Source organism: Salmo salar, chromosome ssa20 (assembly GCF_905237065.1).
Source record: "Salmo salar chromosome ssa20, Ssal_v3.1, whole genome shotgun sequence".
Taxonomy (NCBI): domain Eukaryota; kingdom Metazoa; phylum Chordata; class Actinopteri; order Salmoniformes; family Salmonidae; genus Salmo; species Salmo salar.
In genome coordinates, this window is record NC_059461.1 from 26,410,576 (window position 1) to 26,482,664 (window position 72,089).

A 72,089-nucleotide genomic window follows, 5' to 3' on the forward strand; every position below is an offset into this window, starting at 1 on the left:
GCAAGTGCTTTGATTGGTGTCAGTTCAGGTGAAAATAGTATGTGTGCCTGCATTGACATGAAGGAACAGATTAGAATATGTAGGCCTATGTGATGGGTGGAGCAGTTTTACAGGGTGGAGGGGGAACTGGGTTACTTGCTTCTGTTGAGGCCTAGTGTTATCCCAGCATTCACCACTGTTTCCAGTGACCGCAGGGCTGGAGACCGGCCCAGTCCCTCTAGACACTGCTTAGCAATGGGAAGGTCCATTGTTTCATTTGGCTGTATATTTGTGTATTTTTCACCATTGCCCAGAAAAAAGAGAGGGGATGGGGATGGGGTCAGTGAAAAAAGTATGGATTGTACCGGGGCCAGCTAATCCAAAGAGTGGGAGGTAAAGGAGAAGGGCAAGGGGGAGGAGGAGGAAAAGGTTGAGGAGTAGGAAGGGTCGGCCTTGTTCCAACCCCTCTCTCTCTCACAGAAATCAGGAGATGTTGAGCTTTCTGCACTCTAAACCCTGCCTCCAACGTGTCTCCTTCCTTCTGATCACGCCTCTACAAGCCCTGTTGGTACTGACAAATCCCACAATTACAAACTGCTTTTAGTTGAAAGAGGCTGATTCTGATTGTCTTATGTAAGATGGAGGAAGCAAGTCCTCTTCCCGTCCCGTGAGGAAGTGAGGATTTCACAAGACTTTCTCCAGGTCAAAGCATAAAGGTGAAATATTGCAGCAGTTGTAAGGAGCAACAGAGTAGTTATGACCAAGTTCACTTCTGACTAACACTTAACTGGAACTGACAGTACATGAACCCACCTGATTCTTTTTGTCCCTCAGAGTCAACATGTATCATTGCAACGCTCCCATGCGTATAGGAGATGAACTGGAAATCTGAATTGCTCTAATTCATTAACAGTTTATGCACTCCAACCGAAGAGATAGATGCCTGAATAATTGTCTTCTGGGTTTTCATCATTGAAGTGTATTCCTCAAAATAAGACACCTGTTCTGGAGCCTAGGGTTCCCTCACTGCACTGCTCTCAGTGGTCTCCATCATCTGGACTGGAAGGAGACTGGGTCCATGGCTTTCTGCGCTGCTCTAGCTTCATGTTCAATGCATTTAATGGGCTACTTCCTGTGCTGTCCAGGAAAGACATGGAGGGGTAGCAGGAGGCAGGGACATAAAGTCAGCATTGTGAAGGCTGGACCTCTTACCTTTTAAACCTGATACTTCACAAGAGTCCCTGCTGTTTCTCCCTGAGATTTTCATCTGTCACTCATCCAAACATGGTCTCGATATCTTTTTGTGTTATAGATTTCAAAGACAGAATACTCAGTAAATCCGCAGTACAAATAAAGAGGTATTAATTAAATATTATGCTTTGTCTCAAAAACAAATAAGGCTAAGATACATTGATGTGACGAGACCTTAACGAGTCATAGCCTGTGTTTACTGTAGGCTCAGCTATATATTTTTATCACTGTAACAATGGATCCTACAGTACTTCTTCCTTTAACCACCACTTCCTTCAACCACCTTCCCTCCTACCATCCTTCCCCTCCTACCATCCTTTCCCCCTACCATCCTTCCCCTCCTACCATCCTTTCCCTCCTACCATCCTTTCCCTCCACCCATCCTTTCCCTCTTACCATCCTTCCCCCCTATATCATCCGTTCCTTCCTACCATCCCATCTGTTCCCCCCTACCATCCTTTCCTCATACCATCCTTTCCCTCCTACCATCCTTTCCCTCCACCCATCCTTTCCCTCTTACTATCCTTCCCCCCATCATCCGTTCCTTCCTACCATCCCATCTGTTCCCCCCTACCATCCTTTCCCCATACCATCCTTTCCCTCCTACCATCCTTTCCCTCCACCCATCCTTTCCCTCCTCTCCCTGTTCTCTATCTCCTGCCTAGGTGAGTGTTGTGTGAGCTGCAGCAGCAGTGGAATTACACAGGAAAGACGAAGAAAGTGGACAATTATCTTCAATATCTGTCAGGCAGATGACAGCAGCAACCCCCCTCTCTCTATGAGCCAAGAGATGCAGGAGTGTACAAAGAACGGGGGGGGCTTCTCTTTTGATTGTTCAGAGGCACTGTAGAATTGTCTCTTTCTCTCTCCCCCTCCTTCTCCTTCCTCCCTCTCCCTCCCTTTCTCCCTCCCTCTCTCCCTCCTTCTCTCCCTCCCTCTCTCTCTTATTCGAAGCCTTTTTCTGCTCATTACCTACCACATTTGCATGCAGGCTGCCAAAAAAACAGGCAGTGATGGGGAGGGAAATAAAATAAACGGATTAGAATAATGGTAATCACTGCTCTGTGTGTGTGTGTGTGTTTGTGTGTGTGTGTGTGTGTGTGTGTGTGTGTGTGTGTGTGTGTGTGTGTGTGTGTGTGTGTGTGTGTGTGTGTGTGTGTGTGTGTGTGTGTGTGTGTGTGTGTGTGTGTGTGTGTGTGTGTGTGTGTGTGTGTGTGTGAGTGAGCATGTGTGAGTCTATCTGAGACAATGTGTAAAAGAGCGATAGAGGGAGAAAGCGGGAGAGATACAGGTTTAATTAAAAGCTGTTGTCAACCTTTCTTCTCAAGACAAAATAATATGCATTATTTTCTCAAATTCTGAGAATGTGTTATTAAAACCCAATTTTACTTCCTCAACCTCTATCTACATTAGCACAGCGTGACACAGATGAGGATCATATTTAACACTGAATAATGCCTATTGACTCATTTGAATAGTTGTAGTTGAGCAATTTCTGTATGAATATGATGCAAATCTAAACTACATCTCCATGTTAATAGCATGTGGAGTTGCAACTTCTCTTGCACGTATGGTTGCAGCTTAGCCTTGGTCTGTTTCTCCATTAACTAGCCTGCCATTTTGTAATTAAATAGCATTGTTGAATGCAGTAATAATTAGGTACCCAAGTTAGTTACAGTTATCCAGACATGAATATAAAGTGGAAGTGAGGTGTTACATGTATGCAACTTTTAGTCTGTCCTCAGGGACTTTTAGTTTGCAAAAGTACAGTAGAAATGTCCCTGGGCTATGAATGTTTCAATAACTGACATACGCTCATTAAGCATGCAGGCCACAACTGATAGAGCAGGAGCCTTATCAGTATTATGGGTCCTGAGGTAGGGAGGAACTGGTTGTATCTCTGCCCAGGATGGGGCCTGCAGGAGGGGATCCTTGAGAACATTGAAGGTCGCTGGAATCCCCTGAGCAATAAAATGGATTACGTCCTCTCTGCTCTCAGCATGATGATAACCACACCAGCTATAGGGGACCTCCTACAGGACTACCACAGGTGATGAAAGCTATGGAAAATCATCAATACTTGACAGCATCTAATGTATTTCAGGGGAATCAAAGAGGAAAAGGTGAAGTGAGAGTGCTGACTCCGCCCAAAAATCTGTCTGTGCAAGAATACAATGTGAAGCAGAATAAGTGGGGATTTATAGTATGAAGGTCAATGAGGAGCACGTGGCATCCTGGAAACTTTGAGAAAAACTATTTTATATCGGAGTTGTACCTGTTGTTCACATGCGTATCTGCCATCTCATTGGCTAGAATGTTCCCGCCTGCTCTCGCCTCCATTCCGCCTGCCTTTCGCCGTTGCGGAAATGTTATCCTATTGTTAGAGCAGACAGCCCACTATCTTTTCAATAAAATAAATCATATTTTGGGTGAATGAAAAGATGTAAAAATAATCCAGGAACAGGGACAGTTTCAGAAGGATGAAGTGGAAATAAGAGAGCAAGCAGAACGAGCAATACAAAAATATGAATTCTAACCTTCGAGGGCCTGCAGTTTGGGAGAGAAGGCAGAGGAGGGATCTGTGATGATAGCCCACACTTGATCACGCCATTACCTCGAATTAGAGATAATTAGCTTCGGTAAACTGGGCACAAAACCCGCCAATGATGTTGGGCCCAGAAGGCATGCTGTGGTACCTTTTACAGCCCGGTGGCTGATTTGGGCGCTCAACTGCTGCTCACAGCACAGCAAGGAAGTGATAAAGAGACAGGCCCCGGCTGGCTGGTAAGAAACTGCGAGTAATTATCAAAGAGAGCCTATAATCAAACATACAAATCGCAAACACGGACTATAAAACCCCCTTGGCTAACATCCAGGAGTCGCTTTATCCAATTAGGTAAATGGCTGTAATGTGAGAGTTGAATGTGGGGGAGGGGAGAGGGTGGGGGTGTGTGGGGGTATGGGGGATGATGAGGCTAGTGAAAGTAATAAACATATGAAAAAGCAGAACAAATAAATCAAAGGGGTATTTCCAAATTGTTTTTGCCTATTATCCTGTTGTTACTCATATACTGTAAAAGGGGTGTAACAAACTGTTTTCCACAGTCAACAAAGGTGTTATTAGATTTGTGTAAATGTGAGTATTTGAACATAGTGTTTCCCAACTACGCCTACATACACCTAATTGGGATAAAGTAGTGATGACCAGACCCTTTCACTGGGAGGAGCCTTAGCCATGTGGCCTGTAGCCTATCTTTGTTGATTACTGTATTTATATAGGCTAGGCATCCATTTAGGCATCCAGATGAAGTCCACTCCCATCATCTACATCAGTCTGGATTTCATACCATGTTGTATAAAAACAGAAGCCTAGTGATCTAAGTGGCTACAGCTAGACAGTTCCCAATTAGCTATGCCTAAGCTAGCTATATAGCTTGTTAGCTTATGTTTAGACAAACATTAGACAAATTATTAACATGGCATGCAACGTTCACGAAAACGACACGGACAGTAGCTGTTACGGACGACTGTGTGATCTCGCTCTCCATACTCGATGTGAGCAAGACCTTTAAACAGGTCAACATTCACAAGGCTGCGGAGCCAGACGGATTACCAGGACGCGTACTCAGAGCATGCGCTGACCAGCTGGCAAGTATCTTCCCTGACATTTTCAACCTCTCCCTGATCCAGTCTGTAATACCTACGTTTCAAGCAGACCACCATAGTCCCTGTGCCCAAGAAGGACTAAGGTAACCTGTCTAAAAATTGCCCCATAGCACTCACATCTGTAGCCATGAAATGCTTTGAAAGGCTGGTTATGGCTCACATCACCACCATCATCCCAGACACCCTGAACCCACTCCAATTCGAATACCGCCCCAACAGATACACAGATGACGCAATCTCACTGCCCTCTCCCACCTGGACAAGAGGAACACCTACGTTAGAATGCTCTTCATTAACTGTAGCTCAGCATTCAACACCATAGTGCCCTCCAAGCTCATCACTAAGAGTAGGACCCTGGGACTAAACACCTCCCTCTGCAACTGGATCCTGGACTTCCTGATGGACCGCGCCAAGTTGGTGAGGGTAGGCAACAACACATTCACCACGCTAACCCTCAACACGGGGGCCCCTCAGTGGTGCGTGCTTATTCCCCTCCTGTACTCCCTGTTCACCCATGACTGCATGGCCACACACGACTACAACAACCTCATTAAGTTTTCTGACGACACAACGGTGGTTGGCCTGATCACCGATGACAATGAGACAGCCTATAGGGAGGAGGTCAGTGACCTGGCGGTGTGGTGCCAGGACAATAACATCTCCCTCAACGTCAGCAAGACAAAGGAGCTGATCAAGGGCTACAGGAAGTGGAGCTAGTTGACAGATTTAAGTTCACTAAGGAATTATCATGGTCCACACACACCAACACAGACGTTAAGAAGGCACGACAACGCCTCTTCCCCCTCAGGAGGCCGAAAAGATTTGTCATGGGCCCTCAGATCCTCAGAAAAGTTTGCACCATTGAGAGCATTTTGACTGGCTGTATCAAGCTTAGTATGGCAACAGTTTGGCATCTGACCACAAGGTGCTACAGAGGGTGGTGTGTACGGCCCAGTAAATCCTTGGGGCTGAGCTCCCTGCCTCATCCAGGACCTCTATACCAGGCGGTGTCAGAGGAAGGCCTTAAATATTGTCAGACCCCAGGCACCCAAGTCATAGACTGTTCCCTTTGCTACCGCATGACAAGTAGTACCGAAGCACCAAGTCTGGAACCAACAGGACCCTGAACAGCTTCTACCCCAAGCCATAAGACTGCTAAATAGTTAGTTAAATAGTTAACCAATAGCTACCCAGACAATCTGCATTAAACCTTTTTGCACTAACTCTTTTGGCTTATCACGTACGCTGCAGCTATGGTTTATTAACTATCCTGTTTCCTACTCACTTTATCCCTACCTAAATGTATTTACAGTGCCTTGCAGCCTGGATTCAATAACAAAAATATTTTCACCCATTTACACACAGTATAGCATAATGACAAAGTGAAAACATGCTTTAAAATGTTTGCAAATACAGAAATATCTCATTTACATACAGAACCAGTGAAATGTTTAGACACACCTACTCATTCAAGGGTTTTTCTTTATTTTTACTATTTTCTACACTGTAGAATAATAGTGAAGACATCAAAACTATGAAATAACACATGGAATTATGTAGTAACCAAAAAAGTGTAAAACAAATAAAAATATATATTTTAGATTTGAGATTCTTCAAAGTAGCCACCCTTTGCCTTGATGACAGCTTTACACACCTGTGGCATTCTCTCAACCAGCTTCATGAGGAATGCTTTTTCAACAGTCTTGAAGGAGTTCCCACATTTGCTGAGGACTTGTTGGCTGCTTTTCCTTCACTATGCAGTCCAACTCATCCCAAACCATCACAATTGAGTTGAAGTTGGGTGATTGTGGAAGCCAGGTCATCTGAAACAGCACTCCAACACTCTCCTTGGTCAAATAGCCCTTACACAGCCTGGAGGTGTGTTTTTGGGTCATTGTCCTGTTGAAAAACAAATGATAGTCCCACTAAGAGCAAACCAGATGGGATGGCGTATCGCTGCAGAATGCTGTGGTAGAAATGCTGGTTAAGTGTGCCCTTGAATTCTAAATAAATCCCTACAGTGTCACCAGCAAAGCACCCCCACACCATCAAACCTCTTCCTCCACGCTTCACGGTGGGAAGCACACATGGTGAGATCATACGTTCAACTACTCTGCGTCTCACAAAGACAAGGTGGTTGGAACCAAAAATCTCTAATTTGGACTCATCAGACCAAAGGACAGATTTCCACCTGTCTAATGTCCATTGCTCGTGTTTCTTGGCCCAAGAAAGTCTCTTCTTATTATTGGTGTCCTTCAGTAGTGGTTTATTTGCAGCAATTCAACCATGAAGGCCTGATTCACGCAGTCTCCTCTGAACAGTTGGTGTTGAGATGTGTCTGTTACTTGAACTCCATTAAGCATTTATTTGGGCTGCTATCTGAGGTCTAATGAACTTATCCTCTGCAGCAGAGGTAACTCTGGGTCTTCCTTTCCTGTGGTGGTCCTCATGAGAGCCAGTTTCACCATAGCGCTTGATGGTTCTTGCAATTTTCCACATTGACTGACTTTCATGTCTTAAATTAATGATGGACTGTTGTTTCTCTTTGCTTATTTGAGCTGTTCTTGCCATAATATGGACTTGGTCTTTTACCAAATAGGGCTATCTTCTGCATTCCACCCCTAGCTTGTCACAACACAACTGAATGGCTCAAACGCATTAAGAAGGAAAGAAATTCCACAAATATACTTTTAACAAGGCACACCTGTTAATTGAAATGCAATCCAGGTGACCACCTCTTGAAGTTGGTTGAGAGAATGCCAAGAGTGTGCAAAGCTGTCATCAAGGCAAAGGATGCCTACCTTGAAGAATCTCAAATATATTTTGATTTGTTTAACACTTTTTTGGTTACTACATGATTCCATATGTGTTATTTCATTGGTTTGATGTCTTCACTATTATTCCACAATGTACAAAATAGTAAAACTATAGAAAACCCCTGGAATGAGTAGGTGTGTCCAAACTTCTGACTGGTACTGCAAGTATTCACACCTCTTTGCTATGAAACTCCAAATTGAGCTCAGGTGCATCCAATTTCCTTTGATAATCTTTGACAATGTCACAACAACTTGATTGTAGTCCACCTGTGGCCAATTAAATAGTTTGGACATGATTTAGAAAGAAACACACCTGTCTATATAAGGTCCCACAGTTGACAGTGCATGTCAGACCAGAAACTGTCCGTTAATCTCTAAAATAGAATTGTGATGAGGCATATATCTGGGGAAGGGAATAAAACAATTTCTAGAGTTTTCAAGTTTTCAAGACCACAGTGGTCTCCATCACTGGGAAATGTTTTAAAAAATTGAACTACCCAGAACTGGCTGTCCGACCAAACTGAGCAACCGGGCAAGAAGGAACTTGGTCAGGGAGGTGACCAAGAGCCCAATGACCACTCTGACAGAACTACCGAGTTCCTTGGCTGAGATGGGAGAACCTGCCAGAAGGACAACAGTCTACAGCACTTCACAAATCTGGGCTTTATTATGGGAGACTGGCCAGACGGAAGCCTCTCCTGAGAAAAAGGCACATTGCAGCACGCCTAGAGTTTGGAAAAGGGCATGTGAATGACTGAGAGCATCAGGCAAAAGATACCATGGTCTGATGAGACAAACTCTTTGGCCTGAATGCAAAGCACTATGTCTGGAAAAAAACACCACTACCGTGAAGCATTGTGGTGGCATCATCATGCTATGGGGATGCTTTTCAGCGGCAGGGAATAGGAGACTGGTAAGGATAGAGGAAACCATGAACGGAGCCAAATACAGACAAATCCTTGATGAGAACCTGATTCAGAGTGCAAACTACCTTAGACTGGGGCAAAGATTTACATTCCACAGGACAATGACCCCAAGCATACAGCCAAACCAATGCCTAAATGGCTTCAGAACAAGAATGTGAAAGTCCTTGGATGGCCCAGCCAAAGCCCAGACTTGAATCCCGTTGAAGATCTGTGGAAAGACTTGAAGACTGCTTTTCACCATCCCTCCCCATCTAATTCAACAGAGCTTGAGAAAATCTGCATGGAAGAACAGGAGAAAATCCTCAAATCCAGATGTGCAAAGCTGACACAGACATACACAAGATGACTCAAATCTGTAATCGCCGCCAAAGATGCTTCAACAAAGTATTGATTCAGGAGTGTGAATACTTACGTAAATTAAATAAACTCATTAAAAGAAAAGTCCTCTCACTGTCAACTGTATTTATTTTCAGCAAACTTAACACGTGTAAATATTTGTATGAACATAACAAGATTCAACAACTGAGACATAAACGGAACAAGTTCCACAGACATGTGACTAACAGAAATTGAATAATGTGTCCCTGAACAAAGGGGGGTCAAAATTAACATTCAGTATCTGGTGTGGCCACCAGCTGCAATAAGCACTGCAGTGCATCTCCTCCTCATGAACTGCACCAGATTTGCCAGTTCTTGCTATGAGATGTTACCCCACTCTTCCACCAAGGCACCTGTAAGGTCCCGGACATTTCTGGGGGGGAATAGCCCTAGCCCTCACCCTCCTATCCAACAGGTCCCAGACGTGCTCAATGGGATTGAGATCCGGGCTCTTCGCTGTCCATGGCAGAACACTGACATTCCTGTCTTGCAGGAAATCACACACAGAACGAGCAGTATGGCTGGTGGCATTGTCATGCTGGAGGGTCATGTCAGGATGAACCTGCAGGAAGGTTACCACATGAGGGAGGAGGATGTCTTCTCTGTAACGCACAGCGTTGAGATTGCCTGCAATGACAACAAGCTCAGTCCGATGACGCTGTGACACACCTCCCCAGACCATGACAGACCCTCCACCTCCAAATTGATCCCGCTCCAGAGTACAGGCCTCGGTGTAACGCTCATTCCTTTGATGATAAACGCAAATCCGACCATTACTCCTGGTGAGACAAAACCGCGACTCATAAGTGAAGAGCACTTTTTGCCAGTCCTGTCTGGTCCATCGACGGTGGGTTTGTGCTCATAGGCGACGTTGTTGCCAGTTATGTCTGGTGAGGACCTGCCTTACAACAGGCCTACAGGCCCTCAGTCCAGCCTCTCTCAGCCTATTATGGACAGCCTCAGCACTGATGGAGGGATTGTGCGTTCCAGGTGTAACTCAGGCAGTTGTTGTTGCTATCCTGTACCTGTCCCGCAGGTGTGATGTTCGGATGTACCGATCCTGTGCAGGTGTTGCTACACGTGATCTGCCATTGCGAGGACGATCAGCTGTCCGTCCTGTCTCCCTGTAGCACTGTGTTAGGCGTCTCACAGTACGGACATTGCAATGTATTGCCCTGGCCACATCTGCAGTCCTCATGCCTCCATGCAGCATGCCTAAGGCATGTTCACGCAGATGTGCAGGGACCCTGGGCATCTTTCTTTTGGTGTTTTTCAGAGTCAGTAGAAAGGCCTCTTTAGTGTCCTAAGTTTTCATAACTGTGACCTTAATTGCCTACCGTCTGTAAGGTGTTAGTGTCTTAAAACCTCTTACATCTAGACGTTCCGCTAGCGGAACACCTGCTCCAATATCCAATGATAGGCGTGGCGCGAATTACAAATATCCTCAAAAATACAAAAACTTCAATTTTTCAAACATATGACTATTTCACAGCATTTTAAAGACAAGATTCTCCTTTATCTAACCACACTGTCCGATTTCAAAAAGGCTTTACAGCGAAAGCAAAACATTAGATTATAATAGCAGAGTACCCAGCCAGAAATAATCAGACACCCATTTTTCAAGCTAGCATATAATGTCACAAAAACCCAGAAGACAGCTAAATGCAGCACTAACCTTTGATGATCTTCATCAGATGACACACCTAGGACATTATGTTATACAATACATGCATGTTTTGTTCAATCAAGTTCATATTTATATCAAAAAACAGCTTTTTACATTAGCATGTGACGTTCAGAACTAGCATACCCCCCGCAAACTTCCGGGGAATTTACTAACAATTTACTAAATTACTCACGATAAACGTTCACAAAAAGCATAACAATTATTTTAAGTATTATAGATACAGAACTCCTCTATGCACTCGATATGTCCGATTTTAAAATAGCTTTTTGGTGAAAGCACATTTTGCAATATTCTAAGTACATAGCCCAGCCATCACGGGCTAGCTATTTAGACACCCGGCAAGTTTAGCCTTAACCAAAATCAGATTTACTATAACAAAAATGTTATTACCTTTGTTGTCTTCGTCAGAATGCACTCCCAGGACTGCTACTTCAATAACAAATGTTGGTTTGGTCCCAAATAATCCATCGTTATATCCGAATAGCGGCGTTTTGTTCGTGCGTTCCAGAAACTATCTGAAATGGTAAATCAGGGTCGTGCGCATGGCGCAATTCGTGACAAAAAAATTCTAAATATTCCATTACCGTACTTCGAAGCATGTCAACCGCTGTTTAAAATCAATTTTTATGCAATTTATCTCGTAAAAAAAGTGATAATATTCCGACCGGGAATCTCCTTTTCGGCAAACAGAGGAAAAAACACAAAGACGGGGGCGGCCAGTGCATGCGCCTAAGCCCACAGTCCCTTGATCGGCCACTTGAGAAAGGCGATAATGTGTTTCAGCCTGGGGCTGGAATGACGACATTCAGGTTTTTCCCGGGCTCTGAGAGCCTATGGAAGACGTAGGAAGTGTCACGTTAGAGCAGAGATCCTTTGTAATAGATAAAGATGGCAAAGAAGTTCAAGAAATGGTCAGACAGGCCACTTCCTGTAAAGGAATCTCTCAGGTTTTGACCTGCCATTTGAGTTCTGTTATACTCACAGACACCATTCAAACAGTTTTAGAAACTTTGGAGTGTTTTCTATCCAAAGCCAATAATTATATGCATATTCTAGTTACTGGGCAGGAGTAGTAACCAGATTAAATCGGGTACGTTTTTTATCCAGCCGTGAAAATACTGCCCCCTAGCCATAACAGGTTAACGACCGTTCCACAGGTGCATGTTCATTAATTGTTCATGGTTTATTGAACAAGCATGGGAAACAGTGTTTAAAACCTTCACAATGAAGATCTGTGAACTTATTTGGATTTTTACAAATTATCTTTGAAACAGGGTCCTGAAAAAGGGACGTTTCTTTTTTTGCTGAGTTTATTTCTGTATTTCATTTTCAATAAATTTGCAAACATTTCTAAAAACATGTTTTCACTATGTCATTGTGTGGGTATTTTGTGTAGATGGATTATATATACACTGCTCAAAAAAATAAAGGGAACACTTAAACAACACAATGTAACTCCAAGTCAATCACACTTCTGTGAAATCAAACTGTCCACTTAGGAAGCAACACTGATTGACAATAAATTTCACATGCTGTTGTGCAAATGGAATAGACAACAGGTGGAAATTATAGGCAATTAGCAAGACACCCCCAATAAAGGAGTGGTTCTGCAGGTGGTGACCACAGACCACTTCTCAGTTCCTATGCTTCCTGGCTGATGTTTTGGTCACTTTTGAATGCTGGCGGTGCTTTCACTCTAGTGGTAGCATGAGACGGAGTCTACAACCCACACAAGAGGCTCAGGTAGTGCAGCTCATCCAGGATGGCACATCAATGCGAGCTGTGGCAAGAAGGTTTGCTGTGTCTGTCAGCGTAGTGTCCAGAGCATGGAGGCGCTACCAGGAGACAGGCCAGTACATCAGGAGACGTGGAGGAGGCTGTAGGAGGGCAACAACCCAGCAGCAGGACCGCTACCTCCGCCTTTGTGCAAGGAGGAGCAAGAGAAGCACTGCCAGAGCACTGCAAAATGACCTCCAGCAGGCCACAAATGTGCATGTGTCTGCTCAAACGGTCAGAAACAGACTCCATGAGGGTGGTATGAGGGCCCGACGTCCACAGGTGGGGGTTGTGCTTACAGCCCATCACCGTGCAGGTCGTTTGGCATTTGCCAGAGAACACCAAGATTGGCAAATTCGCCACTGGCGCCCTGTGCTCTTCACAGATGAAAGCAGGTTCACACTGAGCACATGTGACAGACGTGACAGAGTCTGGAGACGCCATGGAGAACGTTCTGCTGCCTGCAACATCCTCCAGCATGACCGGTTTGGCGGTGGGTCAGTCATGGTGTGGGGTGGCATTTCTTTGGGGGGCCGCACAGCCCTCCGTGTGCTCGCCGGAGGTAGCCTGACTGCCATTAGGTACCGAGATGAGATCCTCAGACCCCTTGTGAGACCATATGCTGGTGCGGTTGGCCCTGGGTTCCTCCTAATGCAAGACAATGCTAGACCTCATGTGGCTGGAGTGTGTCAGCAGTTCCTGCAAGAGGAAGGCATTGATGCTATGGACTGGCCCACCCGTTCCCCAGACCTGAATCCAATTGAGCACATCTGGGACATCATGTCTCGCTCCATCCACCAACGCCACGTTGCACCACAGACTGTCCAGGAGTTGGCGGATGCTTTAGTCCAGGTCTGGGAGGAGATCCCACAGAAGACCATCCGTCACCTCATCAGGAGCATGCCCAGGCGTTGTAGGGAGGTCATACAGGCACGTGGAGGCCACACACACTACTGAGCCTCATTTTGACTTGTTTTAAGGACATTACATCAAAGTTTGATCAGCCTGTAGTGTGGTTTTCCACTTTAATTTTGAGTGTGACTCCAAATCCAGACCTCCATGGGTTGATAAATTGGATTTCCATTGATTATTTTTGTGTGATTTTGTTGTCAGCACATTCAACTATGTAAAGAAAAAAGTATTTAATAAGATTATTTCTTTCTTTCAGATCTAGGATGTGTTGTTTAAGTGTTCCCTTTATTTTTTTGAGCAGTATATATTTTTGTATCCATTTTGAATTCAGGCTGTAACACAATGAAATGTGGAATTAGTCAAGGGGTATGAATACTTTCTGAAGGTACCTCAATTACCTTGTACCCTTGCACATCGATTCAGTACTGGAACCCTGTGTATATAGCCAAGTTATCGTTACTCATTGTTTATATTTTCCTATTATTTGTTTCTCTTTTTTTTCTGTGGATTGTTGGGAAGGGCCCGTAAGTAAGCATTTCACTGTTAGTCTACACATGTTGTTTACGAAGCATGAGACGAACAAGATTAAATGCAATTTCATTTATTACATTTTTTTTCAGAAACCGTGGATAGATGGCAGCATTCGCGCTAAACTGAAAGCGCGAACTACCACATTTAACCATGACAAGGTGACTGGGAATATGGTGGAATACAAACAGTGTAGTTATTCCTTCCATAAGGCAATCAAACAGGCAAACATCAGAACATAGACAAAGTGAAGTCACAATTCCACGGCTCAGACACGAGACGTATGTGGCAGGATCTACAGACAATCACGGATTACAAAGGGAAAACCAGCCACGTGCGGACACCGACGTCTTGCTCCCAGACAAGCTAAACATCTTCTTCGCCCCCTTTGAGGATAACACAGTGCCATCGATGCGGCCCGCTCCCAAGGACTGTGGGCTCTCGTTCTCCGTGGCCGACGTGAGTAAGACATTTCAGCGTGTTAACCCTCGCAAGGCTGCCGGCCCAGACGGCATCCCTAGCTGCGTCCTCAGAGCATGAGCAGACCAAGTGGCTGGAGTGTTTACAGACATATTCAATCTCTCCCTATCCCAGTCTGCTGTCCCCACTTGCTTCAAGATGTCCACCATTGTTCCTGTACCCAAGCAAAGGTAACTGAACTAAATGACTATCGCCCCGTAGCACTCACTTCTGTCATCATGGAGAGCTTTGAGAGGCTAGTTAAGGATCATATCATCCCTACCTTACCTGACACCCTAGACCCACTTCAATTTCCTCACCATCCCAATAGATCCACAGACGATGCAATCTGCATTGCAGTGCACACTGCCTATCCCATCTGGACAAGAGTAATACCTATGTAAAACTGCTGTGCATTGACTAAAGCTCAGTCTTCAACACCATAGTACCCTCCAAGCTCATCATCAAGCTCAGGGCCCTGGGTCTGAACCCCGACCTGTGCAACTGGGTCCTGGACTTCCTGACGGGTCGCCCCAGGTGGTGAAGGTAGGAAACAACACCTCCACTTCACTGATCCTCAACACAGGGGCCCCACAAGGGTGCGTGCTCAGCCCCCTCATGTACTCCTTGTTCACCCATGACTGCGTGGCCACACACGCCTCCAACTCAATCATCATGTTTGCAGATGACAGTAGTCAGTAGTAGGCCTGATTACCAACAATTACGAGGCTTTATCACTGCCTGGTATGGCAACTGCACCACCCTCAACCGCTCTTCCTGTGTTGGTGAACCATTTCAACCTTGCAAGGGTTAACACGCTTAAATGTCTTACTCACGTCGGCCACGGAGAATGAGAGCCCACAGTCCTTGAGAGCATGGCACTGTGTTATCCTCAAAGCAGACAAAGAGGGTGTTTAGCTTGTCTTCAAGCAAGACGTCGGTGTCCACTATGTGGCTGGTTTTTCCTTTGTAACCCGTGATTGTCTGTAGACCCTGCCACATGGGTGGCAGGTAGCCTAGTGGTTAGAGCATTGGACTAGTAACTGAAAGGTTGCAAGATCATATCCCAGAGCTGACAAGGTGAAAATCTGTTGTTCTACCCCTGAACAAGGCAGTTAACCCACTATTCCTAGGCCATCATTGAAAATAAGAACTTGTTTTCTAACTGTATTACCTAGTCAAATAAAGGTAAAACAAAACATAGATCGTGTGTCTGAGCCGTTGAATTGCGACTCCACCATATTCCCAGTCACCTTGCCGGGGTTAAAAGCGGTGGTTCGGGCTTTGAGTTTTGTGTGAATGCTACCATCTATTCACGGCTTTTGGTTTGGGTAGGTTTTAATAGTCACAGTGGGAACAACTACACTTCCTGATGAACTCAGTCACTGTGTCTGTGTATACATCAACGTTCTTCTCAGAGGCAACCATGAACATATCCCAGTCTGCGTGATCAAAACAATCTTGAAGCATGGATTCCGATTGGTCAGACCAGCATTGAATACATTTTAGCGTGGGTATTTCCTGTTTGAGTTTCTGCCTATAGGAAGGGAGGAGCAGAATGGAGTCATGATCTGATTTGCCGAAGCGAGGGTGGCGGAGGACCTTGTAGCCATCCCAGAAGGGGGAGTAATATCGGTCGATACTTTTTGAAGCGTGAGTACTACAGGCAATGTGTTGATAGAACTTTGCTTTGTGAAAATCCCCAGTTACAATAAATGTGGACCCAGGATGTGTGGTTTCCAGATTCCACAAAATCCGTTGTGGTATCGGCTTGAGGGGGAATATAGACGGCTGTGACTATAACTGAAGAGAATTCTCTTGGGAGGCAGTAAGGTCGACATTTGATTGTGAGATATTCTAGGTTGGGTGAACAAAAGGACTTATTTTCCTGTACGTTATCACAATCACACCATGAGTAGTTAATCATGAAACATACACCACTGCCTTTCTTCTTCCCAGATAGTTCTTAGTTCTTGTCTGCGCGATGTACAGAAAACCCAGCTGGCTGTATGGATGGGAACAGTATATCCGGAGAGAGCCATGATTCCGTGAAACAGAGTATGTTACAGTCCCTGATGTCTCTCTGGAAGGAGTTCCTCACCTTAAGCTCGTCTACTTTATTGACCAGGGACGGAACATTAGCGAGTAATATACTCAGAAGCCGTGTATGGTGTGCATGTCTCCTGAGTTGGACTAGAAGTCCACTCCGAATACCTCTTCTCTCCCGACGGCATCTTGAAGCAGTTCAATGCCCTGGAGGGTACGAACAAAGGATCCAATTCGGGGAAAGTCATATTTCTGATTGTAATGCTGGTGAGTTACCGCCGCTCTGATGTCCAAATGTTATTTCCGGCTGTATGTAATAACACAAAAAACTTTCTGGGCTAATAATGTAAGAAATAACACACAAAAAAGTTGCTTAGGTGCTAGAAGCAGAGCAGCCATGTCTTTAGTTTTAGTTTAGTTTTCCATGTGGGCCAATTTATCTGTGAATTCTGAAAAGCTATCCAAGGATTGTTCCATAGGGTTTTTTTTATGGATTGATATTGGTTCTTGTAGAATCTGTTTACTTTTCTTCCATCTTGTTATAGTGTTCTTAACTATGAAGTTGTTAATGTTCTTAGCTTTATCCTTTGAAAACAGACGTGAAAAGATTCTGGGGATGAGCACGCACATCTTCAATATGAACCAATTGTTCCTCTTTAGTGCGTTATTTAACAATATGTCGCAAGTAAATGTCTTATTTGCATCAGATTTAGGGACATGTAAAACATTCCTACTTATTTTATTCGTTTTGTTTGCCCATATGAAGTCTGTTATGGCCGAGTATACTTTTTTAAAGAATGTTTTCGGTGGGGTAATTTGTATTACCGAAAATAAATGTAAAAACTTTGGTAACCATGCCATTCTAAAGAGATTTATTCTATCTGTAAGATTATTTCATATTTTATTTTTTTGTGGTCCACTTAATGTATTGCTGTAGATTACGAGTTATTATTTTTCCTATTCCCTTTATTTCCATTTTTTCCATGTTCATTTTATATCCTGAGATTTTAGAGTATTCTGAAAATATTTTTAACAAGGGGTGCATTAAGTTTTCAATATTAGTCAGGTATATCAGAAGATCATCGGCAAATACGTTTATTTTATATTGATGTTTACCAATACCAAGACATCCTGATAACTTACAGGGAAGTAGACAAAGGTTCCCCAGGCGAAGTCCTAATGACTACTAAAATGAAAGTCCTGAGAACATCCTAAAAATGTCCTGACAGTCCACAGTGACATCCTGGTAACTTACAGGGAACTACACAAAGTTCCCCAAGAGAACTTTCCCTTGGGACCATCATGCAATGTCCCCTTGACCATCATGAAACGTCCCCTTGTCGTCATTGAGTGTCCCATGGATCTCGTCCTACCAGAACCAAATAGGAACCATTCCCTAATGGATATCAAAATACCTTATTATAACATTATACTGTAACCAAACCGGGACCTGTACTGAACGTCCTCTTATGGTCCCGAGGTTAACGTCATGTTTTAATATTCCTAGAACGTTCTCAGAACATCAGTGAGATGACGGCTCCCTGAAACCCTTAAAGGGACCTAATGACCTATAAGGTAGTTATTGTGAAATTGTTAGGTTAGCTTACTTGTTAGATATTAGTGCATGGTCGGAACTAGAAGGACAAGCATTTCGAAACACTCGCATTAACAACTGCTAACCATGTGTATGTGACAAATAAAATGTGATTTGAATTGATGAGAACGTCACCAAATGTCCTTAGGACGTCCCCTATTTGCTGGGTAGCTAAGCTTGCTATCTCATGTTGGACTTGACAAATTGCTAACGGGACATGCAACCATCAAGTAATGGAAATGAACAGCTATGAATCACCGTAAAATTGCAACACAGCTAAGACCAGGAAACATCAGTGAGGAATAATAATGATCTGCTTTGATAAAAGGGATGAGTGAATTCTCAAGCAACAAGACAGGGTCAAATTATACAGTAGGGCTACTGAAATGCAATGAGGCTGGTCTTACGTTTGCTGACAGAGCAGCCCCAGCTAACAGCAAACGTTTCCACAACTTTAGAGAACGTTCCCTTAAGAGTCTCGTTACGTTTTCATAGGAATGTTCCAGTGACGTGCAAGAACTGTGAAACATGTCCCATGAAAGAACATTTATATCTTATATTTGGAGAATATGCCAACCATGTTCTATGTATGTTTGGTATGACGTTGATGAAATATTCTCCTAACCCTCAGAAAACTGGACACATGAATGTTCTTGCATCGTTCCCTTGAAACGTGTCTAGAAGATTGATATTTAATATTCTGCAGGGGGAGGGTGGATTTGATCCCTGGGCGACCGAAATTAAGTGCCCTGCACACTAGTAGTGAACGTTTTGCAGAAACATCACGCTATGTTGCATATCTCACTGCTTTCCTCCATGCGCTGTGCTCTCCTGACGCCAAATAATCAACACCTCTTAATATTAATTCAACGGATTGTGGTCAGTAAACCCATGCAATATGGTGTCAATAATTTATTTTTTTATCTATTAGCAAATACAAATTACAAGTGCATAACTAAATCGTAATTTTCCATTAATAACATTTTTGTGGAAAAGTATTCATCATTTTGTTGCAATGTTTTCATAAACCATGTCCAATATTTCATTGGCAATAAAAAAAAGCCTCATGTTGATGTTGGTCACATTACTGCTAACTAATGTGAGCTAGTCATGCTGCGCACGATGTGCAGTTCCAAAATTGTGCAATATAGCAGGATTAGGATTTTAGTCTGCTATCCTTTGGATTATGTTGGAACTGAATAAACTCACATCAGTAGTAGGCTTGTATTATAACTGTGGAGTGGGGTGGACACACAACTTTTGCAGATAAGATGTACAAACGCAAGTACCAAACAAGATTGAATATCATGATTTTATCATATTTGTGGAAATAAATCACATATTCCTAGGTCAATTAGCTACAGGACAATATTTCTACCTAGTTAATTACACAAAAACAAATACACCACCTCCAACACCCCTGTAGTAACAGCACTTCACAATTTTACACACGTACAGTTGAAGTCGGAAGTTTACATACACTTAGGTTGGAGTCATTAAAACTAATTTTTCAACCACTCCACAAACTTCTGGTTAACAAACTATAGTTTTTGGAAAGTGGGTTAGGACATCTACTTTGTGCATGACACAAGTAATTTTTCCAACAATTGTTTACAGGCAGATTATTTCACTTATAATTCACTGTATCACAATTCAGTGGATCAGAAGTGTACATACACTGAGTTGACTGTGCCTTTAAACAGCTTTGAAAATTCCAGAAAATGCTGTCATGGCTTTAGAAGCTTCTGATAGGCTAATTTACATAATTTTAGTCAATTAGAGGTGTACCTATGGATGTATTTCAAGGCCTACCTTCAAACTCAGTGCCTCTTTGCTTGACATCATGGGAAAATCAAAAGAAATCAGCCAAGACCTCAGAAAAAACATTGTAGACCTCCACAAGTCTGGTTCAGCCTTGGGAGAAATTTCCAAACGCCTGAAGGTACCACGTTCATCTGTACAAACAATAGTACGCAAGTATAAACACCATGGGACCACGCAGCCGTCATACCGCTCAGGAAGAAAACGCTTTCTGTCTCCTAGAGATGAACGTACTTTGGTGCAAAAAGTGCAAATCAATCCCAGAACAACAGCAAAGGACCTTGTGAAGATGCTGGAGAAAACAGGTGCAAAAGTATCTATATCCACAGTAAAATGAGTCCTATATCGACATAACCTGGAAGGCCACTCAGCAAGGATCAAGCCACTGCACCAAAACCGCCATAAAAAAAGCCAGACTACGGTTTGCAACTGCACATGGGGACAAAGATCGTACTTTTTGGAGAAATGTCCTCTGGTCTGATGACACAAAAATAGAGCACCATTCCAACCGGGAAGCACGGGGGCTGGCAGCATCATGCTGTGTGGGTGATTTGCTGCAGGACTGGGGTACTTCACAAAATAGATGGCATAATGAGGATGGAAAATTATGTGGATATATTGAAGCAACATCTCAAGACATCAGTCAGGAAGTTAAAGCTTGGTCGCAAATGGGTCTTCCAAATGGACAATGACCCCAAGCATACTTCCAAAGTTGTGGCAAAATTGTTTAAGGACAACAAAGTCAAGGTATTGGAGTGGCCATCACAAAGCTCTAACCTCAATCCCATAGAAAATTTGTGGGCAGAACTGAAAAAGTGTGTGCGAGCAAGGAGGCCTACAAACCTGATTCAGTTACACCAGCTCTGTCAGGAGGAATGGGCCAAAATTCACCCAACTTATTGTGGGAAGCTTGTGGAAGGCTACCCGAAACATTTGACCCAAGTTAAACAATTTCAAGGCAATGCTACCAAATACTAATTGAGTGTATGTAAACTTCTGACCCACTTGGAATGTGATGAAAGAAATAAAAGCTGAAATAAATCATTCTCTCTACAATTATTCTGACATTTCACATTCTTAAAATAAAGTGGTGATCCTAACTGACCTAAGACAGGGAGTTTTTCACTAGGATTAAATGTCAGGAATTGTGATAAACTGAGTTTATATGTAGTTGGTTTAGGTGTATGTAAACTTCCCACTTCAACTGTACATGCAGCATACAATCCTTTCTCCAACTAAATATTCACAATGATTGCAAGTTAAATTACACAGTACTAGGATGTTAGTCCATCCATGAAGATTAGAAATTAAACAAAATGAAACTGTACTGTAGGTGCAAACCTGACGCTGACTTCCTTCTTTCCCAAGCGTGTTAGTATGTATTTCTTTGTCAAAACCTTTTTCCCCTTTATTTAACTAGGCAAGTCGGTTAAGAACAAATTTTTATTTACAATGATGGCCTACCCAATTGTCATGATGCATTCTATCCTGGGTCATTGGGCTCCTAAACCAGGTATGTAGACGTCTCAATGCACTGAACAATGTTAACTCAGCTATCCAGCTTTGTTTTTTCAGCAGATAGCTAGCTAACTCAGCTGATGTTACCAAAAGTAGCTAACGTCGTGTTAGCCATGTTAGCCTTAAGTTACCTAGCTTCATTTATTAATCAATTTTTTGCTTATTTAGACAGTAATTGATTAGACAGTAATTGGTTAGTTAGTGATACTTCGTTGGGTTGTGAACAGAGCTCCTGCAGTTGGATTCAGTGTCCAGATAGCTAATCAATAACTGTACCATCAAAACCCTGCTCATAAAATGTGCTAGGTTGCTAATGAAGCAGCACTTCAAGCTAGGCTGGGTAGTCCCTCACATTAGTTGGCTTAACTTTATCTGTCATTACAGCTTTTGAGTCAACATGTTGAAATGTAAGTTCCTCGAATCTGGTTTACTTTGAGGTCAATAACTCTGAATGGGCTAACAAAATGTGCTATAGTAATAGCAAGCTAACAAAGTTTACCTCCGGTTCTCCTTCTCATCTGTGCGCTCTCTCCCTCAGAGAATGAACAGTCTCGCGCGCCGAAATATAATTTTTGGGGACGAATCTAAAATGACTTTGGAAAACTACTTTGACTCCGCCTCCTAAAGTACCACCATACACAGAAATGCTTTTAAAATGTTTTAGGCTGTACTAGAAAGGCAAGGCAGAGCTCATGTCTGGAGTATTCATTACAGTGTGTAATGCAGTGTAGCCTAGCTTGTTTTACACCATCCCAGCAGGGCAAAAGACTCAGGGCTAAAGCCCCGAAAGCCCAGGTCTGGAGACTTCAATGTTCAGAACCACGTTCTTGGTAAGTTCCGTTTGACATTGAGGGAATGCTTTCCTAACTCTAACGCAAAACATGTGAAATAAGTTCTCAGGAGGTTTTTGCTAACATAGATCGAATGTTCCCATAACTAACGGAATATTGGACACTTAAAAATCAGGGGAACATTACGGGTAACATTACAAAAACATTCTCTCTCCCTAGAATTATTAGCTGGGGCAGTCCAAGTCCTCGCTAACAAAATTCAGAAGATGGGTGTAGTTGATTATCATTGAAGGCGATTGGCTAAACCTTTATGAGAGACAGAACCCACGTTCTAGTCACACAAACTGTCAGATCAGTCTTTAAACTGTCAGATCAGTAATCAGGCTTCATTCACCCTTGACAAGACTTGTAGACCATGTATTTACTATTCACTAGGAACCAAACAGAACCAAACAGAAGCAAACGGAATGAAATGAGGAGCAACCTACCTGAATTTGGTTCACCATTTCCTCTGGGAACCAAACGGGGAGGGACCTACATTCATTTTACCAATGTTTTTGTGGCAAAACGTTTTCCGTTTGGAGTAAACGGTTTCAGTTGCAAAGCGTTTTTCAGGAGACAATACGTTTTGCAAAGGAATCCGACTAATGAATACACCCTTGTTGTGACAAAATTGCTAAGGAGAGTTCTACAAATTCGATTGATTAATGGCTGAATACCAATAGCCAATACATTTTAGTGGTTGGGTAAACATTTTTATTGGAAAATGTCAAGTCATCTTCAAATGTGACATAATCATTTTTGTGGTTTTGGATGTACATTAGTTTAAAGGCATTGTCAGAATCAGTTTAAAGATTAATAATGTGACATTGACTGTGACAGGCATCACTTTAAAACCTGCTTGCCTTGCTATAACTCAGTGGGTTAATTAGGAACAGGGTTGTTCAGTGTTGATTGAATCCAGATGCATCCCAAAGTGTGCAACAACCATGGACCAAGCCGGACCAAGAGGCCTTAGCCCTTCTCGCTACCACCACCACACCACAGAAAAATGTCCCAGGCAGGTGGAATGAGAGGAGATGTTGAACTTGTGGCCTTCTGAGCTCCCGAGAGTTAAAAGTAACATTCCACACTGTCTTGCCACCTTTGTGGGGTGCTAGGGAGACTGGGGACCCTCCCTTTGAGTGACAAGGTGAACACTGTAGACTGTTGTCATGTACTCGTTAACCCTGCTCCTCTTCCATTCTGTCAGTCAAACAAGGGCTCCAACTACACCATGGGCCAAACCATGGCATGACCCACAGACGGAGGTGTAGCTTAGAGGAATTAGGGAGTTAACATTTCTGAAAAAGAGAGCATCAACTTATCTTTACCACATAGTCATAATCAGGTGTGTTGATATGAAATTTAATCAGAATTGGGTGATGCAATCATTAAAGTGCGCTCTGCAGGCTTAATGGAGGGAAATAATCTCAATCACAGGTTGCACTATGTCGACTTTTATCAGGTAGGCTAGATACCCAGTTTAAGAAAATGACAAAAAACGTGCCACTAATGTTATTGTTTTATAGTAGATTATAAAAATGTAAAACCTCTTAAAGAGTAGCCAAAAGCCATGTAAAATAAACTGGAATATTATGTTACATCCATCACAATCCATGCATTTGCAGTGAATATGTTACATTACTGTAAAATATGGATAGCGTTGAAGTCTCATAATAGAAAAGGAAAGCGATGCACAGTGACAGCACAACAGAATAGCTATTTCTGTAGCTCACCTTTAACTCAATATATCAGATGCCTTACACAAAGCTTGGTGCTCATGGCTGCATAATGGTTTTCATGAGCTTAATCTTAGAATAGACTTAACTTCACACCAAGCTGATTATTTTATATATGTTTACATTAAAAGGGTTAAACATAAGATGCATATATTTGCTTAGGCATTAATTGTATGTATGGGGCAAACATTTTTTTAATATTGAAATAAAAAGTAAATAATACAGAAAATAATGACATAGAAAAGGAGAACAAAGACTAAAACCTAGGAAAACAAGATGGAGGGAGAGAAAAGGAGTCAGACAAAAAACGAGAGTGTGTTTGAGTGTGTGTACTAGTGTGTGTGTCTGTGTTTTTATGTCTTTAGTAATGTGTCAATGTGTTTGTGCACGGGTGCAAGTGTGTGTTCATGTGTGTGTGTGTGTGTGTGTGTGTGTGTGTGTGTGTGTGTGTGTGTGTGTGTGTGTGTGTGTGTGTCAGTGTCGGTGTGTGTGTGTGTCAGTGTCGGTGTGTGTGTGTCGGTGAGGGAGCCAGACGTTGACTCCTCCAGATGGGAATGCCTAGGCTCAGCCTCCAACTACTCTGCTAATAAACTCCAATATTAGTTACAGGCACTAAACTCAGGAATGTGCGACCGTAACCCCTTCCTGTCCGTGCAGGCTACACAGCCCACACCTCACAGCCCAGGGCCTGCCAGCAAACTCATTCAGGCATGAGATCTTGGCTGTGTGTGCATGTACGGGGCATGTCCTACATGAGCAGACACATACAGGGCTCCTGAGTGGAGAGGAGAGATGGCCTCTCTCCCCGCGGGGCCAGAACAGGCCAACACATGAGTGGCTGGGATGGTGTTTCCTGTAAACACCTTAGTGCTACTGTGCATGTGGCATAGATAGGGTTGCAAAATTCCGGGAACTTTCAATAAATTCCTTGGTTTTCACGAAATCCCGGTTGGAGGGTCCCGGGATCAGGAGGGATAATATCCCTGTGGGGACCTAAAATTCCCCACAAGGACAGAAGAACAAGGATAATTGAGGAAAAAGGTGATTTTAAACTTGGGGTTAGGTTTAGGTTTAGGTTTAGGTTTAGGGTAAGGGTAAGGGTAAGGGTAAGGGTAAGGGTTAGGATTAGGTTTAGGGTTAGATGTTCGGGAAAATAGGATTTCGAATGGACATTAATTTGATGTCCCCACGAAGATAGAAGAACATGTGTGTGTGTGTGTGTGTGTGTGTGTGTGTGTGTGTGTTGTGTGTGTGTGTTTGTGTGTTTGTGTGTGTGTGTGTGTGTGTGTGTGTGTGTGTGTGTGTGTGTGTGTGTGTGTGTGTGTGTGTGTGTGTGTGTGTGTGTGTGTGTGTAAAAGCAAGCGTATAGGGGCTTGTTTAGCAGTTAAGGACGAGAACAGAACAGTTTTGTGGGCCATGAGAAAGGAGAGCTCAAAAAGACCAAGGAAGAGAATGAGACGGGGAAGGCGTCTTGGTAGCTAATAGAGTGTAAGATAAAACAGTTGATAGTTGCTTGGTAAAGGTTGTGGTGGACTTTCATGTATCATTTTGATAAGTGCATTGTTTTACAGAAGCTTTGCATGTACATAAAGCAATGACTAGCTGTCAATCCTTATACGTACACAGAGCAGAACACTATTCCCTTCATTATATAGGCTATATGGCTGCCCAATCACATCTTTATTCTTCACCCTAGATCACTGTGTCTGTAAGGATCGACGCTGGTAGAGACGAGAAGCAGGTACAGGGAGTGAACATTTAATTATCAATGGACATGGAACTGAACAGGATCGGACAGCATATGGACAAGAACACATAACAACATTAATGCAGACACCGGGAACAAACGGGGGAGCAGACAGTTATAGACGGGGCAATCAACAAAGGGAAGGAGTCCAGGTGAGTCCAATGAGCGCTGCTGCGCGTAATGATGGTGACAGGTGTGCGTAATGAAGGGCAGCCTGGCACCCTCGAGCGCCAGAGAGGGAGAGCGGTAGCAGGCGTGACAGTGTCAGCCTGATGACGAGGGAAGGGGTGAGTGGTGACTGATGCGATTTATAGCAAGAGAATGGTAAATCATGATGGTCCCCTCCTGTTCAAAACCATTCCTGATCCTATGTTGGGTGTCCATGCCATATAAACAGCACAGTCCCTATCTTGTTATACAGCATGTGTTAGGTGTAGGTTTTTAGTGGTAACATGTTGTGCGTGTTTTAGTGGGAGCATGTGCGTGAGTGTCTGTATCTGTGTGTGTGCTCATGTGACATCAGCTCCAGACCGAGAGAGGCCCTCCTTAATGAGGTCATTAATCTGCAGACGAGTCACGCAGGCAACAGATGCAGCCGAAGACAACTTCTCTCACGTCCTTTCAGGTGGGTCTGGGGGGGGGGGGGGGCTCAAAGCACAGACAGTCCCCTACGATTCAACTTCCAGAGAAGTGTCAGCAAATCTGTGGTGTGAAGATGGGTTGTGGTAGCTCCCACTCAGACACTCACAGAAATAAAGACGAGATGAGTCATAGATGTGGCAATCACTGCTATAAATACTAAATACATGTCCCCCCCACATTCTGAAATTGCATTTGTGTCCCCCCAGTTTAATCATTCGAATATGTTACAAAACGAGGTAACGGTGTGCTTTAGGATTGTGCGGACGCCTCTGAACTGTCAAGTAGGTTGTTTGGAATGTTTATCTGACTGCATAAAATGTACAAAAAAAATGTATATGTCCCCTCTACTTCTAAAACCAAAGTTGGTACAGAGTACATTTCATGTATAACATCAGCGGACATAGTAGAATAGATAACATCATTAGTATTATCAATGTGGATAAACTAATAGTTACAGAGATGTTTTAAGTGATCAGTGAGTAGAGCGGAGGAGGAATGGTGTTAGAAGGAGAAGAAAGGGCTTGTTTTTGTGGTTAAAATGGCGATTTACGTGGGCTGGTGGATTGAATATGTCCCTGAGCGCGGGGCTGGGGTGTTAAGGCTCTAGCCTGCAGCAAGGGAAGCTGTGCAAGCATGACTGATCTATTGAGAGGAGCATCACTGAGAATGCACCCATGGCTCCAATCAATACTGTCTCATTTGTTTGTGTGCGTGCGAGTGTAAAATTGGGTGCTCTCTCTCTTTCAAGGTGTGTGAGTTAGGACCCTGGGTTTAGGGAGGGATGGCTGGGGCTGAGAGCAGAGCAGTGGAGGGTGGTATGGAGAGATGGTGGGCATGTGGATCTCAGGGGGATGCAGGGTGAGTCCTTGTGGGACTATCTCAGCCAATCATCCAATGATTGCAGCCACACCCTCCACACCTGTCAAGAATGGCAGTGGGACCATTGTTGTTTATCATGGGCCCTCTTGCTGCAGCACACTGTAGATAGCTTTCACTAAGTCCTCAAGCTGTGTCTCATAATCCAACTGGACTGTGTTACTGCCTGTTTTGATGTCATCTGTTTGTTATAATTTCACAAAAATATAATTGACTCAATCAATCAATCAAATGTATTTATATAGCACTTTTTACATCAGCAATTCCAACCCGAGTTAAGCGTGCGTAAATGGAACATAATTCCCTTTTTATGCACTTTTCTCTCTATATGTGTATCCTTACCTTGAACTTAAGCATGAGAATAGCGTGCTATTCACCTACTATTAGTTTGGGGTGGAGATCAAATAAATGAAGGAGTGGCAAAGGTGTGTCTACAGATACACCGTATTCTGACCTTGACTTAATTCCCTCACAATTCCACCACCTTTACATGTGAGGAAACCATGAATAAGGTCTAGCGAACCTACCGGTTCCAAGTGGAAAAGGCTTCTTCTTCTTTTTTTCTGATAAAAATATGGTCACTCTTGAATGTCTTAATAATAGGCCAACATGACTTTCTTTGTTTCCTGTTTCTATCATGTTAAATATTATCCACTATCAGTATTGACTATCAGGCCTAATAACAACATTCAACTGCCAATTTACTGTTACTTCCCTTCAGCTGGTGTAGCCTACATTATCGTTCCATTTAATTACACTGTTTCATTTACCTTCATTTGCTTCCTTTATAAACGCTGTCACTGCCATCTGGTTTTTGCTGAGGATCATTAGTAACAGTTGATAATCTAAAAAAGACATGTAGTCTAATTAAATCGTTATGGAGCGGAGTGCAACAGTTTGAACCCGACGCATGGCGCAATACTTGGCCGTGTCATCACACAGTTCCATGGTTAGTGCAGCAATAGATGAGAGGATAGAACACGGTTGTACACTATTCTCCCTGTTATAATTCTATGTACACTAATCTTCCAACATTACCATGGGTTGAAGAACTGAACGTTGCAATTTCCAAACCACCGTTTTCTTTCTTTTGTGCATGCAGGCTCTCCAAACCTGTTTTTTATGATTCATAAATACTTTCCTAACCCTAAATAATCTACAAGATTGGAGTATTTTTAAATCTACCAATTGGTGCTGAAAAGGAGATAAATATATGCATATATTTAAATGGCATTCTTTCATTAATCCCTAATATTCTGAACCTGTTCTCTCAATATATTCTATTGAGTCTGTCAACAAAATACACCGTATTTAAAGGGATGGCTTAAGATAAATGTACTGAGCAGCAGCAGAAACTGGATCAGCAGCACGGCCAGGTGGACTGGGGACGGGGAAAGCCAGGAGTCATCAGGCCAGGTAGTCTGGCTCAGGTCCTGCGGGAGGGGAGAGAGAGAGATGGGATAATTAGAGGGAGCATACTTAAGATCACACAGGACACCAGATAAGACAGGAGAACTACACCAGATAGGGCAGACTGACCCTAGCCCCCGTCGCTTAGACTATTGCAGCATAGATACTGGAGACTGAGACGGGGGGTCGGGGGACACTGTGGCATCATCCAAAGTTACCCCGGGACAGGGACAACCAGGCAGGATATAACCCCACCCACTTTGCCAAAGCACAGGCCCCACACCACCAAAGGGATATCAACAAACCACTAACTTACTACCCTGAGAGGCGGCCTATAGCTCACAAAGATCTCCGTACTGCACGAGCCCAAGGGGGACGCAAAACCGGACAGGAAGATCACGTCAGTGACTCAACCCACTCAAGTCGACTATAAAAAAGCCTGGCACGATGTGATGCACCCCTCTTAGGGATGACATGGGAGAGCCTGAGCAAGCCAGTGAAGCCCCCGTAATAAGGTCATAGGCAGAGAATCCCAATGGAGAGAAGGGAGCTGGCCAGGCAGAGACAGCAAGGGTGGTTCGTCACTCCCGTATCTTGTCACTTCGTACCCCTGGGCCTGACTACGCTCAGTCATTGGCCCTACTGAAGAGATGAGACTTAAAGGTTCAGACTGAGTCTGCGTCTCTCACATGGATCGGCAGACCATTCCATAATAATTTAGCTCTATAGGAGAATGCCCAGCCTCCAGCTGTTTGCTTGGAAATTCTAGGAACAGTAAGGAGTCCTGTGTCTTGTGACTGTAGCATAGGTATAGGTATGTACGTGTAGGTATGTACGGCAGCACCAAATCAGAAAGATAGGTAGGAGCAAGTCCATGTAATGCTTTGTAGGTTAGCAGTAACACTTTGGAATCAGCCCTAGCCTTAACAGGAAGCCAGAGGCTAGCACTGGAGTAATATGATAACATAAATTCTAGCAGCCATATTTAGCACTAGCTATTATACGTTTATTTAGGGCCTTATCTGAGTACCCGGAGAGTAGAGCATTGCAGTAGTCTAATCTTGAAGCGACAAACGCCTGGATTAGATTTTCTGCCTCATTTTTGGACAAAGAGTTTCAGATTTTTACAATGTCTCGAAAACATTTTTTATATGTTTGCCAAAAGAGAGATCAGGGTCCAGAGTAACGCTGAGGTCCTTCACAGTTCTTTAGATGACTGTACAACCATCTCGCTGTTAACAACTTTTTATCCTTGTGCATATTCCCTGTGTGTCTGTGTGTGTGGGCAGCAGGGGGCTCCTGGCTGCTCCACTTTGGTCATGGTTGACGCGTGTTCAAGCTTTAATCCCACTCAGGGCCTGGCGTGAGGGGAACCATAACTGCACCGCATGACCAAGTTCCTCCACCCATGACACAGTGATGGATGGACTAGCCTGGCCTCCTTTACCATTCAGCTCAGCATCCTCAACCTCTCCAGGCCACTCTTACCATTAACTGTGATTAGCACAAACACATTACTGTCACTTTAACTGCACTGGGGAACAAAGTCCTGTTTGAATTAGCCTAGTATGCTTTGAATTAGCCTAGTATGCTAGTATGCTTTGTTTCATTTTGTAATTTCTTGTGCCCACAGACTTTGCTCACATAAAGTAGGCCAACGCCAGACTTTTGAAAAATACATAGTTTTTGCCCATGGCCCAATTTTGAGTGAGGCTCATGTTAGTCTAGATAAATCCACCAGTTCAAACTGGGTAATTTAATTTAAATTAATACAGGCATTCAGCAAAATGTAGCAGTAATAGTTTCTTAAAAACCACATATGAAATGATAAATTAAATTTATAGAAGAAATACATGACATTGTCGGGGGCAGTGGTACATTTTGTCCATCCAAGCTTAACTTAATAACACTTGTGTAGGACTAGCAATAAACACGCCGATGACAACCCCATGATGAGAGGGGCTCAGAGCTGTGAGGCACATGACAGTCAAAGCCTCTGTCACAACACTCAGTCACTGGCTGGATAGATGCCTGGGCTCTGGGCTGGGACATGGCAGTTGGCAAGCTCAGAGCTCAGGGACAAATAGACATGCTGAAACCTGAAGCTGCCCCCCAGGGAAGCGGTTCACTGGGGGGAACAGGTGCCCCGCATCAGGCGCCACAGAGCAGCGGACAGAGGGGATGACGGTGACCCAGCCTCCTTAGCTTATAAGCCAACCTACCGCCTCTCAGGGATAGCCAAGAGTGGCCCGGACAGTATGTTCTGATAAAATGACCCTTCACATATTATCAGCTGTGAACTCTATGAAGCCCATCCCCATACTTCCCAAAGGAAGTCAGGACTCCTCCTCTAGTCCTGCCCAATCCTAGGAACAGCTAGCCTCATGGACCAACAGTATTTCCACCAGTTTGAGAAAATCATTAAAGAACATTTTTCTGACATAGATATCCAGATAATAAATAACGGTAACAGATATCCTGATAATTTCCTGATAACTGTTGTTGAAGGATTTTTGAGTAGCCTAATAGAATAGGGCTGCATTGAATCTGGAATCACACATGGACAAAATACACCAGACATAACATTCTGTAACCACAGCAGGTTGCTATAGGAGCAGAGAGGTGAAAGGTCAAGGCTGGGTACACGCACACACACACACACACACACACACACACACACACACACGCACACGCACACGCACACGCACACACACAGGGGATCTCTCTGACCTGTGCACACATGCTCTCCCACTCCAACCACGTCAGAATAATCCAAAGAGCACACAACCTTACTTAAACATTAAGTGACTTTGAGATAAATATTTCAGAGAATGATGAGACTTGTCTATTATTGGCATGGGGGCTTGACCTTGCACCTGTTCTGTGTTCTGCAAATGGAAGATGGCTGTATGTGTGTGTAACTGACTACTTCTCTGTGTATTTGTGCATGCCTGTTTACTTTTACTTCAGAGTATGGTATGCATGTGTGCGTGGGTGTACTGTAGTATTATATGTGTATGTTTGTGTATTTACATTTTGTATATCTAATGTGTATGCATTTGTGTGTGTGTGTGCGTGTGTGCGTGTGTGTGTGTGTGTTTGTGTGCGCATGTGTGTGTGTCTGTGCCTGTGTCTGTGTCTGCTACATGTGTGTGGTGGTCCCCCATTGCTTATTCTCCAGCCACACACAGGTACAATGCAATCAGACGTCACCACAGGAACCTAATATAATGCTGTGGTGTGTGCTAATTAACACTGAATAGAGCTCATAAGCACAATCCCACAGCAAAAGAATCAACACACTGCACACAGGCATCTATCTGTCAATGAACTGAGCAGACAACCAATGGAAGTGAACAAAAGTGAACACTGAGTGAACAAAACATGTTCTTTCTTTCCATGACAGACTGACCAGGTGAATCCAGATGAAAGCTATCATCCAAATCAAATCCAATTTTATTGGTCACATACACATGATAAGCAGATGTTATTGCGAGTGTAGTGAAAGGCTTATGCTTCTAGTTCCGACAGTGCAGCAATATCTAACAAGTAATATCTAACAATTCTACAACAACTGCCTAATACACACAAATCTAACTAAAGCAATGGAATAAGAATATATACATATAAATATATGGATGAGCAATGACAGAGTGACATAGAAAGATGCAGTAGATAGTATAAAATACAGTATATACATATGAGATGAGTAATGCAAGATATGTAAACATTATTAAAGTGACATTATTAAAGTGACTAGTGATCCATTTATTAAAGTGGCCAATGATTTTGAGTCTGTATGTAGGCAGCAGCCTCTCTGTGTTAGTGATTTCTGTTTAACAGTCTGATGGCCTTGAGATAGAAGCTATTTTTCAGTCTCTCGGTCCCAGCTTTGATGCACCTGTACTGACCTCGCCTTCTGGATGGTAGTGGGGTGAATAGACAGTGGCTTGGGTGGTTGTTGTCCTTGATGATCTTTTTGGCCTTCCTGTGACATTGGGTGCTGTAGGTGTCATGGAGGGAAGGTAGTTTGGCCTCCGTGATGCGTTGTGCAGACCGGACCACACTCTGAAGAGCCCTGCGGCTATGGGCGGTGCAGTTGCCGTACCAGGTGGTGATGCAGCCCGACAGGATGCTCTCAATTGTGCTTCTGTAAAAGTTTGTGAGGGTTTTAGGTGACTTATTGATGTCACTTGTTAAATCCACTTCAATATGTGTAGATGAAGGGCAGGAGACAACTTAAAGATGGATTATTAAGCCTTGAGACAATTGAGAAATGGATTGTGTATGTGTGCCATTCAGAGGGTGAATGGGCAAGACAAAATATGTAAGTGCCTTTGAACGGTGTATGGTAGCAGGTGCCAGGCGCACCAGTTTGAGTGAGTAAAGAACTGCAACGCTGCTGGACAATCAACAGTTTCCCGTGTGTATCAAGAATGGTCCACCACTCAAAGGACATCCAGGCAACTTTACACAACTCTGGGAAGCATTGGAGTCAACATGGACCAGCATCCCTGTGGAACACCTTCAGCCCGATGACTTGAGGCTGTTCTGAGGACAAAAGGGGGTGCAACTCAATATTAGGAAGGTGTGCCTAATATTTTGTACACTGAGTGTATATATTTACAAATGCACACTTTCACATTATGGGTGTAAATAGCATGACAAGACATCTGACTTTGAAGGAATTGTGTCCTTATTCAAATGCCCTCAGGCTGTTTTCTCTAGCTGCTGCAGAAAACAATATTATTATTTATATCCGCATTGGCTATGACATTGTATCCACTGGAAGTGCACTACTTTAACTGTTAGCAGCTACGTGCACACACACACACACACACACACACGCCGCTCTCCTTTGAGATGTCAGCGATCTGCTCACGGTTTGGTGGAGCTATTGTTCAGAAGTGCTCATATTCTTTAACGGGGGTCTTTTGTTGTTGTAAACAGCCTGCATTTTTAATCCAGTCCAAGATTCTGGGCTAGTAATGAATGTGTCTAGGCAGCCAGGCTCTCTGGGGAGGGAGACCTCTGGCTCCTGTTGCTAAGTTTCAGCAAAGCCGGAGTTCTGGAGGAATCAGACTGTTCCGCCCCACCAATCTGCCACACGCACACGCACACGGACACACACGCACACCACAGAACCCCTCACACTATCAATATAGAGATACATTACACTCACAAACACACATAGAAGCGAATTCAAACAAACACTAAAGAGCCCCTAGAACAGCAAATACAAAGCTGGTACACAAAAGGGCAAACTGATACTGTATTCACACAACCCCATACTCTACAGACTGTTGCATTACAAAAAGATACACAGAAATTCACTCTCTTTATCTCTCTTTCTCTTTCTAGCTCGTTCTCCCCTCGCCACTTTAATAAATGGAACACTAGTCACTTTAATAATGTCAATTGAATCATGTTTACATATTTTGCATTACTCATCTCATATGTATATACTGTATTCTATCCTATTCTACTGTATCTTAGTCTATGATGCTCTGACATTGCTCTTCCAAATATTTATATATTCTTAATTCCATTCCTTTACTTAGATTTGTGTGTGTTAGATATTTGTTGGGAAATTGTTAGATTACTTGTTAGATATTGCTGCACTGTCAGAACTAGAACACAAGCATTTCGCTACACTCGCAATAGCATCTGGAAATCAAGTGTATATGACCAATACAATTTGATTTGATTTGAAGAATTTACTAAAGACTAGCATTTTTTAATGAGCTGCCTCCATTTCTATTAACTATCTTTCTCTTACAGCGCTTCATTTCTTTGGCTTGCTCTTTCTTTTCTCCCAGAATCCATATCTTCCATGCTGCGGCCAGACGCTGTCAGTCACTTTATTGGCGGAAGGCTTGCTGGTTCAATAGTGTCAATTCCAAGCCTCGGACATTGACCTAAATTAGCTCTTCCTCAACGCCTAACCCCAAATCAACCATTTCTCATGAACCATGTTTTCCCTCCATTGAGCATTGTGGCCGTCAGGAGCTTCCTGCCTCTTGCCTGACTACTCAAACTGAATTTGCCCGCTGCTCTATCGTTCGTTATATACTTAGAGTCGTTTGTGGTGACGTCAAAAGGAGGGGTGTTGTACAAAAAAAAGTCATCAGCGATTGGATCATCTTTAACCAATCAGAGTATAAAGCCAATAAAGAATTTTCAAAACGCCGCTTTACCCACGTGTGTTCTGGCTCTGACCCAACCCATCGGTTTCTGGGACCAATCAGACGATCTAGAATAGATTTCCATTTCTAGAAATTGTTGGGAAGATAGTTAGATCGAGACTCATTGCGGATAAGGAAGCGTTTGGCGGGAGAAAGGAATTTGGGTAGCCAGACAATGCTGCCGCAGCCTCCCACCCAAACAGCCAACCCCTGACCTTCCTACTCTATCCGAACCTCTCACACATACAGAGGAGGGGGACTCTTACATCTAGAGACTAACAGATCACACACTGGATAGCATCACACCTTTAGACAAAATTACAACACACACACACACACACACATACAGTTGAAGTGGGAAGTTTACATACACCTTAGCCAACTACATATAAACTCAGTTTTTCACAATTCCTGACATTTAATCCTAGTGAAAAACTCCCTGTCTTAGGTCAGTTAGGATCACCACTTTATTTTAAGAATGTGAAATGTCAGAATAATAGTTGAGAGAATGGTTTATTTCAGCTTTTATTTCTTTCATCACATTCCAAGTGGGTCAGAAGTTTACATACACTCAATTAGTATTTGGTAGCATTGCCTTGAAATTGTTTAACTTGGGTCAAATGTTTCGGGTAGTCTTCCACAAGCTTCCCACAATAAGTTGGGTGAATTTTGGCCCATTCCTCCTGACAGAGCTGGTGTAACTGAGTCAGGTTTGTAGGCCTCCTTGCTCGCACACACTTTTTCAGTTCTGCCCACAATTTTCTATAGGATGGGAGGTCAGGGCTTTGTGATGGCCGCTCCAATACCTTGACTTTGTTGTCCTTAAGCCATTTTGCCACAACTTTGGAAATATGCTTGGGGTCATTGTCCATTTGGAAGACCCATTTGCGACCAAGCTTTAACTTCCTGACTGATGTCTTGAGATGTTGCTTCAATATATCCTCATCATTTTCCTACCTCATTATGCCATCTATTTTGTGAAGTGCACCAGTCCCTCCTGCAGCAAAGCACCCCCACAACATGATGCTGCCACCCCCGTGCTTCACGTTTGGGATGGTGTTCTTCGGCTTGCAAGCCTCCCCCTTTTTCCTCCAAACATAACGATGGTCATTATGGCCAAACAATTCTATTTTTGTTTCATCAGACCAGAGGACATTTCTCCAGAAAGTACGATCTTTGTCCCCATGTGCAGTTGCAAACCGTAGTCAGGCTTTTTAATGGCGGTTTTGGAGCAGTGGCTTCTTATTTGCTGAGCGGCCTTTCAGGTAATGTCGATATAGGACTCGTTTTACTGTGTATATAGATACTTTTGTACCTGTTTCCTCCAGCATCTTCACAAGGTCCTTTGCTGTTGTTCTGGGATTGATTTGCACTTTTCGCACCAAATACGTTCATCTCTAGGAGACAGAATGTGTCTCCTTCCTGAGCGGTATGACGGCTGCGTGGTCCCATGGTGTTTATACTTGCGTACTATTGTCTGTACAGATGAACGTGGTACATGCAGGCATTTGGAAATTGCTCCCAAGGATGAACCAGACTTGTGGAGGTCTACAATGTTTTTTCTGAGGTCTTGGCTGATTTCTTTTGATTTCCCATGATGTCAAGCAAAGAGGCACTGAGTTTGAAGGTAGGCCTTGAAATACATCCATAGGTACACCTCCAATGGACTCAAATGATGTCAATTAGCCTATCAGCAGCTTCTAAAGCCATGACATAATTTTCTGGAATTTTCCAAGCTGTTTAAAGGCACAGTCAACTTAGTGTATGTAAACTTCTGATCCACTGGAAGTGTGATACAGTGAATTATAAGTGAAATAATCTGCCTGTAAACAATTGTTGGAAAAATGACTTGTGTCATGCACAAAGTAGATGTCCTAACCAACTTGCCAAAACTATAGTTTGTTAACAAGAAATGTGTGGAGTGGTTGAAAAACGAGTTCTAATGACTGTAAACTTCTGACTTCAACTGTACATACACAGTATATGCAATAGCACATACAATCACAGACATTTAAATGGTGTGTTCAAATTAACTGGAACTGGAATAAAATCTAATATATTATTTATTTCACGTCACTGGATAAAGCTAGGTGATATTGGCTGTGTTTTTGTACAGCACCTGCACTGTTTTTCCATTACTCCTCTTTTATCTTTCTTCTTTGACTATTGTCTGGATTTTTGTCCATTTACTTTAAATGAGCGATCCCTTATGTGAAAATAGATCTGGTCTCATAGGAGCCTCAACTGTCATATAGAAATGCTTCAATCAAAATGAGAGATGTATACTATATGTCAAAGGGTTAAATCAAAGTGGTGTTTTTTAAAGTACAAAAGTGCTGGAATTCTCCTGTCCTCCCTTTTGCTCTCTCCCCCTCCCTGACTGAAGCGATTAAATTGCTGATTGATTTTTGTATCTTAGCTCAATTCCCTGGCCCTCGCTCTCCGTCTCCTGCCATTGATCCTCACAAGGCTGCTGACTCCAAAGTCAGAGGACCCATCCTCTCCAGCCTCCGGAAATGAACTTGTTAGATGGGCTCTGCAATTTATCGCTCATGAGGCCTGTCTCTGTGTGAATGTGTGTGTGTGTATGTGAAAGAGAGAGAGTGTGTGTGTGTGTGTGTGTGTGTGTGTGTGTGTGTGTGTGTGTGTGTGTGTGTGTGTGTGTGTGTGTGTGTGTGTGTGTGTGTGTGTGTGTGTGTGTGTGTGTGTGTGTGTGTGTGTGTGTGTGTGCGTGCGTGCGTGCATACAGGGTTGGAAATGTACTGCATGTCGGCATTTCTGTGTTGAGGAGTCTGCCTGTGTGTGTGCTTGTCTGCTGGTGAGCTGCAGTGTGCAATTTATTGTGGTCTGTTTGTGCTTGTGTGCATTTTTGTGTTTGTCTGTGTGTATGTACCATTGCAAGCCTCTGTTCTTAAACCTCATTCCTCCGATAGGAACAGAGTGGGATAGATGTGACTAACTAAGGCTCACAGGGGTAGTTGTTAATATTGTCTCCAATAGTCAAACATGTAACAAATAGAAACATTTGGTTCAAGGCAAAGAGGTTCATCTTGATACAGTATGATCACTGGAACAAGATTAGGACCCAACCAGTAATGCATCAAAGTGTCTGTGTCATTTCAAATGACATATATAATAACTGGCAGCCAATAAAAAACAACTGCCCATTCTTACCAGCTGCGTTAACATCTAGCTAAAGACTTTGTCCCGTTTGATTGTGCTCCCGTATTAGAACAAGGACCATCAGCACCAATGATATACTGAGGGAGTGGGTTAGAGACAAGGGTAAAACACACACACACACTCCCTGTATCACCCCTAGTGCTTGGTCCACCTGTGAGGGGCGTCAGACATTTCCTGTCCCTCAGTGCAGCCTTCTCTGACATATTGATTGGGCTCGTTTTTAAAGGCCCTGTTCTCCCACTGTTATTTACTCCAATAGTAAATCTTTACAATGCCGTAAAATTATGTTTTACACACGTGGGTTATACAATCTCCCTGCTGCAGCGGGTAGACCAGACAAGGCAGGACAAGGCTACCAGAGGGCAAAGTGAGGCTATTGGAGGGCACCTCCTCTCTCCCTTGATGCAAAGCCAGTGCAATAGTACTAGAAAAGGCCTTGGCACAACTTTAAAGTGTGTTTGAGAGAGTGATCTGACAACTCCATCCCCTCACTTCACTGCTCTTTGGAAGAGCTTCTCTTGTTTTTGGAGTTGTTGTTTCTTGGCTAAGGTCAGGTGGATGCTATGTGATTTGATGGACCAGTTACAGAGTTTACTTTACACTGATGCAGAAACCTATTTTTTTTCAGAACCTAACCTGATTGTCACTAAATTTATGAATACTAAATTAGTATCCACAATGACATATAGTAAACCTAATATTTTAGAGGTCACACAAATTCTTTCACTTGGCAGTCATCATATGTTATTGCTACAACGTAAATCATTCTACTTGGACATAGCAGAGGTCTTTACTTCATCAGCGACAGTGGACATGTGTTCAGCTTGTTGTCAGTATTTCTCACCACCTGGCAGCCAGGCTCCAGTCTCCTCCCTGCCCAAGTGGGCCTGCTGTAGTAATGGCCCACATGGCCAAGTCACGCCAGGGGTAATAATTACTTAATTTAGGACCAGGGAGGCAGGCCATGGCTCGCGTTTATTGGTGTTGATGCCGAGCAGACTTCAAAAAGCCACTAGGCCCCTAATTTATCTCTCTCACTGGACCCTGTGTGTCTAAGCAAGAGAGACAGCAGGAGAGATGGAGAGAGTGTGAGTGGGTGTTTAGTGCTGCTTGGCCATTGACTGTGATGCACTCGTTCTTTGATGTCAGTAACAAGATCATCAAGGCCCTGGGCCCACACCCTCATTTTTACACATCCCTCCTTGCATCCCTGGCCTGCTGAACTCATAGCCAAGCTGAACTTGGTAATCTGCTGCATCTAATGCTATTTGCATTTACATGGGTTACCCTATCTGAAAGTGTAGACCAACAAAAAAAAGATCATTTGGAATAAACAATAAATAATTAATCTGAGTGGTTAAATAAGTAATAGTGTGATATCTATTTCTTTGGTGGTGCTATTGCCTTGCTTTACTTATTAATGGGCTTAATAGACACCCTGTCTTGCCATAGAGTTCAGAGTCGACAGTCTAGCGAGAGCCTCTTGAACTGTGCAGTTTACTGAGGTCCAGGAGCTCAGAGAAAGTTCCGGCTTCTTTTACCCTCTCTGTCCATCTGCCTTTTCTGATTGATTCTGTGAAACTGGAAAGACAGAGAGAGTCTAGACTTTTTATTTTCTGCTGGCTAGTTGGGGGATAGGGTCAAGGAGTGACATGAGCCAGCTGTGGAATCCCCGGCACAGCCCCCCTTCCCTTCCCTACACATCCCCTCCCCAGCTCTCCTGTGACAGCCACGAGATGCTCCAAAAATACCCACTCACCCCCACCCTCCCTCCAAAAAAAAACATTCACCCGTCTAGAGGGATAAAATGTCTCTCTCCATACCTAAAAACCATGACTACAAATTAAGCGAGGGCTTCTGTGAAATTTTCCCTTTATGTGGCCCAGGGTTTTAAAGGTCCTGAGAGGAATGGAGAAACTCCTGGGACAAGACAAGAACATCGCTCTAAGCATTTACCGAGGGTGATGTCTTTTGGACATCTTTTGTTGGCGCTGTCGTTTTTTGGCAGATTTTTGGTGCAGCCCGGACAAGAGGTCTGTGGACGTTGAAATCAAAGCCGGTTCGGACAGGCCTATATTTTGCCGAAACATAGACGTCTATAATTGGTTCAGATTTGGTCTGGTCTGGACTGGCCTTGATTTCAACGTCCACAGACGTCCGGTCCGGCCTACATTTGGCCCAAACATAGACATCTATTTTTCACAAGTTTGGACAGCACAGTACAGAACAACACAGTACAGCAGACCACAGCAGAGTACAGTAAATAAAATATAGGTATAGTCTACTGTATTGTACCCTACTTTACTCTAATGTACTATACTGAAATGTACAGTACAGTACTGAATTGTACAGTACTCTACTGAATGAACCTGTACTGTACTGAACTACACTGAATTAATCTATATTGTACTGTACTCTACTGTAATGTACTCTGCTGAGATCTGCTCTACTGAATTAAACTCTACTGTAGTCTACTCTACTGAATAAAACTACAGTATTTATGCTGCAGTAGTTTATGTGTCGGGGGGCTAGGGTCAGTCTGTTATCCTGATATGGATAGGAGGCAGTATTTTCACAGCCGGATGAAAAAACGTACCCGATTTAAACTGGTTACTACTCTTGCCCAGAAACGAGAATATGCATATTATTAGTGGATTTGGATAGAAAACACTCTGAAGTTTCTAAAACTGTTTGAATGGTGTCTGTGAGTATAACAGAACTCATATGGCAGGCAAAAACCTGAGAAAAATTCAACCAGGAAGTGTAGGATCTGAGAAATGTAGTTCTTCTTTCTAGTCCCTTTCGAAACTACAGTATCTGTGCTGTCACGTTGCACTTTCTAAGGCTTCCATTGGCTGTCTAAAGCCTTGAGAAAGTGTTTTGAGCATTCCCCTGTCACTGGGCAGAGTATAGTAGCTCAGTTTCTGAGTGGACTGCCTGGGGACAAAGAGATTGGATATGCGCGTTCCCGCGAGCACGCGTTTTTTTCTTATCCTCCTTGAATGAATACACTATTGCCCGGTTGAAATATTATCGCAATTTTACGTAAAAAATACCATAAAAATTGATTTTAAATCTGGAGTATTTCTCCTGTCTTATCCGGTGTCCTGTGTGAATTTAAGTATGCTCTCTCTAATTCTCTCTATTTCTCTCTTTCTTTCTTTCTCTCTCTCGGAGGACCTGAGCCCTAGGACCATGCCTCAGGACTACCTGGCATGATGACTCCTTGCTATCCCCAGTCCACCTGGCCATGCTGCTGCTCCAGTTTCAACTGTTCTGCCTGCGGCTATGGAACCCTGACCTGTTCACCGGACATGCTACCTGTCCCAGACCTGCTGTTTTCAACTCTCTAGAGACAGCAGGAGCGGTAGAGATGCTCTCAATGATCGGCTATGAAAAGCCAACTGACATTTACTCTTGAGGTGCTGACTTGTTACACCCTCGACAACTACTGTGATTATTATTATTTGACCATGCTGGTCATTTATGAACATTTGGACATCTTGGCCATGTTCTGTTATAATCTCCACCTGGCACAGCCAGAAGAGGACTGGCCACCCCTCATAGCCTGGTTCCTCTCTAGGTTTCTTCCTAGGTTTTGGCCTTTCTAGGGAGTTTTTCCTAGCCACCGTGCTTCTACACCTGCATTGCTTGCTGTTCGGGGTTTTAGGCTGGGTTTCTGTACAACACTTTGAGATATCAGCTGATGTAAGAAGGGCTATATAAATACATTTGATTTGATTTGATACTGTCCTGTACCTTACTGTGCGGTACTGTATTATACTGTGCTCTACTGTGGCCTAATGTACTAAACTGTGCCATACTGTACTGGGATCTTCAAACTTGTGAAACATAGTCTAGTCCTCTATGATTCGTTCAGATTTAGATCTGGTCAACACGGTGTAACGGTCGACGTTAGATGGAGAAGTGGACCAAAGCGCAGCGTGGTAAGTGCTCATGATTCTTTATTATCACAACACACTCAAACAAAATAACAAAAGGCGAAAAACGAAAATGCACAGTTCTGTCAGGCAACAGATGCTAAACAGAAAATAACCTCCCACAAACACAGGAAGAAAACAGGCTGCCTAAGTATGATTCCCAATCAGAGACAACGATAGACAGCTGCCTCTGATTGGGAAATACACACTCGGCCCAAAAACAAAGAAACAGAAAACATAGATTTTCCCACCCGAGTCACACCCTGACCTAACCAAACATAGAGAATGATAAGGATATCTATGGTCAGGGCGTGACAGTACCCCCCCCCAAAGGTGCGGACTCCGGCCGCAAACCTGAACCTATAGGGGAGGGTCCTGGTGGGCATCTCCTCTTGGTGGAGGCTCCGGTGCGGTACGCAGATCCCCCTCCACTTGGGGCTCCCCCCACTTTTGTGGAACCGGACAGTGGATCGTCGCCGGAGGCTCCGGACCCTGGATCGTTGCCGGAGGAACCGTACCGTAGATCATCGCCGGGGGCTCTGGACTGGGAACCCCCGCTGGAGGCTCCGAACTGCCGACCGTCGTTGGAGACTCCGGACTGCGGACCGTCGCTGCAGGCTCCGGACTGGGGACCGTCGCTGCAGGCTCCGGACTGGGGACCGTCGCTGCAGGCTTCGTGCCATGGATCATCGCTGGAGGCTCCGGGCCATGGATCATCACTGGAGGCTTCGTGCCATGGATTATCACTGGAGGCTCCGGGCCATGGATTATCACTGGAGGCTTCGTGCCATGGATCATCACTGGAGGCTCCGGGCCATGGATCATCACTGGAGGCTTCGGACCATGGATCATCACTGGAGGCTTCATATGTGGAGCCGGAACAGGTCTCACCGGACTGGGGAGACGCACTGGAGACCGGGTGCGCGGAGCTGGCACAGGATATACTGGGCCGTGGAGGCGCACTGGAGGTCTGGAGCGTAGGGCTGGCACATCCCGTCCTGGCTGGATGCTCACTTTAGCCCGGCAAATGCGGGGAGCCGGAACGAGCGCACAGGGCTGTGAATGCGCACCGGATATACGGTGCGCATCACCGCATAACACGGTGCCTGACTGGTCACACGCTCCCCACGGTAAGCACGGGGAGTTGGCTCAGGTCTCAACCCTGACTCCGCCAATCTCCCCGTGTGACCCACCCCCCCAAAAAAAATTGGAGCTGCCTCTCGGGCTTCCGTCGTTGCCGTGACTCCCGATCTCGTCACCGTTCCTCCCTCGCTGCTTCCACCTGTTCCCATGGGAGGCGATCCCATCCGGCCTAGATCTCCTCCCACGTCCAGGATCCTTTGCCGTCCAGGATGTCCTCCCATGTCCACCAATCCTGGCCACGCTGCTTTGTCCGTTTTTGGTGGGAGGTTCTGTAACGGTCGACGTTAGATGGAGAAGTGGACCAAAGTGCAGCGTGGTAAGTGAATCTTTATTATCACAACACACTCAAACAAAATAACAAAAGGCGAAAAACGAAAATGCACAGTTCTGTCAGGCAACAGATGCTAAACAGAAAACAACCTCCCACGAACACAGGAAGAAAACAGGCTGCCTAAGTATGATTCCCAATCAGTTACAACGATAGACAGCTGCCTCTGATTGGGAACCACACTGGCCCAAAAACAAAGAAACAGAAAACATAGATTTTCCCACACGAGTGACACACGGACTGAACTTGTACTTGTTTGGGGTGGAGCTCATCAGAATAATACCCAGAATGCTTTGCAATGGTTTGTTTTTACATTTACGTTTTGGTCATTCAGCAGACGCTCTTATCCAGAGTAACTTACAGTCACCGCACTCAACTAAGGTAGATAAATAACAACATATCACAGTCATAGCAAGAAGAAAAACAATTCTGTAACCGTTACTGAGAATGTTATTGTAGTTGAAGTGGTCTGTTGGTTTATTCTGTAGGTTGGAATACTTTCAACATCATCACTGCCAGTTTTAAAGCTTTTGAAAGAGCTGACATAAGGGCATGTGACAGATGGGTGCAAAAATAAATATTCTGTTACTCTCTTTAGTTTGCTACTCTCTCTTATATTAAGAGGCTTGAATTATTATTAATGTGATATAATGCTTACTTCATTGACAATATAAGCGCAGTTGAAATTTGGCCATTGAATCAATGACTGAAAAATACATATTTCAACGTCTGGAAAATATGTCTTTTGTCCTTTCATTCAGCACCAAAATGCACCTGATTTCAACATCTGGAAAATCTCTCTTTTCACCTTTCATTCAGAACCTAAAATGAGCCTAACATCAACGTCTGGGAAATACATCTAAAAGAGATATTTTCAATGTAATTTTGCTTACTGGGATGTGTTGTAATTATTTTCTAAATTGTGATTATTTTGCCTCTATGGCCTATTTATTGCCTTACCTCCCTACTCTTCTACATTTGCACACACTGTACATATATTTGTCTATTGTGTTATTGACTGTACGTTTGTTTATGTGTAACTCTGTGTTGCTGTTTTTGTCACACTGCTTTGCTTAACCTTGGCCAGGTCGCAGTTGTAAATGAGAACTTGTTGTCAACTGGCCTACCTGGTTAAATAAAGGTGAAAGAAATGGTGTCAATGCAGTAACATCAACACACAGTGGAATGAGAGCTTAGCAGAGTCTAATTCTGAGCCATCCAGCTTTGACTGTCAGTTGTAGGATCAGAATGCTTTGACTGTCAGTTGTAGGATCAGAATGCTTTGACTGTCAGTTGTAGGATCAGAATGCTTTGACTGTCAGTTGTAGGATCAGAATGCTTTGACTGTCAGTTGTAGGATCAGAATGCTTTGACTGTCAGTTGTAGGATCAGAATGCTTTGACTGTCAGCTGTAGGATCAGAATGCTTTGACTTTCAGTTGTAGGATCAGAATGCTTTGACTGTCAGTTGTAGGATCAGAATGCTTTGACTTTCAGTTGTAGGATCATAATGCTTTGACTGTCAGTTGTAGGATCAGAATGCTTTGACTGTCAGTTGTAGGATCAGAATGCTTTGACTGTCAGCTGTAGGATCAGAATGCTTTGACTGTCAGCTGTAGGATCAGAATGCTTTGACTGTCAGCTGTAGGATCAGAATGCTTTGACTGTCAGTTGTAGGATCAGAATGCTTTGACTGTCAGTTGTAGGATCAGAATGCTTTGACTGTCAGTTGTAGGATCAGAATGCTTTGACTGTCAGCTGTAGGATCAGAATGCTTTGACTTTCAGTTGTAGGATCAGAATGCTTTGACTGTCAGCTGTAGGATCAGAATGCTTTGACTTTCAGTTGTAGGATCAGAATGCTTTGACTGTCAGTTGTAGGATCAGAATGCTTTGACTGTCAGTTGTAGGATCAGAATGCTTTGACTGTCAGTTGTAGGATCAGAATGCTTTGACTGTCAGCTGTAGGATCAGAATGCTTTGACTTTCAGTTGTAGGATCATAATGCTTTGACTGTCAGCTGTAGGATCAGAATGCTTTGACTGTCAGTTGTAGGATCAGAATGCTTTGACTGTCAGCTGTAGGATCAGAATGCTTTGACTGTCAGTTGTAGGATCAGAATGCTTTGACTGTCAGCTGTAGGATCAGAATGCTTTGACTGTCAGTTGTAGGATCAGAATGCTTTGACTGTCAGCTGTAGGATCAGAATGCTTTGACTTTCAGTTGTAGGATCATAATGCTTTGACTGTCAGCTGTAGGATCAGAATGCTTTGACTGTCAGTTGTAGGATCAGAATGCTTTGACTTTCAGTTGTAGGATCAGAATGCTTTGACTGTCAGTTGTAGGATCAGAATGCTTTGACTTTCAGTTGTAGGATCAGAATGCTTTGACTGTCAGCTGTAGGATCAGAATGCTTTGACTTTCAGTTGTAGGATCAGAATGCTTTGACTGTCAGTTGTAGGATCAGAATGCTTTGACTTTCAGTTGTAGGATCAGAATGCTTTGACTGTCAGTTGTAGGATCAGAATGCTTTGACTTTCAGTTGTAGGATCAGAATGCTTTGACTGTCAGCTGTAGGATCAGAATGCTTTGACTGTCAGTTGTAGGATCAGAATGCTTTGACTGTCAGTTGTAGGATCAGAATGCTTTGACTGTCAGCTGTAGGATCAGAATGCTTTGACTTTCAGTTGTAGGATCAGAATGCTTTGACTGTCAGTTGTAGGATCAGAATGCTTTGACTGTCAGTTGTAGGATCAGAATGCTTTGACTGTCAGTTGTAGGATCAGAATGCTGGGTCCCAGCTCCCCATGTAATACCCCTAAGTGATCTAAGTGATCTAACATGACTTCAGTTCATCCCTACAAGCCACTAAATTGACCAATGGACGGTTACAATTATCCTCAAAGGAACTGACCAGTAGAACACAAAGAGGGTGGAGTCTTCAGTACATGCTGACCTTTTCACCTTTGAATTGAAATCTTAAACAGTGGATAAGAGGTTATGCTGATTCTCTCCGGTACATCAGCAACGGTGGCTCGGTTTCAGAAACCTGGTACACTGCCTAACCAGAAACCCTGGCATGTGCCATCTGAAGCTTATAGGGATTTAATGGTGAATATCGTCACATTGGTGGTTACTGTCTATTGGGGTTACCATTGAAAACTTCAGACATGCTTAGAAGTGACAAGTCATGTCACACTGCCTACTAAACCCTATAGATGTTAACCAACCACTTCATCACACACACACGTACCCACACACAGACACACACATGGACTCAGACAGAGACACACACACAGACAGAAATTACCACCAACCCATATGTTTGTCCCCTTCTTGTCTTTCTTGGGTGCAGCACGGGATGGGGAGCAATGCTATGGATTGGGTGGGCTGAGGGACTGTTGTTCACGTGTTGACACACTCTAATATGTTGACAAATGTGTGCTTCAGCAGCCAGTCAACAACTCTTTAATATATGGCAGCAACCTGTCCGGTTTGCGGGAAGGCAGAGGGGAGACAGAGGGGAGGCGGAGGGGAGGCGGAGGGGAGGCGTAGGGGAGGCGGAGGCAGCCGTGTGGAGCGCGACGGAGGGGTGTAAGCGCTTTAGCAGACAGGTAGACGAGAACACGCCGTCATTCTGAAACATGGCCGTTGCAGCCAGAGGCAGTAAATTTACCAGCGCCGGCATTTCAGCACCGGCTACAGAATGAGCAGACACCTGCAGGCAGCCTGACTGCAATATACTGCGGCACTGCAGGGTGGGGTGGATACTAGATACACTTTGCACACACACAAGTATATATAACATATAGTAAACACATAAATGGAGTGCAAGGAAAAATGAAATCACACCATGCGTACAAGAGGTACATATTACGATGGAGCTACAGCTAATGTTCAAACACTCATACATCTGTCCCCACCCACACGCACTCACATAAACAGGCTCACACACACACACACACACACACATACATACACATACTCAAATCAAATTCAATCAAATATTACTTGTCACATGCTTCGTAAACAACAGGTGTAGACTTTAACAGTGAAATGCTTATTTACAGGCCTTTCCCCACAATGCATGGAGAAGGAAAATAGAGAAATTATAAAAGTAATAATAAATACACAATGAGCAGTGGCGATTTTAGCATGTAATTCTTGGTGGGGAAAACTCAACAAAAAAGTGTTTATGCATGCCAGCAAAGCCACAACACAACATTAAACAATACATTAATGGCACTATAACGGTGACAAATGGTGCCCACAATCAGTTAGGGCCTACATAAAGCTGTCCCAACAGCAGAGCTTTATTTTCAACTCCATGGAGTGAATCCTTACCACCGTTACACCTGGCTATCAGCGTAGCCTTGTCTGGTAGCGAAACAGTTCATTCAGCCTTGTTTACTGCCTTCAAAAATGTTTTTGCTGATATGGCTGACTTGCTTAAACATGTGGTTTCTACTGACAATAGAGATGTACAAAGTATGGCATAAGGAAACAATGAGCAGATAAGAGGCAATTCGTAATTTCGATTAAGACATTAATGATCGAGCTAAGACAGACATAGTCAAAATAAACATTTGTTCAGCACTTTTGAAATGTACAATGGACAGAATTCAGAACATGGGCTGTTCTTACATTATTCTCCCTGTACACAAGTCAGAACCATAGGATAAAAAAGGGGGCATAAAAGCAGACAATGAAAGGTCTTAAAATCACCTTTCTCTAAAACAGGCTATAGGCTACCTGTGCATCACCAAGTCAAAACAGTAGGCCAAGTTATGAGGGGGAAAGGGACCGAATTCTTAGGGTGAGGCACATAGGCTACTAACAGCTTACTACACAACATACACTTAGTATTACTTTCTTAGCTACTGTATACATAGCTCCCTGGCATATTACACCATTTATGCAGCAGCATACAAGACATTTTGGACTCACTTGAACAGGAAGGTGGTGCGACGGTCCTTCTTGTGGGCAAATTTTGTCATCAAAGTCTGACATTCTCTGGATTTATGGTGCTTTCAAGACAACTGGGAACTCGGAAGGTTGAATCATGATGACAGTGATCTTCAGGTCAGAGCTCTAGAAAGAGGCCCAAGTTCCCGACTTGGAATTCCGAGTTGGATGAGCGCTCAAAACATATTTTCCTAGAACGGAGAGTACCCAGTTGTCTTGAACTCATTGAAGTCTGAGATTTCCCCGTTCCGAGTTTCCAGTTGTTTTGAACGCGGCAGAAGTCATGCTGGAATGACAGCATGGCCAATGTATTCAACCTTTTCTGGCCCATTGTGTTGCATGTGAATGTTTTCCATTTTAAACTTGGAAAAGAGACCCTTAAACCCAGACTTGGACCACACACCCTCTCCACCGAATAGAAGACAGGGGAAGCAAAATAGTGATTGCTTTGCAACGCTGGCAGTTAACAACTGATTCCTTCCAAACCACTCATTGTTGAATTTGCGATTTCCAACTTGTTGTGTAATGTTTATGTCCAACGGCCGATAAGCACCGATACGTTATATCTATAATTTCTCTTTATATATCAAGGATTGAAAAGGATTTTCCAGTAGATTGTCGATGTGATTCATGATGATGGCATGTCTAGCTTGCTTGTTAAGATTTGTATAGGTATGATCAGTCCAATCAAAGCTACGATAGGTATAACATGGTTTTACCTCATTTTATCTGTGGCTAATGACCTTGAGCCTTTTTGGATGGGCACTTCTAATGTAAATCCATGGCAGCACCCATGGGGCTTGAACTGCCTAGCTCTCCCTGTAGATTCTGCAGCGACGTAGTGTCCCCGTTAGAGAATATTACCAACGCGCTGGCTGGCCTTCTACCACAGCCTCCTGATGGGGAAGAGGCGTTGTCAAGACTGTGTTGGTGTGTGAGGACCATGATAGATCCTTAGTGGTGTGGACACCGTATACGACGCTCTGTCGCTTCATTTGTGTAGAGTGTGTAGCAGGCTTAACTGTGCTCCTGTGTATTGACTGCAGCAGAGGAGCTCAGAGGGGAAGGAGAGGAGGGGTATGAGGAGAGAGGGATGGGACTAAAGGCTGCAACATCTGGGAACCATCAAGCCCAAAGAACCTTAGATCCTGAGATTCCAGTGTCTGACCCCTCTCCTCTCCCTCCCCTCTACTCTCCTCCCCCTCGTCATTACTCAACCCCTCTACCACCACCTTTTCTCCCCATCTGTCTCCCTCACTCTCTCCTTTCCTCCTCCTCTTCCTCTCCTCCCCTCGCCCCGTCTGCCCATCATTTCCATGTCTCTCCAGCAGTCTGCCTAATCCAAACTGATTGTCTAACTGCTTTAAAAACATACTCCCCTCTTCTCTCTTCTCCCTCCTCTCTCCCTTTCCGTCCAGCATTTATCCCCAGGAACAGTCACTTTCTTTCATGGAGGAGAGGAGGAGCTGGTGTCAGTCTGGCCCAGGTTAGAAGGTTACTGCCGCGTGGAGACGTTTCAGCAGGAGTGAGCTAGGCAGGCCCCAAAGCACTTTGGCAGACCCACATTTAACATTAGAGGCACAGACCTTCAACATTACACCTCACAACCCCCTCCTCTCCCCACTTCTCCTCTCCTCTCCATACTTCTTCCCACTTCTCCTCTCCTCTCCATACTTCTCCTCACCTCTCCCCACCTCTCCCCACTTCTCCTCTCCTCTCCATACTTCTCCCCACCTCTCCTCTCCTCTCCATACTTCTCCTCACCTCTCCCCACTTCTCCTCTCCTCTCCATACTTCTCCCCACTTCTCCTCTCCTCTCCATACTTCTCCTCTCTTCTCCATACTTCTCCCCACCTCTTCCCACTTCTCCTCTCCTCTCCATACTTCTCCCCACCTCTCCCCACTTCTCCTCTCCTCTCCATACTTCTCCCCACCTCTCCCCACTTCTCCTCTCCTCTCCATACTTCTCCCCACCTCTCCCCACTTCTCCTCTCCTCTCCATACTTCTCCCCACTTCTCCTCTCCTCTCCCCACTTCTCCTCTCCTCTCCCCACTTCTCCTCTCCTCTCCATACTTCTCCCCACTTCTCCTCACCTCTCCCCACCTCTCCCCACTTCTCCTCTCCTCTCCATTCTTCTCCCCACCTCTCCCCACCTCTCCCCACTTCTCCTCTCCTCTCCATACTTCTCCTCACCTCTCCCCACCTCTCTCCACTTCTCCTCACCTCTCCATACTTCTCCCCACCTCTCCCCACTTCTACTCTCCTCTCTATACTTCTCCCCACCCCTCTCCACCTCTCCCCACTTCTCCTCTCCTCTCCATACTTCTCCCCACCTCTCCCCACTTCTCTCCACCTCTCCCAACCTCTCCCCACTTCTCCCCACCTTTCCATGCTTCTCCCCACCTCTCCCCACCTCTCCGTACTTCTCCTCACTTCTCTCCACCTCCCCACCTCTCCATACTTCTCCCCACCTCTCCCCACCTCTCCGCACTTCTCCACTCCTCTCCCCACCTCTCCCCACCTCTCCCCACTTCTCCACTCCTCTCCCAACCTCCCCCTCCTCTCTCCACCTCTCCCCACTTCTCCCCTCCTCTCCCCACCTTTCCCCTCCTCTCCCCACCTCTCCCCTCCTCACACGAGAGCTGTGCTGGAATGGCCACAGCTGGACACAGTAGACACGCTGTGTGTGGGGCTTCAGCCCCATTGTCCCAGTAGCATTGTCCAAGGCTGACACCCCATCCCCAGAGGCAGGGGGAGGAGCAGGAGAAGCCTGGGGGAGCATAGGGGGAGTAGGTGGGGGGCACAGTAGGGGGTCAGGGGGTTGTGGGGTTATCCCAGTGGAGACCCGGACCCTGCCAGGCCCCCCACTGTACTGCCTCTCTACATCAGAGGCTGCCCCCCCCCCAATTGCCTGCAGTACTCCTGGTTATTATGTTTTGTTTAGAAGGAAGCCCCGTCCCTGTTTACCATAATTGAATTAAGAAGATTAACATGGTCCCAGACTCCCAGTGTTGCTCACATCTGTGTTTTCTGCTATTCTCTCTCCCTCTCTCTCTCTCTGTGTCTGTGTGTCTATGAGGCTCGGCTGTCCTATTCTCTCTCCCTCACTCTCTCTCTGTGTCTGTGTGTCTATGAGGCTCGGCTGTCCTATTCTCTCTCCCTCACTCTATCTCTGTGTCTGTGTGTCTATGAGGCTCGGCTGTCCTATTCTCTCTCCCTCACTCTCTCTCTGTGTCTGTGTGTCTATGAGGCTCGGCTGTCCTATTCTCTCTCCCTCACTCTCTCTCTGTGTCTGTGTGTCTATGAGGCTCGGCTGTCCTATTCTCTCTCCCTCACTCTCTCTCTGTGTCTGTGTGTCTATGAGGCTCGGCTGTCCTATTCTCTCTCCCTCACTCTCTCTCTGTGTCTGTGTGTCTATGAGGCTCGGCTGTCCTATTCTCTCTCCCTCACTCTCTCTCTGTGTCTGTGTGTCTATGAGGCTCGGCTGTCCTATTCTCTCTCCCTCACTCTCTCTCTGTGTCTGTGTGTCTATGAGGCTCGGCTGTCCTATTCTCTCTCCCTCACTCTCTCTCTGTGTCTGTGTGTCTATGAGGCTCGGCTGTCCTATTCTCTCTCCCTCACTCTCTCTCTGTGTCTGTGTGTCTATGAGGCTCGGCTGTCCTATTCTCTCTCCCTCACTCTCTCTCTGTGTCTGTGTGTCTATGAGGCTCGGCTGTCCTATTCTCTCTCCCTCACTCTCTCTCTGTGTCTGTGTGTCTATGAGGCTCGGCTGTCCTATTCTCTCTCCCTCACTCTCTCTCTGTGTCTGTGTGTCTATGAGGCTCGGCTGTCCTATTCTCTCTCCCTCACTCTCTCTCTGTGTCTGTGTGTCTATGAGGCTCGGCTGTCCTATTCTCTCTCCCTCACTCTCTCTCTGTGTCTGTGTGTCTATGAGGCTCGGCTGTCCTATTCTCTCTCCCTCACTCTCTCTCTGTGTCTGTGTGTCTATGAGGCTCGGCTGTCCTATTCTCTCTCCCTCACTCTCTCTCTGTGTCTGTGTGTCTATGAGGCTCGGCTGTCCTATTCTCTCTCCCTCACTCTCTCTCTCTGTGTCTGTGTGTCTATGAGGCTCGGCTGTCCTATTCTCTCTCCCTCACTCTCTCTCTGTGTCTGTGTGTCTATGAGGCTCGGCTGTCCTATTCTCTCTCCCTCACTCTCTCTCTGTGTCTGTGTGTCTATGAGGCTCGGCTGTCCTATTCTCTCTCCCTCACTCTCTCTCTGTGTCTGTGTGTCTATGAGGCTCGGCTGTCCTATTCTCTCTCCCTCACTCTCTCTCTGTGTCTGTGTGTCTATGAGGCTCGGCTGTCCTATTCTCTCTCCCTCACTCTCTCTCTGTGTCTGTGTGTCTATGAGGCTCGGCTGTCCTATTCTCTCTCCCTCACTCTCTCTCTGTGTCTGTGTGTCTATGAGGCTCGGCTGTCCTATTCTCTCTCCCTCACTCTCTCTCTGTGTCTGTGTGTCTATGAGGCTCGGCTGTCCTATTCTCTCTCCCTCACTCTCTCTCTGTGTCTGTGTGTCTATGAGGCTCGGCTGTCCTATTCTCTCTCCCTCACTCTATCTCTGTGTCTGTGTGTCTATGAGGCTCGGCTGTCCTATTCTCTCTCCCTCACTCTCTCTCTGTGTCTGTGTGTCTATGAGGCTCGGCTGTCCTATTCTCTCTCCCTCACTCTCTCTCTGTGTCTGTGTGTCTATGAGGCTCGGCTGTCCTATTCTCTCTCCCTCACTCTCTCTCTCTGTGTCTGTGTGTCTATGAGGCTCGGCTGTCCTATTCTCTCTCCCTCACTCTCTCTCTGTGTCTGTGTGTCTATGAGGCTCGGCTGTCCTATTCTCTCTCCCTCACTCTCTCTCTGTGTCTGTGTGTCTATGAGGCTCGGCTGTCCTATTCTCTCTCCCTCACTCTCTCTCTGTGTCTGTGTGTCTATGAGGCTCGGCTGTCCTATTCTCTCTCCCTCACTCTATCTCTGTGTCTGTGTGTCTATGAGGCTCGGCTGTCCTATTCTCTCTCCCTCACTCTATCTCTGTGTCTGTGTGTCTATGAGGCTCGGCTGTCCTATTCTCTCTCCCTCACTCTCTCTCTGTGTCTGTGTGTCTATGAGGCTCGGCTGTCCTATTCTCTCTCCCTCACTCTCTCTCTGTGTCTGTGTGTCTATGAGGCTCGGCTGTCCTATTCTCTCTCCCTCACTCTCTCTCTCTGTGTCTGTGTGTCTATGAGGCTCGGCTGTCCTATTCTCTCTCCCTCACTCTCTCTCTGTGTCTGTGTGTCTATGAGGCTCGGCTGTCCTATTCTCTCTCCCTCACTCTCTCTCTGTGTCTGTGTGTCTATGAGGCTCGGCTGTCCTATTCTCTCTCCCTCACTCTATCTCTGTGTCTGTGTGTCTATGAGGCTCGGCTGTCCTATTCTCTCTCCCTCACTCTCTCTCTGTGTCTGTGTGTCTATGAGGCTCGGCTGGCCTATTCTCTCTCCCTCACTCTCTCTCTGTGTCTGTGTGTCTATGAGGCTCGGCTGTCCTATTCTCTCTCCCTCACTCTCTCTCTGTGTCTGTGTGTCTATGAGGCTCGGCTGTCCTATTCTCTCTCCCTCACTCTCTCTCTGTGTCTGTGTGTCTATGAGGCTCGGCTGTCCTATTCTCTCTCCCTCACTCTCTCTCTCTGTGTCTGTGTGTCTATGAGGCTCGGCTGTCCTGAAGATCACAGCTTTCATGTTTCCTTTTAAGTTAACGTAAGCCTAAGTGGTGATTATATACCATGGACCTTAGATATATACAAAAGGGAAATCACAAAATGTTTGTAGCCTACTATAAGAAGCATATTTTAAACTGGATGGTATTATTTGGTTTTTATCTCAATAAATCCCTATAGGTTTTACACTATATATGCTTTTCCCATGAAAGCTCTAAGGAACCTGTAATGGCTGGCATTGTGTCAGTTTGAGCTGGTGTGCTGATTTTACATGTCCACCAGACACACAGAGACACACAGGCCTTTAGTGAAGCAGCACTCCCAATTGGATTGTGACTGGAGGTCAGTAGAGCTGTGGCCTTGAGATCACAGTGTGGATTAATTGTTGACACACTCCTAGTCCAAACATAACCCTCCAGCCCACCCTGAGAGCACGCGCACGCACACACACACACACACACACACACACACACACACACACACACACACACACACACACACACACACACACACACACACACACACACCCCGCACTATACGAGGTCCTGACAGATGCTTTGATTTATGTCTAGCCTCCACCAAAAAAAGGGAACAAAATCAATTGGCTATTACTGCACTTAGACACGTGGCTGGTCCACCTGGGAGTGGTGTGTTGAAAATAACTCCATACACTCTGTCCCACAGGAAAGACAAACACCACCGGGAGACCCATCCCTATACACTTACTCACTCACTCTCCACGCACACACACTCATACAGCCGACCTTCACACTGTCACAGACACTGACTCCTCAAGAGGCCCATCAAACCACTCATCTGTGTGTAAACTCTGTTAAAACTACAGGAGCACTGTGGGTATAATCACTATGCCTCTCTGGACCTGCATTCACAGCCCCCCCCCGGCCGACCAGGGTGACTTTCAAAGAGAATGCCCAGCTTGTCTGTGTTGCTCTCTCTTTGCAGAACATCAGCTGAATGTTTGCGCAAACAAATACACCTATTATCCCCTTCCAAGCCCCCACCTCTGCCGCAGCCCTTCACCTTCTCCTGACCCTCGTCCCCATACTCAGAATCATCCCTCTGTATTTTGGTCTCTTTATTCCCCATGGAAGCTATCCCTGGCATGTGCCATGCTAGCACTGGAGGGGTGTTTTATGAGCAGGCTTTGCAGGGGGTATTTTGGTCCTGCTTGGAAAATCGGTGCATGTTTCGGAGGGACGCCGGGGGATCAGAGTGGCCCGGTGGTGGAGTTAGAGTGGTGTTAGAGTGGTAGGTCAGGTGCTTTCACGATGTGAAGTGGGTCAAGTTTAGGAGAGAATGACAGATAATTGCAATTAAGGACTGTTAACAAGGGAGAGAGAGAGAGAGAGAGACAGAGAGACAGAGAGAGAGAGAGAGAGAGAAGGAGAGAGAAAGAGAGAAAGAAAGAGAGAGAGAGAATGAGAGAGAGCGAGACAGAGAGACAGAAAGAGAGAGAGACAGAGAGACAGACAGAGAGAGAGAGAGAGAGAGACAGAGACAGAGAGAGAGAGAGAGAAGGAGAGAGAGAGAGACAGAGAGACAGAGAGAGAGAGAGAGAGAGAGAGAGAGAGCAATTGTCCAGGAGAACAGTACAACACCTCTTCTCTTTCCCCTTATAGGGGCGTGTCAAAGAGAGTGCAGTTGTCAGTGGTAAAATGGGTCACATTGCATCACCCTCTCCCCCCTCCCCGTCCATCCCTCTCCAGCCCAGGAATCATGTCTGACCCAACAACTGTGTGGCTGCCAACTGGAACGTGGGCCAGGGTCACTGCCGTCCGGGTCCGGGGCCGACCGGGCTCCTAGGGGCTATTCTGGGAACAGGAGCTCATCGCTACGCTAACCCAACACTGGCGTCTTGTGACTGTAGTTTAAATATGGCTCTGTGAGGTCACTCACGCACGCCTGCACGCACACACACTCTGACAAACCACACATGCTGCCTCACTGGGAGCTGAAGCTACAGCATAGTGCTGGAAGAGGAAAGGCTACGTAATGCAGCTCCCATAGATATACTGACACAGACATGACATGGTCCTTCGTCCTCTAAGATCATTCAGGGTAGAATCATCATCATCATCATCAACAGGCAATCATTGTGTGGTATGCATTATGGTAATAGAAATGGTCCTCATTAGTTTGATAATTAGAGTGATAGTAACATGCTCTGGTCATCATAGGGTAGATGGTGCTGATATTGTGTCTAAATAAAGAAAAAAAACATCCAACACACACTTTGCCTTGGCAGCAGCTAATGGGGATCCATAATAAATACAATACTTTGAGAGGTGAAAATCAGTGTGGATGTCTCCAGCCCACTGACCCCACACTGTAATCACTAGGAATGTAGCATTATCTTTAGTGAGCTAGCCCCAGTGAGTCCTCTTTAATGGTCTGGGTCTTAATGCTTTAACACCAGACCAGCCGCCCTCGGGGACCACAGAGCTTACTGAAAGAGAAGGAGCTTATACGATTGAACAGGAGAGAAAGGCAGTGTTGTCCAGTACAGCCACACCATACAGGCCACATCACTTCACAGCCAGCTGGGGTGTATTTAATGGAGCCAAACGGCCGCAAACGGGCCGAAACGGAGTGGGACTAACCTAAACTTGTCCAATAAGAAAGACACATTTTTGTTGCAAAACACTTTGCTACCGTTTGGTATGGTGTGCATTAATGAACACACCACTGCTCTGTTCTTTTCTGTTCTGCCACTTAGTGTCCTGCCAGTCATGAGGATGTGTTAACTAAGCCTGGCACTTCTCCTTCAGTCCTACGCCCCTCCTTCTCTGTCTGCTGTCTGCCCCTAACCCTTCTGGGTGTTTCAGCTGAGAGAGTGGAGGTGGGCAGCGAGGCCAGTGTTCCTTCCCCTCCCACCCTACATGTGATGGAGAGGCCTCTCGCTGCTAAATCAGTCGCTGGCATTCTCTGTATTTTTTGTTGTTGAAAGGGGCTATTAAAGCCCGGCTGTGTTAATGCAGCCACCCATTAAAAATCCCCCATGGAGCTGAGTAAAGGAGAAACACACACACACATACAGTGCCTTCAGAAAGTATTCAGACCCCTTGACTTTTCCCACATTTTGTTACGTTACAGCCTTATTCTATAATGGGTAAAATATATTTTTTTCCTCATCAATCTACACACAATAACCCATAATGACAAAGCGAAAACAGGTTTTTAGGAATTGGTACTAATTTATTCAAATTAAAAAACAGAAATACCATATTTAGATAAGTATTCATACCCTTTGCTATGACACTCGAAATTGAGCTCAGGTGCATCCCGTTTCAATTGATCATCCTTGAGATGTTTCTACAACTTGATTGGAGTCCACCTGTGGTAAATTCTATTGATTGGACATGATTTGGAAAGGCTCACACCTGTCTATATAAGGTCCCACAGTTGACAGTGCATGTCAGAGCAAAAACCAAGCCATGAGGTTGAAGGAATTGTCCGTAGAGCTCCGAGACAGGATTGTATCGAGGCACAGATCTGGGGAAGGGTACCAACACATTTCTGCAGCATTGAAGGTCCCAAAGAACACAGTGGCATCCATCATTCTTAAACGGAAGACGTTTGGAACCACCAAGAATCTCAAAATGAGCAATTGGGGGAGAAGGGCCTTGATCAGGGAGCTGACCAAGAACCCGATGGTCACTCTGACAGAGCTCCAGAGTTCCTCAGCGGAGATGAGAGAACCTTCCAGAAGGACAACCATCTCCACTAATCAGGCCTTTATGGTAGAGTGGCCAGATGGAAGCCACTCCTCAGTAAAAGGCAAATGACAGCCCGCTTGGAGTTTGCCAAAAGGCACCTATAGACTCTCAGACAATGAGAAACAAGATTCTCTAGTCTGATGAATCCAAGATCGAACACATTGGCCTGAATGCCAAGCGTCCCGTCTGGAGGAAACCTGGCACCATCCCTACAGTGAAGCAAGGTGGTGACAGCATCATGCTGTGGAAATGTTTTTCAGCAGCAGGGACTGAGGTACTAGTCAGGATCGAGGGAAAGATTAACGGAGCAAAGTACAGAGAGATCCTTGATGAAAACCTGCTCCAGAGTGCTCAGGACCTTAGACTGGGGCGAAGGTTCACCTTCCAGCAGGACAACGACCCTAAGCACACAGCCAAGACAACACAGGAGTGGCATTGGGACAAGTCTCTGAATGTCCTTGCATGGCCCAGCCAGAGCCTGGACTTGAACCCAATCAAACATCTCTGAAGAGACCTGAAAATAGCTGTGCAGCGACACCTCCCATCCAACCTGCCAGATCTTGAGAGGATCTGCAGAGAAGAATGGGAGAAACTCCCCAAATACAGGTGTATCAATCTTGTAGCGTCATACCCAAGAAGACTCGAGGCTGTATCGCTACCAAAGGTGCTTCAACAAAGTACTGAGTAAAAGGTCTGAATACTTATGTAAATGTGATATTTCAGTAATTAATTTTGTATAAATTCGCAAGAATTTCTAAGAACCTGACTTTTCTTTGTCATTATGGAGTATTGTGTGTAGATTGATGAGGGAAAAAAACTGTTTAATCCATTTTAGAACAAGGTTGTACTGTAACAATGTGGAAAAAGTCAAGGGGTCTGAATACTTTCTGAATGCTCTGTACATACATATAACGTCAGACACACACACAGTGTCAGTCCCACAAGCTCCTTTGCACAAACATAATGCTTCTATAAAATGTAAAAACAACATAGTGTACATATTTTGCGAGTCACAAACAAAAGTTTGTGTATATATTTCTAACCTTTATACACACAGTATCACTGCTCACCCAACCCATACTGAACATTCAGAGAAGCATATAAACAAAGAACCAACACAGAAGCACACACACATACTTAACACACACACACTCACTCAGCCTCTATATTTCATACACACTCTCTCTCTTGCACACCCACACACACCTATTGTGACACTCTGGAGCAGAATGCGATGTCCCCCAGATAGCCTGGCATCTCTGTGCTCACGTGAGCTTGAGGGTGATACTATGGGGTTGGGACTGAGCTGGGCTGTCATCTCTCTCTGGCAATGCAAGCAGGACTTTTATAGGCATGTTTACGAGAAGGCAGTCCTCCCCTGGCCTGACCGGAGACACAGTAGAGAGAGAGAGAGAGAGAGAGATTGCGAGAGAGAGAGAGAGAGAGAGAGAGAGAGAGAGAGAGAGAGAGAGAGACAGAGACAGAGAGAGAGACAGCGAGAGAGAGAGAGAGAGAGGGGGGGGGCTGGGCAGGGCAGGGTGGAGCAGAGATTGATGTCAGCCCTTACGGCTGGCGCGCTGCTCCTCTCAGACAGCCTGGTCAGGACTTCTGGGTCATCCTCTGGGCCTCTCTGGTCTCAGATCAGATCTGGCCTCTCTGGTCTCTACCTGTTGCGAGAAACAACTGTGAACACGGCTCTTCTGTGAATGGTGGAGCTGACAACATATAGTCCTACCTGGGTTGTAGAGTGGTTGCCTGCTGGTCAAAACAGACCATATACAAAAGTCTATCATAATAAGTAGTCACAGACTTACTACTTTACTGTAACACGGCACACTATACAACCTATTCAAATTAGTTTGAAAGGACATATGGGGAAAGGTCATGACCCTACGGGCCGGAGGAATCATTAGGTCCTCATAAAGGGCCCTCCACTCAATAGTTCTGGATCCACATGTAGCCAATACACCTGATTAATTAGTCAAGCAATCAATTGGCTGTACTTTCCAGTCACTGAGATTTTCCTCTAGTAGCAGCAATTACTAGGTGCTCACACAAACACACACATGCAGAAACACACACACACACACACACACACACACACACACACACACACACACACACACACACACACACACACACACACACACACACACACACACAAACACACATACGCAGAAACACACACACACACAAACACACACAAACACACAGAAACACACACACACACACAAACACACAAACGCAGAAACACACACACACACAAACACACACACGCAGAAACACACACACACACACACAGAAAAACTCCTTCACTTTCTCTAACACAAACAAAATTATAATAGGATACAAATACAAACAAAAACATCTTGAATTAGGGATAAGATGCATGCACAGAGCGGAGGGAGAAAAAAGAGCAAGAATATTTAAGAATATTCTCCCCTTCAAAGCGGTGAGTGTGTGTGTGCTGGCTGGCTGTCAGTCAGGAGAGGGAGGTGCCATTTGAAGGATCAGTCATCCCTGACAGTGCTGTCATGGAGAGGCTTAATTAGCCAGGATTACTTCCTCACTTAATGAAGCATGCGCTCCTCCTCTCTGCCTGAATAACACTCTATCTCTCGTTTTTGCCTTTTCTCTCTCGCCCTCTGTCTCCTCCCCTCTCCATCACCCTCTCTCTTACTCACTCTCTCCAGCTCAATTCCCTCTGTTTTTCACTCTCTCTCCAGCTCAATTCCCTTTCAAGGCAGCTCAATTCCCTCTCTGTTGTGACTGCTCTGCTCTCACTACCTATCGTAGAGATACTGTCACTTCCAGTGGCCCGAGAGAGTGCATCTGCATCCTCACTCTCTCTCCTCGTCTTTCTCTGTGTCTTATTGAGAAATAACGAACCTTCATCTAGAATGCTAGACTGACAGATTGGTTCAGTGAATGACTGACTAACTGACCGGCTGACTAACTGACCGACTGACAGATTGATTGACTGGCTATGGGTTCAACGTGTGTAAAAACATTTTTTCCATCATTGAAACATGAAGCAGTGTCCAGGACAAGACATTTGGGACAGAGTCCACATAAAGAAAGGTTCCTTGAAAAGACGGGGAAATAAAAGCTAAGGAGAGTGACAGCAGGGTGACGTAGGTGATGGTGCAAGGAGAGGAGAGGAGAGGAGAGGAGAGGAGAGGAGAGGAGAGGAGAGGAGAGGAGAGGAGAGGAGAGGAGAGGAGAGGAGAGGAGAGGAGAGGAGAGGAGGGCTCTGAGGAGCGAGTAGGGAGGGTAATTTGCCGCCACAGCGAACACAATGTCCCCTCCACGCCTGTGGGCCATGTGAAGACTGCTCCTTCAATTACACTTCACACTGGTCAGAGGGAGGGAGGGAGTCATTTATGTAACTAATATCAAACATACAGAATCTTCCCACTTCTTGTTGCTACTGTCCTGTAAAGTTCCTTATTTTTTAAAGATTAAAAAACCAACAGTGCTTTTGTATAGTCCCTAACCCTAACATGCCAGGTGGTCTTAAGGTACAGCGCCTCATGGCGAGTAAGATATCCACTCTACATAGGGCAGGCTAGCATGCACAGAGGGACCACTACCACATTGCTCTCATCGTTCTAGATGAAGTGATAGAGGGAGCGTTGCTAACAGATATATGAACAGAGCAGTGTGGGTGAGTGAGGGTGACAGAACGCTATGTTCTAATACAGGCCACAGTCAAGATGGAAGCCGAGCCGCCTTCATCCCTCCTCAAACCATCCACTCTGAAACATGCCCGCCAGGCATGGGCAGGCTGGCTGCTGGAGAGGCGGATGGAGAAGAGGGGGATGAGGGGGAAGGCAGGGGGAGGGGTGGGGGTGTCCGTATCAATCCGTCACGGGCTGACAGCTGCCTCCCGCTCCCTCCCGCCGCGGCCACGGGCAACTGACCAGAACCAGGCCAGAGCTGCCTGCCTGCTTTGCCCAGCTGTGTGTGTGTGTGTGTGTGTGTGTGTGTGTGTGTGTGTGTGTGTGTGTGTGTGTGTGTGTGTGTGTGTGTGTGTGGGAGTATGTGTGTGTGTAAATTCCCTCCCCCTTCTACCTATCTCTCTGCTCTTTCTCTCTTCTCCATCCCGTAGTACTCATATCCTCCTCTCCATCTCCCTCTCTACCTGCCCAGCCTGCTCATGACATCTAACAAATCAATCAATCATCCTCAGAGAGCTGGCATGAGAGCTCTGCATTTATCTAGCGCACACCCTGAATGTCATACTTGCAGTGAAGTATTTTTATTTAATCTGACCTTCAAACACATCCACTTCTGCCTTCTGCTAGTGCCTCAGGTACGTGTGCAACATAACAGAGTCTTCGCTGAGACAGGAGAAACAAAGGAAACATCTCCTGTCTCCTACACCCTCTCCATCCTCACTGTCTCCTACACCCTCTCCATCCTCACTGTCTCCTACACCCTCTCCATCCTCACTGTCTCCTACACCTTCTCCATCCTCACTGTCTCCTACACCCTCTCCATCCTCACTGTCTCCTACACCCTCTCCATCCTCACTGTCTCCTACACCCTCTCCATCCTCACTGTCTCCTATACCCTCTCCATCCTCACTGTCTCCTACACACTCTCCATCCTCACTGTCTCCTACACCCTCTCCATCCTCACTGTCTCCTCCACCCTCAACAGCCTCACTGTCTCCTACACCCTCACCAGCCTCACTGTCTCCTACACCTTTACCAGCCCCACTGTCTCCTACACCCTCTCCATCCTCACTGTCTCCTACACCCTCTCCATCCTCACTGTCTCCTACACCTTCTCCATCCTCACTGTCTCCTACACCCTCTCCATCCTCACTGTCTCCTACACCCTCTCCATCCTCACTGTCTCCTACACCCTCTCCATCCTCACTGTCTCCTACACCCTCTCCATCCTCACTGTCTCCTACACCCTCTCCATCCTCACTGTCTCCTACACCCTCTCCATCCTCACTGTCTCCTACACCTTCTCCATCCTCACTGTCTCCTACACCCTCTCCATCCTCACTGTCTCCTACACCCTCTCCATCCTCACTGTCTCCTACACCCTCTCCATCCTCACTGTCTCCTATACCCTCTCCATCCTCACTGTCTCCTACACACTCTCCATCCTCACTGTCTCCTACACCCTCTCCATCCTCACTGTCTCCTCCACCCTCAACAGCCTCACTGTCTCCTACACCCTCACCAGCCTCACTGTCTCCTACACCTTTACCAGCCCCACTGTCTCCTACACCCTCTCCATCCTCACTGTATCCTACACCCTCTCCATCCTCACTGTCTCCTACACCTTCTCCATCCTCACTGTCTCCTACACCCTCTCCATCCTCACTGTCTCCTACACCCTCTCCATCCTCACTGTCTCCTACACCCTCTCCATCCTCACTGTCTCCTACACCCTCTCCATCCTCACTGTCTCCTACACCCTCTCCATCCTCACTGTCTCCTACACCTTCTCCATCCTCACTGTCTCCTACACCCTCTCCATCCTCACTGTCTCCTACACCTTCTCCATCCTCACTGTCTCCTACACCCTCTCCATCCTCACTGTCTCCTACACCCTCTCCATCCTCACTGTCTCCTACACCCTCTCCATCCTCACTGTCTCCTATACCCTCTCCATCCTCACTGTCTCCTACACACTCTCCATCCTCACTGTCTCCTACACCCTCTCCATCCTCACTGTCTCCTCCACCCTCAACAGCCTCACTGTCTCCTACACCCTCACCAGCCTCACTGTCTCCTACACCTTTACCAGCCCCACTGTCTCCTACACCCTCTCCATCCTCACTGTCTCCTACACCCTCTCCATCCTCACTGTCTCCTACACCCTCTCCATCCTCACTGTCTCCTACACCCTCTCCATCCTCACTGTCTCCTACACCCTCTCCATCCCACTGTCTCCTACACCCTCTCCATCCTCACTGTCTCCTACACCCTCTCCATCCTCACTGTCTCCTACACCCTCTTCATCCTCACTGTCTCCTACACCCTCTCCATCCTCACTGTCTCCTACACCCTCTCCATCCTCACTTTCTCCTACACCCTCTCCATCCTCACTGTCTCCTACACCCTCTCCATCCTCACTGTCTCCTACACCCTCTCCATCCTCACTGTCTCCTACACCCTCTCCATCCTCACTGTCTCCTACACCCTCTCCATCCTCACTGTCTCCTATACCCTCTCCATCCTCACTGTCTCCTACACTCTCTCCATCCTCACTGTCTCCTACACCCTCTCCATCCTCACTGTCTCCTACACCCTCTCCATCCTCACTGTCTCCTACACCCTCTCCATCCTCACTGTCTCCTACACCTTCTCCATCCTCACTGTCTCCTACACCCTCTCCATCCTCACTGTCTCCTACACCCTCTCCATCCTCACTGTCTCCTACACCCTCTCCATCCTCACTGTCTCCTACACCCTCTCCATCCTCACTGTCTCCTACACCCTCTCCATCCTCACTGTCTCCTACACCCTCTCCATCCTCACTGTCTCCTACACCCTCTCCATCCTCACTGTCTCCTCCACCCTCACCAGCCTCACTGTCTCCTACACCCTCACCAGCCTCACTGTCTCCTACACCTTTACCAGCCCCACTGTCTCCTACACCCTCTCCATCCTCACTGTCTCCTACACCCTCACCAGCCCCACTCCTACCTGCAGTCATGCTATTCCACACTACTGATACTCTCTCCTCCATGTCCTCCCAAAGTCAGATGAATAGTTTTATCTACACAATAATATCTTCACGTTATGCATTATAGAATGTTTTGTTTGATAATTGAGCTACTAATCATTGGAGGTGGAGATGCATTGATGAGCACATTTACCTTGCTGACTGTGTCGGCTACTTAATCCCTGTTTTACTGTCTGGTAGCAGCTGAAAGTGGTCAATCTACCATGCTCTCACAGTAACAATGTTAGGGTCTATGGTGTTGGAGTGTTTCTGCTCTCTACTCCGATTAACCCTCCACCACCACACACACAGAACACACACACACACGCACACGCACACACACACATACACACACAGAACACACACACACACACACGCATACGCACACACACACACACACACACACACACACACACACACACACACACACACACACACACACACACACACACACACACACACACACACACACACAGTCCCTCCCGCCCCTTCACCCTACTTGGAATTTAGAAGGGCCCTATGTGCCTTTAGTCTGTTTTTTCGCCCCTTCTGTTCACCCCTCAACCTCCTCCACCCCCTCCTCTCCTCCTCCCCTGTTTCCCCTGCAGGCCTGGCCCCTCTCCCTGTGACGGGGTGTGGGGGTCTGGGTTCTGACAGTACCTCAGCAGGAGAGCACGGCCCTGATGGATGCCACAGATGGGCCTTTCCCTCGGAGCTCCCAGGCCCGGCGCAGTGTGAGCTTGGCGGGGTCAGAAGCCAGGCCTCCCCATGAAACGCGTGTTGTGACAGAAAACAAAAGAAGGGCCCCCCATTCCCCCATTCCCCCCCATTCCCCCCGACCGAAAAAAAGCTGTGCCAGCCAGACACGGACGGGAGACATGGAAATGAAAGAGGGTGGGAGAAAGAGAGAGAGAGAGAGAGAGAGAGAGAGAGAGAGAGAGAGGGGAGCTGGGGGGGGGGGGGGGGGGTTAAAGGGGATGGGGTCCAAAAAGGGGGTTAGTAGATTAAAAAAATAACACAAAAAGATGTTGGGGGACATTTCATGTGGGGCGTCAGATAGAGGGCTCTGTTCTGTTGAGGCTTTGTCCATGCTTTTTGTCTCTGGTGATTGTGGATCTGTCTCTGTGTGTGTGCATGCTTTTCATGTTAATGCACGTGAGTGTGTTTGTACCCTGTTTTTTTTATGTGTATGTGTATTTTCGTGTATTGTTGTGTTGTCTTATGCAGTTGTAGTTTCTCAGAGTGTCAGTTCAAAGTCCTCCCACATCCAAACAGATCCTCGACAGTGTTGTTTAATCTGTCCGTGTTGTGAATAGATGTTAGATAGATGTCCTGAGTGACATTGAGAGACAGACAAACTGTCTTTCTCTCCTCTAGACTGCTGCAGAGCACATAGACAGACCTTTGATGTTCCCAGGATCACTCCAATCATAATTATCCTCCTCTCGGGCAGCTCAGCAGCAATCCTCTGACTGGAGAAAACCATCCATCCAACTTTATGGACTTTCTCCACGAGGGTCAGCAGCCACTCAACATCAGTAGGGTTGACAATAACTTGGGTCAATATTCCAATCAGTTAATGATTTGAATTTGAATTGAGATTTACGTTTTCTACTTTCCACTAGTTTTTCCACTAGTATGTATCTGTCGATACGAGGTAAATACCAGCTGAAACAGAACTGTAAAATAAGAATCACTGCTCTATGTACACATAAATCCCTCCCTCTTTCTCTCCATCCCCTCTTCTCTCTCTCTCCATCCCCCCTTCTCTCTCTCTCTCTCTCTCCTCATACAGAATATACAATATTGGAACAGTAAACATAAAACATTAAACTCTGGGGCATAGGAGGATTACATCGGAAATATATAACTCTCTCTCTCTCTCGCTCTCTCTCTCTCTCTCTCGGAGCTAAAAAGGTGTCAACAAGAGGTCTAAGACCGTGTTAGAGGTGATATGGACTTGCTCTGTATGTGTCTGTGTCTGAGTGTGGGGGTGGGATTTGTCGTGATTGTGTGTACGCTGTGTGTACACTGTGTGTGTGATTGTGTGTGTGTATGTGCCCCAGAGAGATGGGCGGGCTGAGGTTGTGTTGGCAGCAGTTTGTTTGTTTCCACCAATCTTGGCTGTCCCCCATAGAGGATTGCAGAGACTTAACCCACTAACCTTGAAAAGAGGTGCTTTGTTTATAAATAGCCCCCCACCAATTAGAGCTGTTTTTCTGTGTCCTCCCCACTGCGCCCGGCACAATGGAATCCCTGACGAGTCGGCTCGTTAGCAGGACTGCACAGGAGCCACCACCTCTGTAATTAGAGTATGCTATCATTCACCTGCCCCTGCCACACTGCCTGCCCTGCTACACACACACATATGCTTGCAACATACAGAGACACAAAAACACAGACACCCACAGTACATACACACGGTACACAGAAAACACACACACACGTTATCTATGGGTCCACACCCGAAATAAGGGGTCAAAGACAAACATTTCAATCATGAAGTGTTCCTCACAGACTAATTCGACCTTAGTCCCACTTCTCACACTGTGGTCTTTTATCATGGGTGCCAACAACAAGACACACACACGAACAGAAGTGCTATAATTCTCTAGCACGTTAGGGAAGTGAGAAAAGGTGATCGGAGGGAGGCGAGGGAGGCTGAATGTTGAAGCGGGAAACGTTTGAATTACACTTAAATCGCGTAACTATTAATTATAGGTGCTGGAAATCTGTTGCGGTTTGGGTCATTTTTCTTCTCTCTCCCTCCGGTTCCAGTCTTTATGAAGTTATCCATTAACAGCTTAATTGGCGCTTGGTGGGCTGTGTATTGCTGTGGCGGCCACAGTGAGTAAAACACAGTGCCACCACCATGCTGTCTGTTGGAGGCTGGGCCTACCAGCTGGCTGGCTGGCTGGCTGACTGGCTGGGGGAGGGAGGGACTTCAGCTGGATCATTAACACATAACCAATCAGCAGACCGGCATGATACAATGATTGTCCATCACTAGCGTCAGTGAGTCTAATATATTACAATGAAAAGCCATTCTATTTCCTAAAGGGAGTGTTGATTTCTGTAGTCTCTTGCCTCTCCCCCTCTGCTTCTCTCTTTGTTATTGTCGCGGCTGTGAAATTGCCAGGCCTGATGTTGCTGATGACGAAGAGGGAGAAACATAATGAATTCTATGTGGCCCATAAGAGGTTGACCTAGGGTTGATCAGGGGTTAACACCACTTCACCCCCAGGACAGGACACATTAGCTATTATATCGTGCATTAGCAATCACTGTGTGGTGTCTGTGTGGCTGTTACCATGACTACCTGTCAGTGGGTGCTGCGAGTATACTGTACATCTGAACCTGTCTGTGTGTGAGTGTGTCCTATGTGTTGTGTGAGGCTGGGTGATTGGTGATATGTCATTGATACCCACCCCCAGACCACAACAAGAGCCTTTGTCTATCTGTCTATCTGTCTATCAGGATCTAGATCCTGTCTACTGATGAGCATACTGTGTTAAGTGGCATTTTTACACATTAATGCATTTGATTATTCAAATGTTGGGGGTTAGGGTGTGCTGGCGGTATTGAAGAAGCCTCACCCCCCACCCAACACACACAACAATACCCCTGCATTTGACATTTGAGGTAACATCGTTAAAGGCATCATGGGTGCCCGAGGGCAGGGGGAACTTGTTCATCAGGTATTGTGGAGGCTAGAGGGTGGAGTGGGGGCAGGGGAGTAGGAGGGCAGGGGAGTAGGAGTGTCAGAGCCTCTGGGTTTGACATTCACAGAAGAAGAGACAGCAAAGATGGATGCACAGCAGAATTGCATCCATGCACGCATGAGAGAGCCCCTACCCGCCCCCCCTCTCCTCCTCTCACAAACACTACCCAACCAAACTCAATCCCAGACCTGACCTTTGAGGAAAACTTGGGTCAACCTCAGGGTTTGTCTGTCTCTCCACCCCACGCAGAGATAGTTAAGATACAGTATCAGAAACCCTGGTAGTTGTTTCTCTGTCCTCCTTCCAGAACCAGGAGAAAACCAACAACCATCACGCATTAGACATGTGGGAGAGATGTCTTGGTATTTTGGGTAACTTCTCATTTCTCTCAAGGGGTATACCGGTTTCCCTCTCAATCCTACCTGCAGCATTCACAGGGTCCATGACAGTAGAATGTTGAATACTCTTTTCAAAATATACTGTTTGTGTTGGAGGAAACACAACTGAAAATATGTGCAGTAAAAACCATAGAATTCTGGTTGTGTTCCCTGTGCACCCTGGGACTATTCCCAGAGATGGTGAACAGCAGGCCCCAGCCCAGCCGTCCGGATTAGCCAAGCTGCCTGTCATTATTATCAGACAGGGGATCTCAGCAGACACACAGACCAGGGCCTAGAGACCTATTTTTAGGCCCAAGCTAAGGATCAAGGTAATGCCATGCTGTTTTATGCTATGCTGTCGGGCTCCCGAGTGGTGCAGCGGTCTAAGGCACTGCATCTCAGTTCTAGAGGCAGCACTACAGACAACCTGGTTCGAATCCAGGCTGTATCACAACTGGCCGGGATTGGGAGTCCCATAGAGCGGAGCACAATTGGCCCAGTGTCGTCTGGGTTTGGCTGGTGTAGGCTGTCATTGTAAATAAGAATTTGTTCTTAACTGACTTACCTAGTTAAATAAAGGTAACTTTTAATTTTTTTTACTTTAAGAAAATATCAGGATAAGGGAAGACCCAGATGCAGACGGTGTCGAAGTAACAACGTTTATTACAGCAACAGAGGCAAAGGTACAGGACGGAAGGTAGGCTCAGGGTCAGGGGAAGGCAGAGTGGTCAGGCGGGCGGGTTCAGTGTCAGGACAGACAAGTGTCAAAAACCAGGAGGGCGAGAAAAAGAGAGGCTTGGAAAAACCAGGAGCTGACAGGACAAACGCTGGTAAGCTTGACAAACAAGACAAACTGGCTACAGACAGACAGAAAACACAGGTATAAGCACACAGGGGATAATGGGGAAGATGGGCGACACCTGGAGGGGGGTGGAGACAAGCACAAAGACAGGTAAAATAGATCAGGGCGTAACAAAAAATCCCAGTCTGTCCACTGCAGTCTGCAGGAATGGGCTAGTCAGGCAAACCCTACATCAGTCACAGGCATGTTAAAGAGAGTGAGCTGTCTTTCTGCAGGTCTGCAGGTCTGCAGTACTGCACGCAGGGCTAGGAGATGCTGCTGCAGGCAGGCAGGGCTGTGATCTCTAGGTCTACTCGATGCTGACGGCTGGAGGAAACCAATCAACCTTGGCCCCCTATTCCCCGACCCATCGTTTTGTTAATGACCTGGTCTGACAGGAGCGCTGCAGGAGCTGCCCCCTCTCCCCTCTGCCGCTCAATGGCTGACCAACCCCCATCAACAACATGTAAATGAGAAGGGCCTGAGAAGGGCCTGAGACCATCACAACACACCACTGCATCACACACCACTCTGATTACTTCATACATTACTTAAGTATTGTTGTATCTGTATGTAATGGCGTCAGTCTGGTTTTAGACCCCATCGTAGCACTGAGACTGCACTTGTGAAGGTGGTAAATGACCTTTGAATGGCGTCAGACCGAGGCTCTGCATCTGTCCTCGTGCTCCTAGACCTTAGTGCTGCTTTTGATACCATCGATCACCACATTCTTTCGGAGAGATTGGAAACCCAAATTGGTCTACACGGCCAAGTTCTGGCCTGGTTTAGATCTTATCTGTCGGAAAGATATCAGTTTGTCTCTGTGAATGGTTTGTCCTCTGACAAATCAACTGTAAATTTCGGTGTTCCTCAAGGTTCCGTTTTAGGACCACTATTGTTTTCACTATATATTTTACCTCTTGGGGGTGTCATTCGGAAACATAATGTTAACTTTCACTGCTATGCAGATGACACACAGCTGTACATTTCAATGAAACATGGTGAAGCCCCAAAATTGCACTCGCTGGAAGCCTGTGTTTCAGACATAAGGAAGTGTATGGCTGCAAACGTTCTACTTTTAAACTCGGACAAAACAGAGATGCTTGTTCTAGGTCCCAAGAAACAAAGAGATCTTCTGTTGAATCTGACAATTAATCTTGATGGTTGTACAGTCGTCTCAAACAAAACTGTGAAAGACCTCGGCATTACTCTGGACCCTGATCTCTCTTTTGACGAACATATCAAGACTGTTTCATGGACAGCTTTTTTCCATTTACGTAACATTGCAAAAATCTGAAATCTTCTGTCCAAAAATTATGCTGAAAAATGTATCCATGCTTTTGTTATTTCTAGGTTAGACTACTGCAATGCTCTACTTTCCGGCTACCCGGATAAAGCACTAAATAAACTTCAGTTAGTGCTAAATACGGCTGCTAGTATCCTGACTAGAACCCAAAAATTTGATCACATTACTCCAGTGCTACCCTCCCTACACTGGCTTCCTGTTAAGGCAAGAGCTGATTTCAAGGTTTTACTGCTAACCTACAAAGCATTACATGGGCTTGCTCCTACCTATCTTTCCGATTTAGTCCTGCCGTACATACCTACACGTACGCTATGGTCACAAGACGCAGGCCTCCTAATTGTCCCTAGAATTTCTAAGCAAACAGCTGGTGGCAGGGCTTTCTCCTATAGAGCTCCATTTTTATGGAATGGTCTGCCTACCCATGTGAGAGACGCAGACTCGGTCTCAACCTTTAAGTATTTATTGAAGACTCATCTCTTCAGTAGGTTCAATGATTGAGTGTAGTGTGGCCCAGGAGTGTGAAGGTGAATGGAAAGGCACTGGAGCAACGAACCGCCCTTGCTGTCTCTGCCTGTCCGGTTCCCCTCTCTCCACTGGGATTCTCTGCCTCTAACCCTATTACAGGGGCTGAGTCACTGGCTTACTGGTGCTCTTCCATGCCATCCCTTGAGTGGGTTGAGTCACTGACATGGTCTTCCTGTCTGGGTTGGCGCCCCCCCTTGGGTTGTGCCATGGCGGAGATCTTTGTGGGCTGTACTCGGCCTTGTCTCAGGATGGTAAGTTGGTGGTTGAAGTTATCCCTCTAGTGGTGTGGGGGCTGTGCTTTGGCAAAGTAGGTGGGGTTATATCCTGCCTATTTGGCCCTGTCCGGGGGTATCATCGGATGGGGCCACAGTTTCTCCTGACCCCACCCTGTCTCCGCCTCCAGTATTTATGCTGCAGTAATTTATGTGGCGGGGGCTAGGGTCAGTCTGTTATATCTGGAGTATTTCTCCTGTCTTATCCAGTGTCCTGTGTGAATTGAAGTATGCTCTCTCTAATTCTCTTTCTCTCTTTCTTTCTTTCTTTCTCTCTCTCGGAGGACCTGAGCCCTAGGCCCATGCCTCAGGACTACCTGGCATGATGACTCCTTGTTGTCCCCAGTCCACCTGGCCGTGCTGCTGCTCCAGTTTCAACTGTTCTGCCTGCGGCTATGGAACCCTGACCTGTTCACTGTGATTACTATTATTTGACCATGCTGGTTATTTATGAACATTTGGACATCTTGGCCATGTTCTGTTATAATCTCCACCCGGCACAGCCAGAAGAGGACTGGCCACCCCTTATAGCCTGGTTCCTCTCTAG